This window comes from Sinohyriopsis cumingii, chromosome 4 (assembly GCF_028554795.1).
Source record: "Sinohyriopsis cumingii isolate HCF-2022 chromosome 4, ASM2855479v2, whole genome shotgun sequence".
Taxonomy (NCBI): domain Eukaryota; kingdom Metazoa; phylum Mollusca; class Bivalvia; order Unionida; family Unionidae; genus Sinohyriopsis; species Sinohyriopsis cumingii.
The window spans coordinates 102,987,390-103,059,478 of record NC_142964.1 but is presented as its reverse complement, the minus strand read 5'-3'; the positions used below and the strand labels follow the sequence as shown (position 1 = coordinate 103,059,478).

At 35.1% G+C, this 72,089-nt stretch overlaps 1 long non-coding RNA gene across 1 annotated transcript; it reads left to right on the top strand.

Moving 5' to 3' along the window:
- The first annotated feature begins 34,514 nt into the window (after nt 1-34,514).
- On the top strand, nt 34,515-56,438 carry LOC149801807 (uncharacterized). The gene is made up of 5 exons (XR_016420479.1): nt 34,515-34,921; nt 35,433-35,554; nt 46,282-46,396; nt 55,769-55,875; nt 56,328-56,438. It is a non-coding gene; the product is annotated as an uncharacterized LOC149801807 (long non-coding RNA).
- The last annotated feature ends 15,651 nt before the right edge of the window (nt 56,439-72,089 follow it).

Below are 72,089 nucleotides of genomic sequence, written 5' to 3'. Positions count from 1 at the left end.
GTAAATGTATATTATCCCATTTCTTGGATGCTTCTTGGGATACGTATACTGTTTCTTTGTAGAACAACTGTATTTATTTATGCGCAAGGATTCGATGTTCAGCATTAGCATATATTCTTCAGCTAATTCTTCATAAAATGCACGGATGTAAAATAACATATAGAAAAAAAACCTTTCTTAATTTTGTGTATTTTTACACTAAATACATATATGCACTCATAACTCCATTTCTCTCATTTTTCTCTCTCACTCTCTCTCACTCTTTTCTTACATCAGCAATCAGAAAGATTTTTTTTTTCAAACGTGTAAAAGACATTTTTATCTTGTCTAAATCGAAACAAACCGTGAGTCCCAATTATTTTCGGGCTAAACGGATTTCCTCGCATTTTAGAAAAGTTAAGGCATATAATGAAAAAACAAACTGGAGCTATCTTATTTTTTCTAAACTTGCTATAATAATTTATTTACTGGGAATCTATCGTGTACATTAGGCAAGTGGCAAGAAATGCGAGTTTTTAAATAAGTATTACCTAATTAAAATTTGTTGTATCCTCGACGGTCGTGATTTACAAAAACACAAAATTAAATGAAGTTCGAATATTAATGTTGTTTTCATTTATTTCAGTTGACCATACTTGCAGTCCAGATCAGTTTCGGTGTAACAGTGGTCAATGCATACCTGAGTCAAATCGATGCAACGTTTATATGAATTGCGTTGACTACTCAGATGAGAGAGAATGTGGTACGTTTCAACGGTCTTGTCAGCGTTTGAAGATAGGGAGGTATTCAGAAAGGGAGAACGGCTTATAATTTCCTGAATCCATTTAATGCAGTAACTTTTGAATGGACATTTATGAGACTTTAAAGACTTTATCATGGTTACATGTGCGTATTTCAGACCCATATCTTCAGACGTTTTCTGACTAATTTTTGAACTTGTTGGACTTATTCCTTTTCATGAACAATCCTTTGGGCATAAGAAACCAAAATAAATTGTGAGAGTTCCGGCATCTTACAATTTGCTTATAAATCATCAGGACAGATTTTCATGCAATTTTATCACTTTGTTAATTTTTCTAACAATGATAAGATTATGTTGCAAAGGTTTTGAATGCGGGAAAATTTACACCTTAATGCAATATATATATGAGACAGTGATTATATGATGGCACGTATCAGGGACATACTATGTTCATCCTATGAGAAATAACATACTGGACGTAATGCTCATCTTATGATAATTATCATTATAGACACAATGTTCAGCAAACCTCATTTTGAAATATAATATGTGAGATGTTTCTTTTCGAACAACCACATTCATGGAATCAGTTTTTGACAGCTTGGTAATTTCAAACATACCAGTCATGTTAAGAAAATCGGCTTTATATTTCAACGCCATAATGAACTAGATAACCCCGTATAGGATGTTAATGATGCCATGAAATGGGTAATAACGTATATTGGGCTAATGATGTAATGACAAAGGTAAAGGAGGATTCATTATAGTGTAGTCATAGACTTGCAATGCTGCAATTGAGATTAATGAAGTAATGAATTAGGTAATGAAGCATATCAAATAAATGTAATGGAAAAGGTTATGATGCATATGCGGCTAACGAGTATTTAAACATTGTGAAGTATCATTCTAACTTGCAATAGACTTATAGGAATGTTCTAAATGTATATTATCCCATTTCTTGGATGTTTCTTGAGATAAGTGTACTGTTTCTTTGTGAAATAACTGTATTTATGCGCGAGGATTCGATGTTCACATTAGCATATATTCTCCAGCTAATTCTTCATAAAATGCACGGATGTAAAATAACAGAAAAAAATAGCTTTCTAATTTTGTGCATGTTTACACTAGTAACATATTTGCACTCATAACTGCATTTCTCTCATTTTTCACTCTCACTCTTATTCTCTTCTTACATCAGCAATCAGAAAGATATTTTTATCTTCAAACGTTTGAAAGACATTTTTATTTTGTCAAATTCGAAACAAACCGTGAGTCCCAATTATTTTCGGGCTAAATGCATTTCCTCACATTTTAGAAAAGTTAGGGCATTAATTAAAAAATCAAGCTGGAGATATCTTAATTTTTCTACAATTGCTATAATAATTTATTTACTGGGAATCTATCGCCTTCATTAGGTAAGTGGCAGGAAATGCGATTTTTTGAAAATAAGTATTACCTTATTAAAAGTTGTTGTATCCTCGTCGGTCGTGAGTTCCTAAAACAAAAAATTAAATGAAGTTCGAATATTAATCTTGTTTTCATTTTAGAAACGTTAGGACATTAAATGAAAACTCAAACTGGAGCTATCTTAATTACTCTACAATTGCTCTAATAATTTATTGACTGGGAATTAAGCGTCTACTTTAGGAAAGTGGCACGAAATGCAAACTTATTTTAATAATTATTACCTAATTATACATAATTATGTGTATCTTCGAAACGTTATGTTTTACAGAAGCACAAAACCAAAAGCAGTTCGAATATTAATCACAGATTTCATTAATTTCAGCTGAGCATACTTGCAGTCCAGATCAGTTTCGGTGTGACAGTGGTCAATGCATACCTGAGTCAAATCGATGCAACATTTCTATAGAATGCTCTGACCACTCAGATGAGAGAGAATGTGGTACGTTTCAACAGTCTTGTCAGTAGTGAAGATAGCGAGGAATTAAGAAAATTATCGCTTGTATGAGAACGGATTATAATTTTCTGAATCCATTTAATGCAGTAACTTTTGAATGGAAATATATGAGACTTTAAAGACTTTATCATGGTTACATGTGCGTATTTCAGACCCATTTCTTTAGATGTATTCGGACGTATTTTTGAACTTTTTTGACTTATTCCTTTTATGAACAATCCATTGGGCATAAGAAAAAAAAATTGTGAGAGTTCCGGCATCTTACAATTTGTTTATAAGTTTTCTGGTCAGATTTTCATGCAATTTTATCACTTTGTTAATATTTGTAACAATGATAAGAATTTGTTGCAAAGGTTTTGAATGCGGGAAAATTTACACCGTGATGCAAAATATATATGAGACAGTGATTATATAATGGCACGTATCGGGGGCATATTAAGTTCATCCTATGAGAAATAACATACTGGACGTAATGCTCATCTTATGACAGTTAACATTATAGACACAATGTTCAGCAATGTTCAGCAAAACTTATTTTGAAATATAATCTGAGATGTTTTTTTTCGAACAAGCACATTGATGAAACAGTTTTTGGCCCCTTAATAATTTCAAACATACCAGTCATGTTAAGCCAATCGGCTTGAAAGGTCAGTGTCATAATGAACTAGATAACGACGTGTAGGATGTTAATGATGTCATGAAATGGGTATAACATGTATTGGGCTAATGATGTAATGACAGAGGAAAAGAAGGATTCAGTGTAGTGTTGTGATAGACTTGCAATGCTGCAATTCAGATTTATGATGTAATGAATTAGGTAATGACGCATATCAAACTAATGTAATAGAAAAGGTTATGATGCATATGCGGCTAATGAGTATTTAAACATTGTGAAGTATCATTCTAACTTGCAATGGTCTTATAGGAAAGTTTTAAATGTATATTATCCCATTTCTTGGATGCTTCTTGATATATGTATACTGTTTCTTTGTGGAAAAACTGTATTTATTTATGCGAGAGGATTCAATGTTCAGAATTAGCATATATTCTTCAGCTAATTCTTCATAAAATGCACGGATGTAAAATAACATAGAAAAAAAAGCTTTCTAATTTTGTGCATGTTTACACTAGTGACCTATATGCACTTATAACTGCATTTCTCTCATTTTTCTCTCTCACTCCCTCTCTTACTCTCTTCTTACATCAGCAATCAGAAAGATATTTTTATTTTCAAACGTTTAAAAGACATTTTTATCTTGTCAAATTCGAAACAAACCGTGAGTCCCAATTACTTTCAGGCTAAACGGATTTCCTCGCATTTTAGAAAAGTTAAGGCATTAATTGAAAAGTCAAACTGGAGTTATCTTAATTTTTCTACAGTTGCTCTAATAATTTATTTACTGGGAGTCTATCGGCTACAGTAGGCAAGTGGCAGGAAATGCGATATTTTTAAATAAGTATTACCTAATTAAAATTTGTTGTATCCTCGACGGTCGTGCTTTTCAAAAACACACAGTTAAATAAAGTTCGAATATTAATATTGTTTTCAATTTAGAAACGTTAAGACATTAAATTAATGGATGTATCTTTATTGCTCTAGAATTGCTCTAATAATTTATTTACTGGGAATTAATCGTCTACTTTAGGCAAGAGGCACGAAATGCGAACTTACTTTAATAAGTATTACCTAATTGAAATTAGGTGTAACTTCGAAACGTTATGTTTTAGAAAAGCACAAAATTAAAAGCAGTTCGAATATTAATCTTGTTTTCATTTATTTCAGCTGACCATACTTGCAGTCCAGTTCAGTTTCGTTGTGACAGTGGTCAATGCATACCTGAGTCAAAACGATGCAACGTTGATATAGAATGCCCTGACTTCTCAGATGAGAGAGAATGTGGTACGTTTCAACGGTGTTGTCAGCTTTTTAAGACAGGGAAGTATTAAGAAAGGTCTCGCTTTTAGGAGAACGGATTATAATTTCCTGAATCCATTTAATGCAGTAACTTTTGAATTGAAATTTTTGAGACGTTAAAGATTTATCATGGTTACATGTGCGTATTTCAGACCCATATCTTCAGACGTTATTTTGACGCATTTTTGAACATTTTTGACCTATTCCTTTTATAAAAAAATCTTTGGGCATAACAAACCAAAATCACTTGTGACAGAACGGTCAAACAGTTCAGACATCTTACTTTTTTATAATAATTCCCTTGTTTGATTTTTATGCAATTATACCACTTTGTTAATTTTTCTAACAATGATAAGATTTTGTTTTCAGGGTTTTAAATGCTGAAAAAGTTACACCGTAATGCAAAATATACATCATACAGTGATTCTAGAAGGGCACGTCTAAGGGGCATATTATGTTAATCCTATGCGAAATAACATACTTGGCGTAATGTTCATCGTATGACAGAAGCATTATAGACACAATGTTCAGCAAACCTCATTTTGAAATATAATGTGAGATGTTTCTTTTCGAACAACCAGGTTCACGGAATCAGTTTTTATAACCCTAGTTAATTAAGAAACATACCAGTCATATTAAGCCAATTGCCTTATAGGTCAACGGCATAATGAACTAGATAACCACGTATAGGATGTTAATAATGTCATGAAATGGGTAATAACATGTATTGGGCTAATGATGTAGTGACAAAGGAAAAAAAAAACATTCAGTGGATTGTTGTCATAAATTTGCATTGTTGCAATTGCGATTAATGATGTAATGAATTAGATAATGACGCATATCAAACTAATGTAATGGAAAAGGTTATGATGCAGATGCGGTTAATGATGTAATGAACATTTTGTAATGTGTTGAATTTAATTATTGTTAGATGTTTCGTACAAGGAATAAAATGACAATGCAAAATGAAATGAGGACAAATAGCGTCTAAAGTATTAAATAGAACCGTGTTTTTCAATATATACTCAAATATTAATAAAATCAAGATATGATTTGTGCAATGACATGTATCACATTTGTTGTTTTTTGTGACAAAACGCTGCACGAATGAGACAATGGTTATTCGTTTCTTCACATTAATCCTAATTATTTAAAATATGGTACCACCCCAAAGTTGACGTATTTCAACTTAAACTTTTAACATTGTTTATATAGGTTTAAATAAAGAATCGTCAGTGACAGAAGATTAATGAAACCATTAATAGCATAAAAAGAAACGAAAAATAACTGCATTCATTATTATATACATTATTCATGCTTGTTAATATATATATATATATATATATATATATATATATATATATATATATATATATATATATATATATATATATATATATATAAAGTAATCAATATTGTTTCAATATTCTAAATCATTCGAGTGGTATGAAACTTGATATACTATATTGAAGAATCTATCACAGACAACAATCCTATTACAATTTAGAACGTTACCGTCATTGGTTCCATATATTCGCGAGTTTTATTAATCGATGGCACTCGTTATAGTGCAAATATAAACATGTATGAAATTTATAATCCATGTCACATAACAGTAAATGAAATAACTGAGATAATGATTGCATGACATGAAAACATTTTTAAATGGTGGGCAAAATAGCTAAAAAGACTGCATTTAAAGTACAATAATATATTGCTCCGCAACTGATGGTCTTAGTACTTTCTTCGTACATTAAACATACCAACACAACCCTATCAAAATTCCTTTGGTAGTGCTTATTGTCTGGAATAGGTACTCATTTCATTATCTGCAAGTATGTCCTTCTTTCATGAAAACAGAAATATTGCATATGGACCGTTCAAGTCATATCGATAGTGGTTAAATTTACAACAAAGTCTTTAGACCCTCCATCCCTGATCTAGTGGTCCTTTTAGACTTTTTCAGAGTTTAATAACAAAAATATAGTGAAACCCATCGCAACCGAAACTCCAAAACGATGGAATATCCTCATGACTGAAATAGATTTTACTCCCGATAATTTCCTTCTTTAAGTTCATCCTTTCTCGCCGCTGTAAATTCAAAGCCTCACCTCTGTACACCGAATCAAGATTTCCCCCTGAAAAATATTCATAAGAAACAGATGCTTCGTTGAAATTTGGAAATATATTTGTTTAAGAAATTCCTGACACACTCTATAACAGATTCATGGCAATTAACCGCTACAGTAATGACCTGATCTCTGAAGCATGGACTCGCAAAATGAACAAAATGCACGCGCGGTTTAAACAACACTTGATACGGGCGCCGACACATATTAGGACTGAGAATAAACAAATCAGAAGTCTGTTACACGAAAACAAAATGACACCATCTAATGCTACTTTCATGTTTTTATAACTTAATGCTTGATGGTAAGCTATTTAAAAATAATACTTTATCTGTTGATTAAATGTTTCTGATTGATGTTATTTATTTATAGGCATGGTTAATTGAAAATTCACTGGTTTTTTTTAGCAAATATCAGGACTATATGAACTGCACATGTTACCTAGATGTTGTTGTTTTTTGCCGACGCAGTCCTACAGAGCAGTATTCTAAAAGTCAGATTCGCCTAAATGTTATCCAATAGAGCACAAATCAGTAAATTCATGTATTTTAGCAGTAGGGCTGTCTTTGGTCTTCACTCACAACAGTGCTGTTTTGTATGCAGTTCTACAGGTTAAAACATTAAACACACTTGTAATCGGCAAAGCTTCCTGAACCCGCTGATTTATGGGCATTAATGTTACAAACTTCCCAGCGACGTATGTATTTAACAGGAAATTGTGGATGACAACACATATATTCATTAAATGGTTAAGTAATGTAAACAAAAATATATTGCAAGACATACAGATGTTTGTGTTCTTGAACAATGTTCCGTCACAAGAACAAGAACCTGATAGGACGTGACTTTAAATTTGTATCGCAGTTTCGTTTAGGCAATTACTCGGTTGATGAAAGCGACGAATACTATGAATATAAGGTATATTCTGAGCAACGATTCTTTAATAATGACAGACCGTAAACTTTCAGGGCACATAAAAGAGATTCAAAACACTTCGCGATTGCTAATGATGACCGTTGTATGGTTATGACCACAAACAATAGAGTCACTAACACAAGCCACATTAACTAAAAGTGATGTAATAAGCAACAGACAACGCTCAATTCCTTATTCTATATAGGCTCTTGAACTATGAACATTTCGAAATATAAAGTATTTAACTATTATGAAGTATCATTCTTACTTGCAATGGACTTATAGGAAAGTTATAAAAAGTATCTTATCTCATTTCTTGGATGCTTCATGAAATGAGTATACTGTTTCTTGGTGGGACAATTCTATTTAGTTATGCACGAGGATTCGATGTTCGGCGTTAGCATATATTGTTCAGCTAATTCTTCATAAAAACATATATTTAAAATAACATATAAAAAAATAACAGCTTTCTAAATTTTGTGCATTTTTACACTAATGACATCGATGCTCTAATAACTGTATTTCTCTCTTTTTTCACTCTCACTCTCTCTCACTCTTTTCTTAAATCAGCAATCAGAAAGATATTTTTATTTTCAAATGTGTAAAACACATTTTTATCTTGTCAAACTGAAACAAACCGTCAGTCCCAATTATTTTTGGGATACACGGATTTCCTCGAATTTTTGCAACGTTATGACATTAAATTAAAAATCAAACTGGGGCTATCTTGATTGCTCTACAATTGCTCTAATAATTGATTTCCTGAGAATTAATCGTCTACTTTAGGCAAGTGGCACGAAATGCGAACCTATTTTAATAAATATTACCTAATTAAAATTATGTGTATCTTCGAAACGTTATGGTTTACAAAAGCACAACATTAAAAGCAGTTCGAATATTAATCTTGTTTTTATTTATTTCAGCTGACCATACTTGCAGTCCAGATCAGTTTCGGTGTGACAGTGGTCAATGCATATCTGAATCAAATCGATGCAACTTTAATATGGACTGCCCTGACTTCTCAGATGAGATAGAATGTGGTACGTTTCAACGGTCTTGTCAGCTTTTGAAGATAGGGAGGTATTAAGAAAGGTTTCGCGTTTAGGAGAACGGATTATAATTTCCTGAATTCATTTAATGCAGTAACTGTTGAATGGAAATTTATGAGACTTTAAAGACTTTATCATGGTTACATGTGCGTATTTCAGACCCATATTTTCAGACATTGTTCTGACGCGTTTTTGAACTTTTTGGACCTATTCCTTATATAAACATTCCTTTGGGCATAAGAAACCAAAATAAATTGTGAGAGAACGGTGAAACAGTTCAGGCATCTTACGATTTATTTATAAATATCTGGTTGGATTTTCATGCAATTATATCACTTTGCTAATTTTTCTAACGATGATAAGATTTTGTTGCAAAGGTTTTGAATGCGGGAAAATTTACACCGTAATGCAAAATATATATGAGACAGTTATTATATAAGGGCACGTATCAGGGGCATATTATGTTCATTGTATGAGAAATAACATACTGGACGTAATGCTCATCTTATGATAGTTAACATTATAGACACAATGTTCAGCAAACCTCATTTTGAAATATGATCTTTGAGATGTTTCTTTTCGAACAACCACATTCATGGAATCAGTTTTTGGCAGCTTGGTAATTTCAAACATACCAGTCATGTTAAGCCAATCGACTTTAAAGGTCAACGGCATAATGAACAAGATAACTTCGAATAGAATGTTAATGATGTCATGAAATGGATAATAACGTATATTGGGCTAATAATGTAATGACAAAGGAAAAGAAGGATTCTGTGTAGTGTTGTCATAGACTTGCAATGCTTCAATTCTGATTAATGATAAAATGAATTAGGTAATGAAGTATATCAAACGAATGTAATGGAAAAGGTTATGATGCATATGCGGCTAACAAGTATCTAAACATTGTGAAGTATCATTCTTAATTGCAATGGACTCATAGGAAAGTTCTAAATGGATCTTATCCCACTTCTTGGATGCTTCTTGAGATATGTATACTGTTTCTTTGTGGAACAACTGTATTTATTTTTGCACGGGGATTCGATGTTCAGAATTACCATGAATTCTTCAGCTAATTCTTGATAAAATGCACGGATGGAAAATAACATATAGAAAAAGGCAAGTGGCAGGAAATGCGATTTTTTATTAAGTATTACCTAATTAAAATTTGTTGTATCCTCGATGGTCGTGAATTACAAAAACACAAAGTTAAATGAAGTTCGAATATTAATCTTGTTTTGATTTATTTCAGCTGACCATACTTGCGGTCCAGATCAGTTTCGGTGTAAGAGTGGTCAATGCATACCTGAGTCAAATCGATGCAATATTTATGAAGAATGTGCTGACGACTCAGATGAGAGAGAATGTGGTACGTTTCAACGGTCTTGTCAGCTTTTGAAGATAGGGAGCTATGAATAAAGGTCTCGCTTTTAGGTTAACGGATTATAATATCCTGAATCCATTTAATACAGTCACTTTTGAATGGAAATTTATGAGACTTTAAAGACTTTATCATGGTTACATGTGCGTATTTCAGTCCCATATCTTCAGACGTTGTTCTGACGCGTTTGGGAACTTTTTGGACCTATTCCTTTTATAAATAATTCCTTGGGCATAAGAAACGAAACATCACTTGTGACAGAGCGGTGAAATCGTTCACATATCTTTCTTTGTTTAAATAATTCCCTTGTTCGATGTTTATTCAATTATACCAGTTTTTTAAATTTTCTTACATTGATAAGATTTTGTTTTAAAGGTTTTGAATGCTGGAAAATTTACACCGTAATGCAAAATATATATGAATAAGTGATTATAGAAGGGCACGTCTCAGGGACGTATTATGTTAATCCTATGCGGAATAACATACTTGACGTAATGTTCATCGTATGACAGAAACATTATAGACACAGTGTTCAGCAAACCTCATTTTGAAATATAATATGTGAGATGTTTCATTTCGAACAACAAGGTTCATGGAATCAGTTTTTGGCACCTTGGTATTTTCAAACATACCAGTCATATTAAGCCAATTGCCTTAAAGGTCAACGGCATAATGAATTAGATAACCCCGTAGAGGATGTTAATGATGTCATGAAATGGGTAATAACGTATATTGGGCTATTGATGTAATGACAAAAGAAATAAAGCATTCAGTGGATTGTTGTCATAAATTTGCAATGGTGCAATTCAGATTAATTATGTAATGGATTTGATAATGACGTATATCAAACTAATGTAATGGAAAAGGTTATGATGCAGATGCGGTTAATGATGGAATGAACATTTTGTAATGTTTTCAATTTAATTATTGTTAGATGTTTCGTACAAGGAATAAAATGACAATGCAAAATGAAATGAGGACAAATAGCGTCTAAAGTATTCTATAGAGCCGTGTTGTTTTAATATATATTCAAATAATAATAAAATCAAGATATGATTTGTGCAATGACATGAATCACATTTGCTGTGCTTTGTGACAAAATGCTTCACGGCTGAGACAACTGGGATCCATTTCTTCAGTGAGATCCTAATTATTCTAAATATGGTTCCACCCCAAAGTTAGCGTATTTCAACGTAAACTTTTAACGTTGGTTATATAGTTTAAATAAAGAAGCGTCAGTGAGGGATGATTAATGACAACATGAATATCATATAAAAGAAACGAAGTAGTACCGGATTCATTATTATATTCATGCTTGTTAATATATATATATATATATATATATATATATATATATATATATATATATATATACTATTATTTAAGGTGGGTCGTGGGCAGTTTTGTCGTCCTCAGACGGTTTCGTGGGCAGATAAAAGTTCGTGGGCAGATTTCCATCTGCCCACGAAGCACGTCGTCCTTTTCTGCACTCTTGCCACAAATATCAATAAAATAAATGCATATTTATGCTGCTGAATGTTAAATATTCGATAAATATTCATCTGCAAAATAAATAATTGCCTTTTTACCTATTTATTTCCATTTTTTCATTAATGAATTGAATTGAATAGCACAACTTGAGTTACCTCCCATTATGTACTAGTATATATTGCACCTTAAAAATAGATTGACCCGGAAGTAGTATGTTTCAAATTTACTGCCCATGATGACAGGGGGTCGTTACAAAGAAAATCAAGGGATGGGGTTCTAACCTGTAACAATATAATATGTTAATAGTGTTACAGGTTAGAACCCAAATCTGTTGATTTTCTTTGTAACGAGCCACTATGCCCGTGATTATTATTGTGAGAGATCAAAACTGCCCGGGAACCAGGATGTGGAGTGAATAATCTGCCAATGTCGCCAACAAGCACCATACATATATACTATTTATTTTGATATCTAAGAAGTTTTCAATAATGCTAATTAGTAACATTATAATGAGTGAGCTGTTATATGTCTTTCGAAATACCTCTATTCACTATTGCTGGTCTTGAGCCCAAACTAAGAGGATTGTGGCTGTCATTAGAAATACAAGTGATACCATTTATTTAAATCCAGGCTTAGTAAGTTCATAACTTCACTTAAGTTCATATTATATGCTGCTGCATTTTCTTCTCTCAGTCTACCATTAACAACGACAACAAAAGAAAAATGGTGTTTACTCAGAATTTGTTCCTATATTTATCAAAAAATTTGTTTTGGAACAGATATTTTGTTGGAAAAGCTGAAAGAATAAAATTGGGGGAAAATCATGATGGTATAATAATACAATTGTTTACTTATAATAAAAGAATACTGGATTTAGTGTACAACATCCTTGCAATAATTAAATGGCATTGTGAATATGCAGAACCCCAATTCTTTAATGTACATGTACTGTTTAAGGTACAAAACTGTTTTGCATACTTCATAACTTATTTCTCTAATAGTGCAAATAATAGGAGACAGAAGACATTTAGAAAGAATTAATTTGTCAAAATAAGTTAAATATCAAGATTAGTTTAATGGACGTTTGAAAATTTACTATTAAAGTAAAATTGCCTATTTTTGAGAGAAACATCCTAATAGTAATACACGTAATTTTATTTAAATTAGCAGTAATGTAGAGGATGCTGATTTATTTATGAAATATACCATAAACGTGTGTTTCATGTTCATTACTCCAAAGTAAAATACCCAAGAACCACCTCAGAAAATCAGTAATGACATATTCACGTAAAACACAAAACACAATTCTAAAAAGGTGATGGAGATGCAGTTATCAGCTGTGAGTCACATAGCTAACACATGTTGAGTAGCAGACTGGATGATTGGTATGGAACGAATTGTATTTGCCTTGTCAGAATAGTTGGTAAAGATTTTAAGAGGACTTCCTGGTTGGAAAAAAGTGAATTGGAGAAATGTATTATTTTTTTCATCGTATGTGTCCTTGTTTCACTTCATTAATAATAATGATATGACTTTTGACAAATCTTTTTGTCCGAGTGACTCAATGCTGATAAGTGTAAAAAAATGTCGAGGCTGCGACAGATGTGTCCTCTGTAGAAATGGGTGTTTATTAAACTAGGTCAAAATTAGGTAGTGTAAAAATAGGAAGTGGAACAATACACAATATGGAAAACGCTCGCTGTGGAAGACATTGGGCGGACATACAGACACATCAAGATGTATTTAATAAGATTCATACACATATTATATACTGTTGTATAGCTCTCCTTGTATGCTTCAGATTTATACTATAAACATTGAAGTGTGTGATACCGAGACAAACGGCAATGGAAGATGCACGTATCAAGGTTATGAAGATTGTTAAATTCACAAGCGATACAGAGTCAAATATACCAAAACTTTCATATTGCATTTTCTTACATTTCTACTATCACAGATCGATTTAGACTGATGCGAAACCTATCAATTTATATCAAATTTGTCAAAATCGGGGTTTATTTACTATTGTTATGAGTTATTCACCTGTATGGAAAACGATCGTATAGGAAGACATTAGGCGAAATGACAGACAAAGGAAGATATACTTAATAAGATACATACACATACTATTTACAGTTGTACGGCTTTAATTTTATGCTTTAGATATATAGCAATAGCATCGAAATATGTAGTACGATCGCAAAACGGCAATGGTAGATTCACGTAGCAAGGATATGCAGATCGGTAAAGTCGCACCCGATATTCAGTAAAAAGAACAAAACCTTCTATTTTGCATTTTCACACATGTCTATTGGCACAGATCGATTTAGTATGATTAGAAACATATCAATTAAAATCAAATTTGTCATCTGATATCAAATGTGTCAAAACCGTTGTTTTTGCGATTGTTATGACTTATTCGCCCATATGAAAAACTTTCGTATAGGTCGGATCTAGGCGCACGGACAGACAAATAAAGACGTGCTTATTAAGATATATACACACATTTTATAATATTGTATAGTTTTAATTCTATACTTCAGATCTCTAATATTAGCATCGAAGTATGTGCTACAATCACAAAACGGGAAGGGTGTATTAAAGTAGCAAGCATATGAAGATCGGTAAAGTCGCACCCGATATTCCGTAAAAAGTGGAACTTTTTTATTTTGTATTTTCACACACGTCTATTGGCACAAATCGATTTAGGCAGATGAGAACCTATATATTAATATGAAATTTGTCAAAAGCTGTGTTTGTTTACTATTGGTATAAATTATTCACCTATATGGAAACCGTTCGGATAGGAAGGCATCGGGTGCACAAACAGACATATGAAACCGTACTTAATAAGATACATACACATATTATTTAATGTTGTACATCTTAAATTATATGCTTCAAATCTATAGTATTAGCATCCAAGTATGTGCTACTATCGCAAAACGGGAAGGGTAGATGCACATATCAAGGATATGAAGATCGGGAAAGTCGCAAGCAATAATGAGTCATAAATACCAACTTTTTTATTATTAATTTTCTCGACTTTTTTTGGCACAGATCGATTTAAACTGATGAGGAACCTATACATTGATATTATATATGTCGAAATATATGGTTGTTTAAGATTGGTACAACTAATTTACCTATATGGAAAATCTTTGTGTTGGAAGGTATTTGGCGCACGGAAAGACAAATGAAGACGTACTTAATAATATATGTAAACATGTTATATGCTGTTGTTTAGCTTTAATTTTATGCTTGAAATCAGTAGTATTAGCATCGAAGTATGTTGTAACCCCCCTCCCCTTAGTACGCTACTGCAAGCAGACTTTGTTAAATGCTAAGAGACACTAATTGCTCGAAAATTATAATTTAAAAATATTTATGTATTTATGGACTCGTATATTATAACCTTATAATGCGCCTTCATTTTCCATCAGGTAGGTCTCCAGGTCGAGTTGTCATGAAAAACAGGAACCAGTATCGTACATTCTTTACTAAGCGACTTCTCCGATGGTGCAATATGTCTATAGAGCGTCCGCCTCGGATGCGAGGGGTCGCGTATTCAAACCCCGGCCGAATCATACTAAAGACATAAAAATGGTACTAGCAGCTGCCTCTTTTGGTGCCGATCATTAAGAGGTTAGTGTTCGGATTAGTCGGCCTGGTGTCAGGATAGTGTGACTGGGTGGGACAAGTTTGTCTTATGTCCGCTAAAATGCAAAAGCCTACTGAACCAAGTCGAACAGGTTACGTATTATACAACTTATTTTCGAGGTTTCAGCGCCCCCCCCCCCCCTTAAATGCGTACATATATTATCAGTATACCTCCATGCTCAAGCCTATGCATTTGGGTTACCCCCCCCACCCCTCTATGCGTACATACTAAATGGACGGCCCCTAACCATTCATGAGATGGTATTGATTCAAATTTACGAGTGCGATTGTGATGTACGCATTTCCCTACACAAACACGGGATGGTATTATTCAACCGTACATGTCCACAAAACTATATATATTTATAGATATATGTATACAACCATGGTACATCAATTAGGTATCTAATTACATAATGACAGTGTAGTGGTTAGCAAATTTGAGAAATATACTTTTTTATTCAGACACCATGCCAAAAGGAAAGAACTAACTTACAGTTTACGCTGAACTAAATTAAATTTACTATTTTTGTTTCCAGCATGGTCGGAATATGTTTACATGTTTCATATTAGGAAACAATTTGCATTATGGCTAAGTATATCTAAGAAGGAAATAAGATGTTCTTACAAACTCTTATTTTGTTGGTGTATTGGTTACCTCTCAACATATGAACCATTCTTTGCCATCTCACGATTATAATCCGTATGTACTTAAGCGTTGTCTCATTTGTAGTGTTAATTTTTAAATGTATACTTTGCTTGTAAAATGATCCCACTTTATATAAATGTACAAACACCGCAATCGTGATGTGCTTACAGGAATACATTCTTCTGAGTTCTACTGAAGTCAGTTATTCAGTATAATTTGTAAAACGATATGGACTGATTGATAAAAGTGACTGTTTTCTTTACTTTGGTTTGTCGCAATATTTTTCTAACACAGTACTAATATACACTGGTCACACATGACGCCCCAAAGAAGCAGTTGTAGTTAATTCTTTTTTACCTGTAGTAATGGGATTTTTACAATATATGGCTGTGGCAGATGTACGTCGATTATCAGACAATGGTCGGCTTTTGCACTATTCGCTTATTTCCCTACTTCGAGTGCGGACTGATTGACCGTTAAGCAAAATCTCAATTAATCTCTGCGATTTATGTGCAACGTACGATATTGTCCCCAGTGTTTATTTAATTCCATCATCGTTTAACAAAACTTCTTTTCTTATCCTCTCTAAATCAACTTTTGTTGACCAAAGACAATACATTTTATAAGCAAGGCAGAACGCAAAATCACATTACCCATCCACGAGTACAATGAAAATATGTAAACAAAAATAGTTAATAAAATTCCAAGGTATGTATAATATTGTAATATATTTTGGAGTATGCGCATTTGTTTACCGCTCTCCATTTTAAGGATTCCTTATATACTTGCTTGAATATGGGAAGTCGGTGCTGGGATTATAGTCTTTAGACCAAAATAATTAGCCAATTACTAGGGGCAAACGTTACGGAGTGAAGTGTAAGTGAGTTTCAAGATGACATGGTTTACTTTTGGTGAATTCAGGTAAGAGCCGCATGAGTATCCCTGTCACTCAGTAGTCCCTATTCAAATCTAATTGCGTGAATTGATCGTGTGACTCCAGGTGCAGTATTTATGACTGGAGATTGGTAAATTATACAATGGAATCAACAGAAAAGGACTGTTCCGCCGTCGGCGGGCGCCATTTATTGTTGCTGTGGTGGTAAATATGTTACAAAGTTACAGGCGAAATGAAGCTAAAAATCATGATTTAAAAGGCCTAAGGTGGCGTAGTAAAAACGGTTCTCTGTATTAGGTTGTTGAGTTGTATAGTTTCACGGCGTGAAATACTGGCGGTAAGTTACGGAAAGTTAACGAAGAGAAGCTTTGCAGTTGTGACATTGACATACAATTGGGAAGTTGGGATTTGTGGTCATGTATTAATTAGAGTAACATTACTGATAGATTGGACGCGTTGGACTTTCCAGTTTGCAGAAGTAGTTGTACAGGATTCCTTTGAATCGGGGAAACCTATGACTCGTAGCGGGATTCGCGCAAGGGCTTGACATCGCTCGGTCAAGAAACCCATTTGGTTGATACAATATTTCTTGCGTGAGCATAATGCAAATGTGTATATTGGCTTGCACTGTTTGCAGCTATGATGTACGATGTTAAGATCTCAGTCGGTCAGGATATTCTTTAACAACGGTATCTTTTATCCTAACACGTCTTTCAATACGGTACCATTTACCCCTTGCAATAAAGTATATCAGTTGGAGGTTGAGGATGAACTAATCGATATTGAATTTCTCTAAGTACTGTTTGGTCAATGTTCGGATCTCATTATCTTGTTATTGCAAAAAATATATATTGGTTATAATCAATTACACCTTTAGTTTTATGATTATTTAGACATTCTATATAAATCCAGCATGGTATCAGTTAATATTTCGACGATATTGTTATATGTGACCAGTACATTTGAACATGTATGATTATAAACAGTAAAATTAGGCATTTAAACTGTAGGAAAAAAAATTCTACTGAAAAATGTTTCATCAGCATAAAAAACTAAGGATTGTCAAATCCGAGACTAGCAATATTTTATAGTACCTATATTTGCTCTTTTCAGGCCAAGTTCTCACGTAATGGCTTGTTTTAGTAAATTGCTTGTTTTTGTGTGGGGTTTTTTTTGGTGCTCCCACACAAAATGCGCATGCGCGGAATTTATTTTCCGTTGCCATGACGTATAAAAGTTACCGGCCATGCACCAACATTTTTCTTTATACATCAGATTTGCATAACATGATTAAAAGTAGTTATACTTGAACAAAAAGAACCAAAAAAAACCTATAAAGTGTACAGAAAAAATAATTTAATTTCTCGAAATAAAAGTATACATCACTGTTACTTAGATACGATTTTCCACCTATAGAGGACGCCAGCAGGAAATGACGTACATTTATCCCCACAAGACGAAGTACTGGGGGGGGGGGCCGGCACCAGACAGACCCCCCACCCCACTTTTCCAAAAAATTATAAATGTTTTATGTGTATTTATCCCCCCCCCCCCATGTGTTGTATGTTTTATATTATGCAAAAGAATTTAGGTCAAAAAAATTTAATTCTCCTTTTTAACGGGGTATTTCTTTTAAAACCTAGTTTTATCTATAGGGTTGTTTTTCCGAATAGGTTTCCATCTTTCCATCACCTGACTTGAAATCCCTTCCCTATACTCTTGGTTGACCTTGGCTAGAGGTCGCCTATATCCCGTGTGTGCTATATATATATATGCTATAGTTTGTGTATGCTATATTTTGCTTCCATGTTGGGATAGCCTTTATTTTTTCCCAAATCTCCCCAGTAATCTTAGGACCTTATAATCGGATCAAGAAAAGGTTTATTTTTATTTATTTAATATATTTTTGAATTTTGGCTAAGTAACGGTGTATTATAATTTAATTAAGAAAAAAAAAACTTAATGTGTTCTGTGTGCAAATATATTGTGTCATTATTCACATATTGGATTTGTAAATTGAAATCCGCTGTACTCGAGTTGGAGTCCATACACTTTTTTATTTGCTTGTATTTCTTCCACCTAGAGTTAGGCCGTCTCAAATTATTTATTGGATTTCTGCCAAAATCTCTAAAAATGGTTGTTCTTCCCACACACACACACACACACACACACACATACACACACACAGTGGGGATTTACCGTGCAGTGCGAGAGCTGCACATTTTGAGCAAATAGAATTAGAAGAGAGACTTATTAGATCCTTTGTTTTCGTGTATGTATGTAAAGTTTCCTATATGAGGTGTTTTTCCCGACTCTTTCATAGCCCCATGACGTCATTATCTCGTTCTTTTCCCATATAGTTTCTCTGTCCCGATAATTAGGATTTGTGATAGTTTACGTAATATAATTAAAGTCTATTTAATTATTTAATTTTAATTGTAATGGATAATAAAAAGAAACTGAAGCTGTTTAGGAAAATTTATAAGAATCTAAAAGGGTGGCGGCTACAGCAGATTCCAATCCGGGGTGGGGGTATGAGGGCAAGGGTTCACTTTGTGATGGTCCCCTTTAAGGGGAGATTATCCATTGCCCCATCTCCCTCCCCTTCTTTTCACCCTTTGCAGCCCCGTCCCTCCCATTCACAAATCTTCCTAGAAGTTCTTTTTTCTAATTAATTTGAAAGGATTACAAAAAAATTTGCCTATTCATTTTTTTTATGTTTATGACTTGGTCACACGCCATCATGGTTTTAGTTATGTTATCTGTTATTTTTCCTATTAAAGTTTTGTTAAAGTTGCCGTCTTGATATAAAACTTGGTTTCTTCTGTATTTTTATTTCTTGGATATCTCCATAATTAATTGTATCCTGTCTTGTTTCCTAAACTCGCACTGTGCCATCGCATGATATTTTGTGAAGTTCGCACATTTGCACATGAGATAATTTACATGTATGCATATGTCGTGTAGATATTTGAATATCAAGCTTTGTATTTTTGGAGAGCCGATGTTGGTCCAGTACCTCTAAGGTCTGTCCCAATTAACCGAGATATTTCCTCCTCTACTTTATTTTTAATTTTAGAGGTTAAATTTTCCCTTATCCAATTATATGTTTCCTTAGTTTCAATTCCCCAAAGTTCCTCATTTTCCCTATATTTACATAAAAGTTCCTTTATACTTCTAAAGGTCCTTGTTGTTTCTAGTCTTTTTACCAGTTTATTATTTTTGTAGATGTCACTTATGTTTTTCATGCTAAAACCAAACCAGTAAATGTATAAAGCTTCCTAAGGGGTTTTGGGTTGGATATTTACTTCTTTTACATTATAAATTAAATACTAGAGAGGAGGCCTAACTCGAATCGGGAGAAACACAAATAAATAAAGAAAGAAAGTGCGGACCCTGACTCGAATACAGCCTACCTCATTTTGAAAATAGACTTTAATGTGAGAAACACCACACCATAGTCAATCACATAAAACAAAAGGTTTTATTTTAATTTCAAATGGTAGTATACCGTTCATCTCGCCGGAATTCTAAATTGCAAATTAATTCAAAAGCAACTAAATTTATACCAGGACAAACAAATAAATTTGAAAAGTCCATAGAAAAATATATATTAAGACAACAGAGACAAATTTGACATAGTATTGCTGTCCCTACACACAGACTATATAGCATACACACACCATAGCATTGATACACATAGCATACACGGAACATAGAAAATTCTTGACAAAGATCACTAAAAATCAAGGATATGAAATCTGAAAATGGGAATAAGACCCATGTTTCAGACTACTACCCTTTAGAAAACACTAGGACTAATTATAAACTAAAAGTTTGATCAAAATTCCTTTTTTAAACTTTAAACAAGCACACACATCTTGGGGTATACAAGAGTACATGAAAACACTTTATTTTTTATGTGGTGGGGGTCATCTGTCTGGTGCCCCCCCCCCCCCCCATGATACTTTCGTAACTCATACCTGCGAAAGATTATCATTTGCACTCACATTGTATGTTCTTTAAAATAATGATTTTTTTTTTTTTATTTGCGAGATATCGTCGTATAGTTAACCTGGATACAATATAATCTTGGTCCGTTTGCACCTTGAAACTTATCATGCGTGAATGGCAGGCGCCTTCAAGCAATCTGGTGATATTTTCGTCTCTTTTGCGATATTTTTTTTATCTGACATTAGCGATACACACACAGTAAGGATGCATACGCATGCCGGCATCCGCTACATTTACGGAGTTCGTTGATATATTTTGTTCTGTAAATTTCGCATGATGAAAAAAGAAGGAATACATTATAACAATGCAAGGTTAGTTTCTTTTATTTTATTTTCAATCAAGTGTTTGTTTATTGTACCGTGCCGGGGCGGGGTGGGATGGGGGGGGGGGGGGCACAAATTCAACACAAAATTAGTTCCTTTCTTATCTGCATGGAATAATGGAGCAAATATGATTGACGATATTGACTGGTAATAACAAGCTTTCAATTTACGCGCGCACACACGAAGACAACTTGAAAAATAGAAACAAACAATAAAATTAACTGGTAACTTCGCACTTGCTCAAGGCTTTGTAGTTACAATGGGGGGGGGGGGTCTGTGCTATTATCTGGTTAGGCATGACTATTTCGCAGAAATACAAACAAATCTTTTGAGATGAGCATAAAATACAATTATTTCTTTTCCTCCATACATTTACGATGCTCTCAAAGGACCCACATATTTAGGTAAAAGTATGACCGTTACCAGGCGTTACCGAGTTGAAAATATGCCGAGTAAACTTACGAATTACGCCACGTACAATGTATAAACAACACTTGGCAACTTTTAATGATAAAAGATGGTGTTTTTATTTATTTACTTATTTATTTAGTTATCAGAACTCTTTCAGAATAACAATGTAACTGCCGATTATACAGCTCGCCTCTAAGAAGATTTTCGTAGTTTCCAACTGCCATGCATAAAATAAGTTTATGCCAAAGTGATCGTGACCTACAAAATGTTGGCCATTGTCACAGGGCATAAAATTCATAAAACAATAAAGAACATTCCTTTTTGTTCTACCAAAGCAGCGGAACCATAATGAGTTGATAAAACACAAGGATATTTGTTGTTATTTTGCAAACCATTGCTAATAAAATCAGCTTCAGAAACTATTATTATTGTCTGCCCTAGAGGAAAGATTTTACAAGGTGGAAATCACTGACTGTCAGTATCCCTGGAATGACAACCAGTATGACAACTATAACTAGTTTGTGCATCAGTAAATAATCTTGAGTAGCCACTGCACCTGAAATGCGTGCAGTCCATTCATCGAATACCTCCTATTCATTCATTGTATAATACACATTTTACTTACTAAGAATACCCTATCACAGTATAAATGTTTAGTCATAAATCGGGAAAGTTTACAACTGTATATGCATATTTATTTCTATTTTAACCGTACTGTCATAAAGGTACTTCTGTGGAGGCTAGTGTGTATATGTCATGATGAAAGCTTATGTCATTAATAGTTTTCTTTCTTTGCTCTTTACAAAAAATCAAAATAATAAGACTTTCGTTATCTTTTGTCAGATTTCATATTTTCTTGAGAATTTTTTTAAAAATGTATCTGGAAAGTAAACATAAAAAATACGATAATTTAAAAAATGAAATTTGGGTCTCCATCTAAAGAATTTATATATTCTTAGTTACTACTCAGTAATTTTTAATTATTCATAAATAATTGTAAGATAAATTAGTTTTACAGTGTAAAAGTGCGAGTTTGCTCCATTTACAGAAGGGTTTACTTGCTATTCTCTTTGTATAATTCTCCCAGCTTTAAACTACAGATACAGAACATTACATAAGACAGCGAATTTCAGTCTTAACCTAAAGCTCGAGGCTGGAGAAGAGGTCACTAAATTACCGTTTCCATAGTTACACACTGGTCAGATAGAGCAGTCTCCCGCAGGTATCATTCCCTATAGATGAATTAGAGGCCAAGTAAACTGCCTTCATTTCATGAGCTATACTAGTGTAGTATAGATGAAATAAGTTTTAAATTGCAAAAGTTGTCTCTTTTGTAACCAAAGTGCAAATCAATAAAGAAATATAATGACATGTAAAATTACATGAACAGCAATGAAGGATCTTTTCACGAGAGTCGCAAAAGATTGAAACTATTTAACGAATTTCATAAATTTCATTTTAAATAAACTTAAATGTAAGATTATGTTATGTGTATCACATGACAGAAATGATATTCAATAAAAAGCATAAAAATAGGTTACATAATTGACTTTAAATTGCATTTGTCATTACACCTTCAATTCATATGTCGTCATGCCGGCATTTGCTGAGTTACTGGGTGTTATTAAACGTATCATATAGTTACGTATGATACTGGAAAATATCATATGGGTATATTAATCTTAAGAGGAGCAACATTGGCTCAGTGGTTAGCGTCTCAGACCTGCGACCGAAAGGATGCAGGTTCAACCCCTGCCATCGGATCAAATCCTCGACCTTATTGGAAAATAATGAGATAACAAGTACATTCTACAAAGACATGGAACCTATTACCTCCACTGAAACGTACGAAATGATCATCTAAATTTGCAACAAGTGATCAGGAGAAGTGCGACCTGTTGAACTCGGAAGTTTGATATGTTACACGTTTAAAAAATTATGATAAACAGTTACCGCATTTTGAAGTTAGAAATGAAACTTTTATTTCTGCCATCATTATATATAAACAAGAAATTATAGATGTAGTAACTAGTCTTGACCTAAACAAAACCGCTGGAACCAATCCAATAAGTAATAAACTTGTACAAGTATAGTTGAAGAAATGTATGTTCCATTGCAAATACATTTAAATAAATCACTCCCAGCCAGCGTGTTCCTAACACAGTGCAAGCTAGCGTATGACATACCGATGTATAAGAAAGGAGATAAAACACTACCGTCTAAATGCAGACTAATTGTTGACTTCAGCTAAATTATATACACTATTCATAAGTCCAACCTTAGAATATACTTCTGGAGTCTGGGATAATTGTTCTATTGAAGATTCGGAAAGATCAGAATAAAGGGGGGAAAATCAGATGGAAGATGCACGGATCGTTCCAGATCTATACCCATTAATTCTTCTAGATAGTCTCTTTATGCGGAAACTGCTTGGTTTGCACAACGAAGGAAAAGGAAGAGATTATGCATTATGTATTCGATTATAAATACTCAAGTACCTAACTATTTAAACGAACTTCTTCCACAAAGGAGATATGAGGCATCTAATTATCGTCTACGTTACTCTCAAAGTATCACACCAATCTCAACCAAACTTTATATTTTCACACGACCTTTTACCATATACGATTCGTCTTTAGAACTCTCTGCCTGATGATATCCGAAATCCTCCAAATCTTTCTATTTTTAAGAAACGTTTCTCTAATTTAACTAACGGGTCATCACACAAGCAGAAAGACATCTTATTGTAGGTGAGTAGTCACGTCACTTTTCAATGATAAATCTAGACTTAACCAAGAAGTGTATTGAAAGGTAGAGCGAAAGAGCTGGGATCTTTGGCATTAGGTAAGGGGCAATAGACAAAGTGTTCAACTTCTTCATTATCATAAGCACATGCACACGTGAAAGAGTTAACTAAATTCACCATGTAAAGGTCGGATTTCAGGAGACTACCTGCTTGTCTAAGTTTAGTATGTAGGATATTAAGGTGACATTTGTCAGTAGCGTAATTTTAGCGTGATGACCCGTTAGTTGAATTAGAAAAACGTTTCTTAAAAACAGAAAGATTTGGAGGATGAGAAACCTATAAACTAATATCAAATGTGTTAACATCGGTGGTTCTTTACAATTGGCATGACTTATTTGGTTATATACAAACCATCAAAAAACGGCAAGGGTAGAAGCGGGTAGCAAAGATATGAAGATCGGTAAGTCGCAAGCAATACCGAGACAAAAAAGGCAACTTTCAAGGTAGCATTTTCACACATTTATATTGACACGGGTCGTTTTAGACTAATGAGAAACCAATGACTGGATATCAAATAGGTCCAAATCTTTGTAGCTTTTTTTACGATTAACATGACATATTTAGCCTTATAGAAAACGATCATGTTGCAAGGATATAGGCGCACGGACAGAGAAATGAAGATGTACTTAATAAGATACATACACATAATTTTTACTGTTTTATTGCTTAAGTATATGCTTCATATCACTAGTATCAGCATCGAGGTATGTGATACCATCGCAAAACAGCAATACTAGAGGCACGTAACAAGGATATGAAGATTGGTAATGGTAAAGTCGCAAAGGATACTGGGTAAAATATATAAACTTTTCTAGGTTGCATTTTCACACATTTCTGTAGGCATAGATCAATTTAGACTGATGAGAAACCTACCAAATAATACCAGATTTGTCAAAATCTGTGTGTGCTTACGATTGGTATGACTTATTCGACTCTAAGATAAACGTTCGTGTTGTAAAGATCTAGGAGCACTAACATTCAAATGATTATCATCGAATTATATGGTACCATCTCAAAGCGGCAAGGGTAGAGGCACGTAGGTAGAATATAGAATATGATGATCCGTTGATGATCCGTAATATCGCAAGCGACACCAAGTAAAAAATATCAACTTTTTTACTTGCATTTTCACACATTTATATATTTCACAGATCAATTTAGACTGATGAGAAACCTATCAATTGATATCAAATTCGTCTAAATCGCGTTTTTAAAAAATTACTAATGTTATAACTTATTTGCCTATATGGAAAACGTTCATTGAGGAAGACATTGAGCGGACATACATACACACAAAGATGTACTTTATAAGATGCATACACATATTATATATTGTTGTATAGCTTTCCTTATATGTTTGAGATCTATAATATTAAAATTGAAATATGTGGTACCGTGGCAAACTGCAATGGTAGAGGCACGTATAAGTCGCAACCGATATCGAGTCAAAAATACAAACTATTTTATTTTCATTTTCACACATTTCTGTTGGCACATATCGATTTAGACTGACGAGAAACCTAACAATTGATATCAAATTTTGCTAAATCGGTGTTTATTACTATTGTAATGACTTATTCACCTGTTTGTTAAACGATCGTATAGAAGACATTAGGAGAAAAGACAGACAAATGAAGACGTACTTAATAAGATACACACACATATTATTTACTGTTGTACAGCTTTAATTATATTCTTCAAATTTGTAGTATTAGTATCGAAATATGTGGTACAATCGCAAAACGGCAATGGTAGTTTCACGTACCAAGGATATGAAGATCGGTAATGTCGCACCCGATATTCAGTAAAAAGAACAATCTTTTTTATTTTGCATTTTCACACATGTCTATTGGCAGAGATCGACTTAGAATCATGAGAAACGTATCAATTGATATCAAACTTGTCAACATCGTTGGTTGTTTGCGATTGGTATGACTTATTCGCCTATATGGAAAATATTCGGTTAGGAAGGCACTAAACGCAAGGACGTACAAATGAAGACGTACTTCATAAGACGCATACACATTATTTACCGTTGAACAGCTTTTATTATATGTGTCAGGTTTATAGAATTAGCATCGAAAAAATGTGATACGATCGCAAAACGGGAATGGCAGATGGACGTAGCAAGGATACGATGATCGGTAACGTTGCAAGCGATACTGAGTGAAAAATACCAACTTTTCTATTTTGCATTTTCACCCATTTATATTGGCACAGATCTATTTAGACTGATAAAAATTTATCAACTGATATCAAACGTGTCAAAATCGTTCTTCGCGATTGGTATGACTTATTCGCCCATATGGAAAACTTTCGTATAGGTCAGATGTAGGCACACGGAAAGACAGATAAAGACGTGCTTAATAAGATACATACACATATTTTATAATTATGTACAGCTTTAATTCTATGCTTCAGATCTATAGTATTAGCATGGACGTATGTGCTACCATCGCAGAACGGGAACGGTATATGAACGTAGCAAGGATATGAAGATCAGTAAAGTCGAACCCAATATTCAGTAAAAAGTACACTTTTTTGTATTCTGCATGTTCACACATGTCTGTTGGCACAGATCGAGTTAGACAGATGAGAAACCTATATATTAATATGAAATTTGTCAAAATCGGTGTTTATTTACTATTGGTATGACTTATTCGTGTATATCGAAACCGTTCGTAGAGGAAGGCATTGGGCGCACGAACATACATTATGAAGACGTACTTAATAAGAAGATACATAAACATATTATTTACTGTTGTACAGCTTTAATTATATGCTTCAAATCTATAGTATTAGCATCCAAGTAGGTGCTACCATCCCTAAACGGGAAGGATGGAAGCATCAAGGATACGAAGATCGGTAAAGTCGCAAGCGACAATGAGTCGCAAATAGCAACTTTTTTATTATTCATTTTCACACATTTTTTTTAATTTTTTTTTTTTTTTTTTTTTTTTTTTGCACAGATCGATTTAAACTGATGAGAAACCTATAAATTGATATCATATATGTCGAAATCGGTGGTTGTTTACGATTGGTACAACTTATTTATCTATATGGAACATGTTCGTGTAGGAAGGCATTTTGGCGCACGGAAAGACAAATGAAGACGTATTTAATAAGATATATAAACATGTTATGCTGTTGTTTAGTTTTAATTTTATGCTTCAAATCAGTAGTCAGCATCGAAGTATGTTGTAAACTCCCCCTCCACTTAGTATGCAACTGCAAGCACACTTTGTCAAATGCTAAAAGGCACTAACTTTCTTGAAAATTATAATAATCAAAAAAATTCCGGATTCGTATATTATAACGTTATAATGCGCTTTCATTTTCCGTCAGGTGGGTCTCCAGGTCGAGTTGTTATGAACAACAGGAAACAGTATCGTACATTCTTTGCTAAGCGATCGCTCAGGTGGTGCAGTGTCTGTACAGAGCGTCCGCCTTGGATGCGAGAGGTCGCGGATTCAAACCCCTGCCGAATCACACTAAAGACATAAAAATGGTACTAGCAGCTGCCTCTTTTGGCGCCCATCATTAAGATATTGGTGTGAGGATAATGTGACTGGGTGGGACAAAATGCTGTATGTTTGTGGCATGATGCCACATTGCTAGACATCATTATAAACTGTCACAATGCAGACATGGTAGCGATATGATTGCATTTTTTTTTAAAGCTACGTTAAAAATTACACACACACACACACACACACACACACACACACACATTTTGCTTAGTTATTTGCTATTTGAAGAGATGGAATATTGTTCATATTTCAACCGCTTTTTATTAATGATCATCGATGTGACCAACATATACGATAATAATACTCCCGATGATGATGATGATGGTTGTTGTTCTGATTTCTGTATTACTACTGCTCCATGGGTATATTATATATCGAACTTGAAAACAGAAGCACTACCAGCAATAAAGCAGCTTTGAAAACAAATCGCACTTAATCGATATCAATATATATTGACATCAAAATGAACGTCAAATGCTCTGTGCAACTGTATCGAAATGAACTATTACATGCTGGTTTTTTTTTCTTTTTTTTTTGGGACAGTTTTAGACCGAAAAAAGTAGTACTTCAAGGCTCTGTCTATGGTATAAATATGTTCATGTACACTTTTCCATTGTAACTTTAAGTGTATAGACTGCAAATACGATGAAGCACAAATCGAGGACGTCGAGTGTTAGCATTGGAACAATGTTACTACTTCGGTCGAGAAGGATAACGACCTATATATGTATTCCTGCCCACTACCATGTAGGATGTATCAAACTGTATATTACTCAAGCGCTCTTTGTCGAGCGTGCTGGTGTGTGTGTACAAAAACAAATGGAATATAATAACTTTAACTGAAATATATACAATTAAATTCTATATAAAAGTGATGCGGCACCTGGGAGTAAAGCAAAAATGGAAGAAACAAATTTCCGGATCGCTACTATCAACAGCAATGGGATAGACAAAGCGAAAGCAGACAAAGTAGCCAAAGAAACAAACTTTGGTGTAATAATGATACAAGAAACACACTATAGAATTAAGCCAGAGTTCGAAATTTTAGTAGAAGACAAACTTAACGCAATAAAGATATGCAACAATTTTGCAAATAATGATATTAGAGTTGGTTGCAACAATAATATTTTTAAAAAGCTGGGAAAGGTTTGAGGAGGGGGGAATTTTTTAAGGGACGGTTGCTACGTGTTAAAATGTTTAATTGGCATATTATAAATGTGTACATGCCAGCTAATAGAAATAAGAAACTAATTTTAAAGAAAACTTATACACCTACCTACAACAATATTCGATGGAAAATCTAATCATAGGGGGAGATTTCAACTGGGTAACTATAAATTAAACCAGTCTAGCAGGATTGATAAATTTTACGGAAATTTTTATGATCCATTAATATATATTAATACTGCAATAACCAACCAAAAGCTATCAGACCATTTCATGCTCACTATTGACCTAAAAATGAAAAAAATAGAAAAATGTGGGTCAGGACTATGGAAACTAAATAATAAGATTTTAAATGACAAAGAATATGTCGAAATAATAATTAAAAAAAGAAATTGAAACCGTCAAAAATGAAGAAAATATTAATATAATAATTGATTGGGATGTTTTAAAAAACAAAATAAAAGGAATAAATATTCAGTACTCAAATAGAGGGCGGAAAAACCCCAGAAAAAAAAGACAAACACGAACTCAAATTAGAACTAAGCAAAACAACAAACGACGATGGAGAAAGAAAAAAAAAACGATTGACAGACAAAATTAAAATCGTTGAAGAAGACGAAAATCAGGGGAGAATAATAAGGGCGGGAAAATTTACAGAGATCTACAACGAGGCAAAAAACGTATATAAGCGAGAAGAATTTAGAAAAGGGGGTGATACAATTTTAAACAATATCAAAATAAACAATGTAACCCATACTGTAAAAGAAGATATCCTAAATAATATTTCCAAATATTATAAAGAACTATACACCACACACCACACAGAACATATACTTCAGCACAATCGACAGCTACTTAAAAAATGTCGACTGTGAGATGACATCAGCAGTACATAGAGACCAATGTGATGATGTCATCTCAGATGAAGAAATCACAAAAAGTATATCAACACTCACAAAAGTCACCAGGGAAAGATGGACTCATCGTGGAATTCTACCAAAAGTTCCACGGTGAACTGACGCCGATCTTAAACGCTTTGTATAATAATATAGTTTTAAGTAAAAATAAAATGACTAAATCTATGAGGGAGGGAGTTATCACAATTATATACAAAGGGAAAGGGAATAGAGACGAGATTAAAAACTGGAGGCCTATATCACTTTTAAACACGGACTATAAGATTTTAAGTAGGATTTTAACAAATACAGTAAAGGGTAGGATAAACAAGATAATTAATGTAAATCAAACTTGTGGGGGAGGGATATACAAAACAATATTTTAAACATTAAAACTATAATTAACTACATAAATGAAACTGGTATGATGAGTGCTATGGTACTCTTCGACCAGGAGAAAGCTTTCGACTGATTTGAACAAAACTGTATAAAGAATGTTTTTAAAAAATTTGGTTTCGGACCCAATTTCCAAAATGGACCAAAATCCTACACACTGGGATAATTAAACGGGAAATGCACGAAAGAATTTGAAATACAACGATCAGTGATACAAGGATGTCCACTATCAATGCTAGAATACGTAATGGCAATATAAATCCTACGTCACACGATAAGAAACAAACCAGATGTGCAAGCAGGGGCGTATTAACCATTAAGCAGACTAAGCACGTGCATAGGACACCAGGGCCAAAGGGGGCACCACAAAGTTGAGAAAAGGGTGAAAAGAAAGAAAGAAAAAAGAATGAAGATTTGTAAAAAAAACTAATACAACTAGTGCAAATTGATCATGATGTTCTGTTTCTTGATCATGGTACACCCTAGGGTTATCTTCTCAGGTGTACGTGGAAAAGAGGGGCGCGCCAAGATTTGTCAGTGCTTAGGGCACCAGTGAGCCTTAATCCGCCCCTGATTATATAAGGCATACAAATACCAAACCTAAAAAAGAATTAAAAAATGCTCTAACATGCATATGATTGCAACATCTTTATAAGAGAGGGGAAATGCTATAAGCGTCGGGTTCCAAAATAAACCACAACAAGCACGAAATCTTAAAAATAGTTAACTGGAGGGGCAACCACCCTGGATTATCGCCCCCCCACACACACACACACACTTACTGAGAGACACTGTAAAGGCTCTAGGGGTTTACTTTGGTAATAAAAAAAAGAAGCTGTAGAAAATTATGAACATATTATCAATAAAATAAGAGAAAATGTGAAAATCTGGCCATGGCGCCATTACCTATCATGGAGCGGGCCCAAGTGGCCAAGACTTATTTATACTCAAATATTAACTACATAATTAAATCCATAGATATGGATAATACAATTTTAAACAAAACAGACAACGAAATAATAGATTATATATGGAATCATAAAATGCATCATGTAAAAAAAGAGACATTATATAGGGCCAAAAGTAGAGGGGGCTTGGGGTTGCCGAGCCCTCTACTACTATAATTAACTAACATAATCAATAGATTAAAAAAAAAATGCACTCAGACCCGGCTACAGCGTGAGAAGCACCGTACATCTACTGGTTCGGCTTCACCTTGAGAAACCGACCAGAGATATACAAAAATAACAAATTAATATAAAAAAATCGAAGTGCCACGCAAACATATGAGAACTAATTTTAAAATATAGAGACAAAACAGATTTATGCAAAATTTAATAAGTAAAAGTCACGCTTGGATTAGAGAGGAGGTAACCAAAAATATAAAATGTAGAGTAGAGCAGGACAACTGAGGGGGTAAATTGGACAAAAAATTGGAAAAATTGGGGAAAATAAGATCTGTCAAAACACAAAGTATAATTTTTAAATACCTGCACAACACCTGGCTAACAGGCGAAGAAACAATCAAACATCGTATGCTGAGGATAATGCCGAAATGCCCTTTATGTAAAACAGCGAACTTCACCAAACTACATACGATTGTCCAATGTGATAAATCTAAACATAATAGGATAAAGTTAATAATGAAAATTTGCAAAAAATATAAGTATAACAAAAATAACATTTTATTCATAGATTTAGACTACGAAAACAAAATCGTTCTAAAATGTATAGACTATATAGTAACTACGATGATATCCTGTGGACAGGTGATAAAGATTTTTAAATAAGATACGTGGTAAAAATAAGAATATTAACCACAACAAGAACTCAGTACGTCTTACGACGAATAGATACTTACCGTCAGGTTGATATAACGCAATTGATGTTGGAATTGGGGGAGAGAGGGGGAGGGAGGAATAGGTATTACAGACCGAAGGGTCGCGTAGCGCAATTGCGAGCTGATGCCATACCCATACCCCCTCCTCGCACCCCACAACAGCCATATTTCAAAGAAAATTTCAAATTCTATTTCAAATATTTCAAAGAAACCCATATAACTTTTTTTTTAAAAGAGAAAAGGGAAGAAAGGAAGAAAGAAAAAAATAAAAGAATTTTGTAATTTATTTTTTTTTCTTCTTTCTTTGAAAGAAAATTCTAAAGACATATATAGGAAGGGATACAGGGAAAATATAAGGGGGAAGTAAATGGCGATGACATCATGGGGCTAAGTCACAGGGCTCAGTGAAGTGCATAGGCCCATCATGAGTCTTTGAAAACACCCAATGTAGAACATAAACAGACAAAATAAAGACACAAATACATACTGTATAACACTTAGTTTAAAACCCTACTAACTTCTCCCGCACTGCATGGTTGACCACTATAGAATAATGTGGTCTCATAAATACGTTTGGATCTTTCAATAAAGCATAATCAGATAAACTAAATAAAGGAGGCCTAACGCGACCCAGGAAAAACACATGGAGAATAAAGAAGCGTGAACCTTGGATCGAGCGTAACCTACCTATCAACATCTTTAAAGACTATTATGAGGAACGACACATATTATCACTCGAATAATAAAATAGGAAATTATTTTTTTTAAACAAAGTCTAAATAGTACACCATTCCATCGTCAAAATTAGAAAACCATAAAACAAATTAAAAGATACAATATAACATCATAAAGGAAGAAATACAACTGGGAAAGATATTTGATCTATACTTGCTGTCTCAAACATAAAGAAAATATAGCATACACACAATATAACACCATTACATATAGCAAACACTGAGACCTAGGCGACATATAGCAAAGGTTACAAAACATTTCAAGGGAATGAACTTCGAGCAAGGTGAGGGAAACCAGACTCGGACGAACAACCCTTTAGATAACACTATGGAAACATAAATACCCCATCAAAAATTCTAAAAACTAAATTTTTTATATAAAATTTTGTTTTAATAAAACGTAGAACACATCTGAGGGGGAAATACACAAATATAAAATACTTTTTATTTTTTTTGGGAAATGGGGGCATCTGTCCGTTGCCCCCCCCCCCACTCCCAAAAAAGTGTGTGTGTGTGTGTGTGTGTGTTATTATACCCATTACATTACTTGCAAAATATATATGGTGCTGACATTTTCGGCAAGAGGGAGACCTACCGATATTCTGCATATAATTATTTTAATGTTTTTCAGAGCGAGAGTATTGGGGCCTGATCTGTTCAATATATTTCTCAACTGATACAGCAGGTATAATCAGAGGCGTAGCGGGGGGGGGGGGGGGGGGGGGAAGGGGAGTACATATGTCCCCGGGCGCCAAGGTACAGGGGCGCCAAAATGAGGCTTACAACGTTACATTATAATAAGTAAACAAGGGTAATATTCAAAAATGTGATTAAACGAGGAGGGGGCTGGGGCGCCAATTTTATAGTTCGTCCCCGGGCGCAAAATATCATAGCTACGCCTCTGGGTATAATAGAGACCCCCCCCCCCCCCGAGTTTGCCACAGAGCGCTGGTGTAATATACGGTTTAATACAAAATACATGATTGTGGGCAGGAATATACAAAATTTGGTCGATATACATGATCGTTGGTATCTATTCAAACGAGGGCCATGAAATACATTAGCAAATTCCTACAGTATTTTAAGGCAGGCGATTACGAATTATTTAAACCACGTTTTTCATCTGTCACAGATTTTATAATCATTTTGAAGTGGCTGCTTTATCTCGAGGAAAACGAGCGGTAAGTGTTATACAAAACAAAATCTTAATAGCAATTTGATCACTTTTGCGTCATTTGACAGTAAGAATAGTAATAAATAGAGGATAATTTCTTTTCCTACGTTAGGCCTAATACCTGGTATGTTTTTTAGTGTGGTACACACACAAAAAACAACCCCAAAACAACACTAACAACATTTTAAAAAACCCACAAAAACGAGTGCCGTGCCGAAGCCACGGGCTAAAATGCTTTATTATCATTTTTTTTTATTTATAGCATCAATCACAAATTGAAATATATACAGTATTAGCGTTGGAAAAGAAAGTTTTCTTTTTGTTATATTTTTTTTTCTCACCCTAGCGAAACACTTTCTGCAAATGACCTTAATAAAGAAAAATAATAAATTAACCTAAACCACTTTGAATGTCGACCGCATCTTTTATTTACACGGCATCATGCGCGGAAGAAAATACCAACTGAACCGGGATTTCAGACAGCAGATGAATTGAAGTTGATTCATTGAACATCATTAGCAATTGTACAATCAAACAGATGCAACAATGAAAAGTGGAACTATGAAAAATCGAGAATGTTAGATTTGCGAAGGATTTATTCCGAATCATTGTCTGCTAATAGAGAATTCATGTCAGTTGCTGTGTCGGCGATGCCCACACAGCGCGCCGTCCAAATGTGAAGTTGCGTTTTGCTGACAGACATAACACTGTGCCATAATTTATCTGATGGCATGTAAAGAAGCTGCTTAAATTATAGTATTTAAAAGTTTCTTCATTTTGTAAGAGCTCAAGAAATTAATTCTGGTTTGAAAGACAAGATGACGGTAAAACTCAGAAGACGTAGCTGTACAGTACCGTTGGTGTTGGAGACGTCATAATAAAGGTAACTGCGTTAACTTCGCTTTTTGTTTGGTAATTTGTTGGATATTATCTTTTGCTGATCTTCTTTGAGCTTGGAGTAAATTTTACATTCTGAACATTTTTATTTGCACTTATCTGCTTAATATGTATTGCTGGGATATCATATAGAATATGAAGTCAGTATAATGGTACTATATTACATATTTGAATGATAAAAGACTGGTAAATGATATAATGATAAACTACAAAATAAATAATTTGCCCAATATCCCAAATATGTTAATTAAAACAAACATTGAATGTAAATTCAGATATAATGAGCAGTTGTAAGAAGTAAGAAATAACATTTTATCCATTGAACCTGTTATGTGTTATCATCATCAGTTTTAAAATAAACACATGGAGACAAGTTTGCTTAAATTCTAAAATTAACACACACAGACACACACACACACACACACATATGGTATTTTAATCTAATACAGAAATGGTGACATTGATATATGCAGACCAATAGTTTTTTTCTTCTACAGATATAAATTAAAAAGCCTAATTCTGAGAGTTTCACCTACAACATTCATGATGGGAAAGGGCCACTAATTAAGAGCTGACATATGTGGAAGAAAAATACCATCCATGTTGAAAAGGGCTAGAGGTAATGTGAGAAAACATAATTTATCAATCTTATTTAACATTATTGTTGATATTTTATCTCAACTGGTCAAAAGGCTAAGTGGGTTTATGTAATGGTCCAGAGTGTGTTATTTATTTCACATCCCCTTCTGTCTTTCAACAGTAAGAAATTAGCTACTTTGGAGTCCATAGTTCTGATCAATTTGTTTATATAAAACTTGGTTTTGGGCTTAAATCAACATCTTGGATAAATCTAATAATGAGCAAAATCCAAGTATATACATGTGATCATGTATAAAATTAGTTGAGTTTTTTAACCAGCCTAAAAGCCATACTTCCACAATATAGGCTAAAATCATTAAGTTGTCCTTGAAGTTTGATGAGTGTTAACCATTAATAATAATAAGGTGATCTTTCATCTGAGTATGTTACCACCGCATGCAATATTTATACATGTAGTGCAGTTTTTACTAAACGTAGAATACATGCTTATATAAATGAGATCTAGATTGAAGAAGTGAAGATGCATACAAATACATGAGGTTATAACCACTACTGCTGATTCAAGTTTGATCATGCTTGGCCATTGGGCTTATAGAGTCAAGTTTCACAATGATGCTTATTATGAGTGTGATAAAGGTATGGTAGTGAAGTGACCTTGCATCTGATTGGCAGAGTTTCTTATGATTTGCACAACAGTGTTTATGATCCAATTTAGATCTGACTTGTTTAATTATTTGCTTGTATGTCTGAGGCTATAAGCAAAATCTATGCATATAATGTGGTGGTTCTACATCTCACTAGCCATTCTTGCTACTGCTCTTAAAACTATTTCTCATTAATTTCATCAGACTTGGTGAATAGATTTATCTCATCAAGATATAGCAAAAGAGCAATTTTGTAAAAAAAATATTCATTCATATTAAACTCAAATTCTGCATCTGATTGGTTGACCTTGCAAATACTATAAGGGCTCTATTTCTGACAAAAAGATTATTTTGATCTAATGTAGCAGAAATGCTTATATGATCAAAACATTGAACATATTTGATGACAAATAAGAAATAGTTTTTCATGCAAATTTGATAAACATTGATAAATCGGTTCATATCATTAAAAGCTTGGAAGAGTTTGATTACATGTGAGACCATCACATATTAATCATTCTTTATTTAGAGAATTATTTTTGTCAGGATTTAGTAAAATATGTAAAATCAATATGGACTGGTTTTGTTATGTACAGCAACACTAGTTGTTTACTGAGTACTGAGGGAATTGGAGTAAGGCAAGGGTACATTGCAGTAGGTAACCTGGTTGACTTGATAACAGGATTTTAACACAAACATTTTTATCAGGAGTCTAGCATACTAACCATTGATTCACTGCAGATCCTGCCCCCATTAGTTACCTTTTAATACATAAAGCATTTGGGTTTTTTATGTCACAAATCCCATAGGGATTAAAATTAACATCATAGGTCTCACTGGATAGTTTCGTATTTTGACATCCCTCTAATTTTTAAGGTAGAAGGCATGAACCTAATTATCACAAGCCTAGCATTTATAAATTTACACATAAGCTAAATCTATAATGTGGTTCAGATTTACTTTGAGTTAGGCATGGAAATAGGTTGGCTTGTTGGTGACTGCCTGTCACAGTTAGATGAGCATTGGAGATCATATGCGTAACTTAGTCTGCAAATGAGCTGCCGACTTTTATTTGTGTCTGCTACAGAGGTAAATATAAAAAAATCTTGATGGTAGAGGGGTGATGAAAAGTATGCTAATTTGTTATAGTACTAGTGAACTTTATTCATGCATAAGGCACATACTGATTCTTTTAGTTGCCTTGTCACAGAAAAATATTGAAAATAGCTATTTCTAGTAAAAAATGAATGTAAAATGTACCTGCATCCTTTGACCCTACCAGAACCAAACTAAAAGCTCAAATTTGTGCAGCTGCTTTTGCTCATCACAAACATAATTGGGAGTATAACTGCTAACCCTACCCTCTAGCACACATTTCATTCATTCATTGGATTAAAGTCACGTGCACCTTTCGGTATGTGCGACTGTTTAGTTTGTACACGTTTGTGTACTTTTTGAATTTAGCGATTAACTTATACAATGCCCCCAAGCAAGCAAGCCGAAGCCCAGGTGCCCCAAAAGGTCCCGCCCAGGCTCTCATCGCTGCAACCTTCTCCATCGTTGTACTCCGTTGGTGGTCTGTTTCTGCATCCTGCATCTCCTTCCTCTCTCATTTCAGGCAGTAACCGAAGCACACCAGCAGCAGTATTATGAAATTTTCGTTGCAATCAATGCCCAGTTCCCTATATTTATTGGGCTATTCCTGTACTATCTTGCCAAACATGTGATTGTCACATATGCTTCAGATATTCCTGAGTTGTGAATTTTCCTATCTTTTGTAAGGTCTATTAAATTTTGTGTACTTTGCGTACTTGAATTTTCCGAAAATTTTTTCACATCTAGTAGGCTTTTAGTAGCCCTTTATTTTGTTTTGGAGATCTCAATTTGGTTAAGTATTTCGTACGTGTGGCTTTAAACCAATCAGTGTGTTTCAGGGCCAGTAAGTTGTTGGTCAAAAGAGGGCTTTCGTGGGTCAGAATGAAAGCCCTATGTGGTAAAATTTGTTTGTAAAAAAGAAAAAAAAAAAGAAAAGAAAAGAAAAAAAAGGTGGGTAGGGAGTGTGTATGCTATATTTGTGTGATGGCTATAGACATTTTTGTTCGTTTTTCTGCTTTTCCCACATATCCCGACAACACACATTCACGCTCACTTTCTCATTCACACTTATAAGTAGATGTGGGGGGGGGTGGCCTTATTTCTTTTGTTTGATTTCGGGAAGGCAATTCTTTTCATACTGGGGGGTGGGGGTGTTTGATTATTTGAGGCATACTCTTTTCATTGTTTCTGCCTTCATTCCCCAAGGTCTGCAAGTGTCCTGTTCTTTCTTCTTTTACTGCCTTAGGACGTTTAACTTCATCCTGTGCCTTTTCCTGCTCTTCTTTATTTCAGCTCTTTCTGCCTTATCCCGTGTCCGTTTCTATTTTGGTCTTCTCGTCCTTTTGATACTGCCATGTTCGCCGTGAGATGTTTTCTTCGAGGGAGGTGGTTTGATTGCCTTTGTTTTGCTTCGCTTTGACCACTTGGCTATTTACCTGTTATTTTTGTTTAGCTTAGCTATTTGTGATTTATTTTAATGTATATTTTTTTTATTTTTATTTTTTTATATTTTTTTTATTTTTTTTTTATCCTACGGGACCTAGCATGCCGTTATAATTCCGAAACAGTGATTTTGTAATATTTTGTCCTTATCTGGTTTTTATTGTTCGGGTTATGATCGGCTGTGCCAGTCTGTGAACCCACGATACCGAGCCGGCCGTCACAATTCCCAAACAGTGATTTGTAATATTTTGACTGGTCTTTGATTTACTTTTTAATATGTTTTTTTTTGTTTTTTTTTTTTTTTTTTTTTTTTTCCTTTTTTTCTTTTTTTTTTTTTTTTTTTTTGAACCTACGGGGCCTAGCATGCCATTATAATTCCAAAACAGTGATTTTGTAATATTCGTCCTTATCTGGTTTTTATTGTTCGGGTTATGAGCGGCGGTGTCAGTCTGTGAACCCACTAGCCCGAGCCGGCCGTCACAATTCCCAAACAGTGATTTGTAATATTTTGATTGGTTTTTTTCTTTTTTGGTTCGATCTTTTAGGTTTATTGGTTTTAATTTCTTTACATGGTCTCTCTTTATACCCAACCCTTCATTCGGTTTAGATTTGTCCCCTTTTGCCTATTTTGTTAATGAATGTCATGATGTTATTATAGGTCATTCCTATGTTATTGTTTTTTGCCACAAGTAACTCCGGGTATGTCCACCGTTCTCCTATTTGTTCCTGTTGAGATTTTAGTTTGGCCCTTTCCTGGTTGTATTTGGGGCATATATTTATTAAGTGTGCGATTGTTTCTGGAGTTGGGCAGTAGGGGCAGTTTTCGGTTGGTCCCCTTTTTATGTGTTTCCCTGCGCATCCTGCCAATAGTGTTTTACCTGTTCTTATTCTATTTATTATTGTTATATCGTATGGATTTTTGAAGGTCGGACTTTCGACTTTTCTACTTACTTTTTTCATCATCGTGTGTATTAGACTGTTTGCATCCGATTTTTCCCATAGCTCTTGCCACATGTCATTGATCTTGTCCCATGTTATTGATTTCAGTGACGCTGTATGCTATATTTTGGGCTTTTGGTTCGTTTGTGGCGTTTTTTGCTTCTGCATCTGCTTTGTCATTGCCTGGGATTATGGATGTGAGAGGGTATCCATACGAATTCAACGTGTTTGTTGTTTTTTTCAATCTCTTTAAGTAGCGATCTTGCATGATTAATCATATTAGGTCTGCTCTTGGATTGGTCTGTTGCTAACGATTGTAGTACACTGTAAGAGTCGCTTAGAATGACTGCCTTAGTTGTGGGGTATGTTTTGACGTAGGTTAATGCCATTAGTATTGCCATGAATTCTACCGTGTATATAGCGCATTGGTCTGGGAGTCTTTTTCCAACGGCGACATCTAATTTTGGGATCACTATCCCTGCTGCAGTTTTATTTGGATTTTTGGTTTTTGATCCATCTGCGAAGATTTGCGTGTATGTCTCGTATTTGTTGTCAATGTACGTTAGTATTGATGCTCTTAATCCTATCGGGTCATTTTGTTTTTGTCCTAGTTTACGTAAGCTAAGATCTATTTGTGGTGTGGGACAGGTCCACGGGGGGTCTGGGTAGTACCTTATTTTTTCTGGGTTGATATTTGCGATTTGAAATTTCCTTTTTAATTCTATAATTATTTTCCCACTAGGTATTTTTTTATTTTTTCCTTTTGTATCGAATGGTTTGTCGCATGCTAAGAGGGCTTGTAGCGTGAGGTGGTTGGGTTGGTGTATTGATATTCGAGTCGAGTATCGCAGCATCAATTCCTTCCGCCTTAGGTCTAGCGGGGGTTCTCCTACTATTATTAAGATATCTTGTGTGGGGGTACCATTTAGGACGCCGGTGCATACCCTTAGCGCTTTTGATTGGACTGTGTCTAGTTTCTTTAGTAACGTGGCGTTCGCCGCTCCATATACCTGGCAACCGTAGTCCAATTTTGCTCTTATAAGTGCTCTATATAGGGTAACGAGTGTTTTTTGATCAACCCCCCAATTCACCCCTCTGAGGTTTCTGTGGAGGTTGATGTCTCGTTTGCACTTCGTTATGAGTTCTTGGATATGAGCTGCCCACGTGAGTTCGTGGTCGAATACCATACCTAGGAGTGTCGCTTGTTTTTCGAATTTGATGGGTACCCCCTTTAGGGTTAAGTTTGGAGTGGGTGGGGGGTGGCCACCTCCCGGATTGAAAACTATGCCTACTGTTTTTAGAGGTGACAATTTAAATCCCCATTTATCTGTCCAATTTCCTATATCGTTTAGTCCTTTTTGTAAGTGCTTGGTCGTTTCTCTGCTGGCTGGGTTGCCAGTTTTCCATACGGCGCTGTCATCGGCGAATTGGGATAAGTCAAGGTGGTTGGGTTTTACCGCTGTTTCCAGGTCGTTTATCATTATATTAAATAAAGTTGGGCTGATTACGCTTCATTGTGGCGTGCCATTTTCCAGTTTGTATCGTTCGGAGTAGTCTTGTCCTAGTCTGACTTGTATCTTTCTATCGGTTAGGAAGTTAGCAATAAATTTGTATATATTGCCAGTTATTCCGTATGGTTTAAGTTTACTTATCAGTCCCTTAGTCCACATTAGATCATATGCTTTTTCCATGTCTAAGAAGATGGCTGTAACATATCTGGATTTTTAAAATTTTTCTCTAGATGCTAATTTGACAGCGGTTTCTAGTCTCATGAGTTGGTCTATTGTGCTTCGGTAGTTGCGAAACCCGCTCTGTGTATTAGCTAGTAGTCCTTTGCTTTCTAAATGGTATTTCAGCCTGTTGTTTACCATAGTTTCCATTATTTTACATATATTGTCTGTTAGTGATATGGGCCTGTATGATTTTATATCCCTTGAGGGTTTTCCAGGCTTAAGAATCGGGACCACTACTGCCTTTTTCCATCTTATAGGTATGGTACCGGTTTCCCATATTTTATTAATGAGGTTAAGTGCAATTGTGACAAGTTTTTTGGGTAGGTTCTTGTACATTTCATACCCCAAAGTATCCTCCCCGGGGGATGTGGTCTTTTTGCCGGCGAGGGCCTTTCTCCATTCAGCTTCTGTAAACGGAAGGTTTAGTGGGCTGTCATTATTTCCTGCTTCCTTTATGTTGTCAGAGTTGCTTTCCTCAAATTGCCTTTTATGATTTTTAAACTTATCCTCTAAGTTGGTATTGCTACACATGTTGGCAAAATAGTTTGCGAATAATTCTGCCTTATGTTTGTTGTTTTGTCCAGGTATGTTGGGGGTTATTGATTTAGTTTTGCCTCTCATTTTTTTAATTCTTTGCCACACCTCCTTCGATTTTGTGTTAATATCTAGTTTTGAGCAGAATTCTCTCCATGAGTTTTGTTTAGCTATCATAATAGTTTGTTTGGCAGTTTTTTCCTTTTCCTTGTAGTAGTTAAAGTCCCTATTATTTTTAGTTCTTTTGAATTTGTTTAGAGCTCTTTTTTTCTCTTTAATTGCTATTTTACATTCATTATTCCACCAGGGCACCGTGGGTTTGGGTGCTACTCCTTTAGTTTTAGGAATTGTTTCTTGGGCCATTGTGTTAATGGTTTCTATTAATTTGTCATTAAAGGTGTCAATGTCCCGGTGATATATGGTTTCTGGGTCGATTGAGTCACCTATCTGTTTGAACCTAATCCAGTTGGCCTGTTCGTATTTCCATCTTGGTGTGAAGGACGCTTTATTTTGAGGTATTCTAATTTGTATTTCTATATTTATAAGGTAATGGTCACTTCCCATAGGGTCGCTTTCATCAACTTGCCAATCAGAAATGCCTGTTAATCTTGGTGTGCATAGAGATAGGTCTATTGCTGATGTGTGGCCTGTTCTGTCATCTATCCGGGTGTGCATTCCGTTGTTTAGAAAAACTAAGTTGCATTTTTGTGCCCATTTTTCTACAATTTTTCCTTTAATGTCCGTCTTTTGACTCCCCCATAGTTCATTGTGCGCATTGAAGTCCCCGCATATTACCACCCATTCTCCACAGTCTTTAATCATTTTGATTGTTTCGTCTGCACTTAAATTGCGCTGCTCATTTGTTTCATAGAGGTTAACGATTAGTACCTGCTTAGTTTGAGCGGTTATTTTGACTATCTGTATTTCGAAGTCATTGGGCGGTCTACTATCTGTTAATTTATGCATTTCTGATGTAATTCCATCTCTAACAAAGGTTGCTAACCCCTCTCCTCTTGCTGTGGGGGATCGATGCTTTAGGTATTTGGTGTTGTAGCCTATGATGTTTGGGATACGTGAGGTATCATTTAGGTGGGTTTCCTGTATGCATATAACATCTGGTTTTCTTTCCTGTTCAAGTATTTTGTTATTTAGTTGGTCAGCGTGGGCCCTAAGGCCGCGTGCATTCCATTGCCATATTTTGATTTCTGCTCTGGAATCCATCTCTAGTGCAAAAAGTCTTAATAGTTTGTTTAATTTACTGTTGTTTTCGTTTTATGCGTGTTTCCTACCAGTGAGGGTGCTACCTATTTATTTTGTTTTTGGTATCCTGATTTTTGTTTTGGCCTGCTTATAGTTTACCCCATGGGAGATCATATATTCGACTATTAGGGCTTCTCTAAGAGCCCTGGGGCATTCTGCGTGGTTTGGTTTGTGGTTACCACTACAGTTAGTGCAGTGCTGATTGGTGGCGCTACATGTTTTCCGGTCTGGGTGGTGAAGACCACATTGATTGCACCGGAATAGGTTTCCGCAACTCTTAGAGTAATGCCCCCAATTTTTGCAGTTGCCACAGAACCGTGGTTTGTTTTTGAAAGCAAAAATTTTTTTAGCCTCGAGTTTTTCGGCTATTTTGATAGTTTCTGGGGTGGCGCCCTTAAAAAAGAGTACCACTGCAGTGCTATCCTTTCCCCTTCTTGTTTTTAGGCGGATTGCTTTCTCTACTTCCTGTCCTTTACTCCTTATTTAGTCTACTATTTCATTGGTTTTATTTTGAGTTGATACGTATATGACTCCTTTGTTGTGTGTTTTTGGGGGGTTTGGGTCTATGTGTTGTTTTGTTCTGTTGTGTCTAGTGACCTGAACATTTATTTGGTCTATTCTTTCAATTTCCATATATTTGGCAATCTGTTGTTCAGTGGTGCATTTGATTATCAGCAAGTCGTCTCTAGTGCTTTTAAGCGTGAATTCTCCTTGGTGATGTTTGTTCAATTGCCATGCTATGGTTTTAAAGGCTAACTTCGTTATTTTGGAATTTACTCCCTTGACGAAGAGAGTCAGTTCAGCGGGGTGTTTCTTGTTTTGGATATTTTGCAAACTGGTCTTTTTTCCCCTGGTGTTTGTCTCTTTAGCTGACTTTGTTTCGTTGTCCGTAACCGGCTTGCTGGGTCTTGTATTCTGACAGTTAGTGTGTTCCTTATTCTTTCTAACTGGTATTTGGGATTTGGTTTTCCTATTATTCTTACCTTTTGTTGAGTCGTGTGTGACTGCTTTATTTGTGGTAGGGTGAGGGCGTTCTGTTTCATCTAGTAGGTTCTCAGTTTGAGTCCCCTGGCTGCTAGTGTTTTTAACCAGCGTGGTCTGGGTTGTTTTTGTGCTTGTTGAGTATTGTTCCTCAGTTTGGGTACTCATGTCGGATGTAGTTTTGCGGTTACTCGGTAGATTGTCCACATTCTCGTTTACGCTTGGTGACAGGTAGAGTCTACTCATCGAGTCAGTTGGGGTCGAGTTGAAAATTGGCGTTAAGAACTGTATCTGTCGTTTTTCTCTTAGGGGGGATGAGACTGCTTCGGAGTAAGTTTGCCTTAGTTTATCTGCCTTTAGGTTGACCAGGCAGCTGAGATAACTATTTGATGATGTGACATTAATTTTGTTGTTATCCATCTTGAGTTTCTTTATTTGATGTAAGGTATATATGACGGGATATTTCTTTAGTTTTAATCCTGGGTTTGTTTTGATTTCTTGCAATTTATTTGAGTTTAATTCTAGCTTAAAGCTATCTGTCTTAACTATACTTTATTCTACTTAGTACTATGAAAAAGCAACAGCTGTAAGGGGATATGCAAATAGCTTTTATTCTGATTTGTGTAATTAATTATTATATTACTATTATCCAATTTAAACTTATTGAAAATTATTTTCTAGCCAAATGGTCAAAGTAAAAGGTTTAATTTACCCCGATCCAATTTTCTTTTTAAGATCTTTAGAGTTTTTAAATACAGCCTTCTAATTATACAAGTTTCATTACATTGGTCAATAATTAGTCACATGTGATGACACTTGTAACTAATCAAACCACAGCAACTGAGAGCAGACTAAGCACTGATATTTATATGGTACAGTGGCAATATACAGTCTGTCTGCCGCAACACATGAAACAAACTGGACAAATCTGAAAGCCTTGAATTTGACTTTATTTATCTGTATGGTAGAACAGAACCTGAGTTGAAAAGCTTTTAAAGAAAGACCTTGATATCAAACCTAATAATAACTGCAGGAGTTATATTATGGATAATTAACCATTCTCTCAGTTTCAAACTGGGCATTCCATCCCATGGGGTTCTAAATGTAAACCAAGTGTAACTGATATCCTAATGAACTGTAAAGACCATAGCAGCACAACAGCAGGGGACCAGGTATGTCCAGATCCAGAAATCACAGACCAGTTTCAAACTGATGATGAACCACATAAAAATTACACATCTGCTAGAACTTATGTTATGAAGATAACTTAAATTGCATTATTATTAATCCTCCTCCTCACATTCATCATAATTGAGATGCATCATATATGTTTTATTGTAAAATAGTTTATGCAACATAATTCAGTGAAGACCTTTGCTGCCAATTTACCAGTGAACCATTTGTTTCAATGAACATATTTTATGTTGTAACAAGGAGCATCATTTAAACATTATGATACACTTATCATACCTGTATATGAAATCTTAATACTAACACTTATACTTGCAATACTACTACTAATAAAAACACCTGCATTGATAATTTGATTATGTTCAATTGGACTTGTATCTAAATGATCACCAGCTGTATGAAAAGACATATTTTAATATATAGATATTGGATGGAATACTAGTTACCACAATTGAATAGTCATATGATAAATGATATATTATTTTAAACAATTTATATTTGCAGTGAAACATACTTTTACATTATTTTCACTTAAATTTCATTTATAGAGCAGTATACTCTGCATTCATTAAATTACTGAAATGGTTATAATACAACAACAAATACTGCAACTTCCAGAATCACAAAAATCAAAAGATATAAACAAAAACTTCCCTACATGTATCAACAGTTGTCACTTAATAGACAGAACTCTGAAGATTTAGAATAGGATGTTAACAAATTAGGTATTCAAGTTAAAAAGAAAAAAATACCAAGTAAGCTTACTACCAAAAAATCAAACAATAACAGTGAATTTTAGTACATTCCCAGGAAACAGAATATATGATTTTTCTTAACTTGATCTGATACATCTTAAATCTATAGAAAATGATTCATATTGTATGACTAAAATATTATGTAAACAAAAATTCCATCACTTTTTTCAGATGCAACATGCATACCCCAACCCATCCTTCTTGATCATAAAGTATACCAGCATTCCACTATAAGATGGGGAGCTGTAGTGGCTCAGTGGTTAGCTTTCTGGACCTGTGAAATAAGGTAGGTTCAAATTCTACCATCAGACCAACCTGGGTTAGCTACCATGGTGTGTCCTTGGGCAAGGCACTATACTTAAAGTGCCTTGGCACTAAATAACTTACTTGTGTTGGTTTACCATAAAAGGCCAAACCAAACACAAAAAAACAACAACTTTAAAATATGAGTTTTGTCAATACTAAGTAATTGAAAATCATACTGAAGAAATGTTTTTGTTAATACAGATTAATGGATCTAAAAAATCTCTTTCTTCTGCAGGAGTTTAAAATGTTAAATTAAAAAGGTCATGGTACACATTGCTTTGTTCGTACACATCAGGCTCCGTAACCCATATCCAACTAAAAATTTTAGTAGAGTCTGAATAAAACATATTTTAATCTGGATGATAATATTCTTTCTCCATTCATATATTACACCACCAAGATTGATCCAAATAAGATTACATTTTACTATAACACTGAGGATGAGTATGCCTCTTAACAACTTACAAATGTGGAGAGAATGGAGTTAAACTGAACTTTGATTTCTTTTCAACCATAGCACAAGATGATCATTTATTATGAAAAAACCTGAATAAAGTTGGAGTTCATAACCATGACAGTCTTGATACAATATAAATTCAATATATTATTGTTGTCTTGAGGTATAGTTCTGTATATTACAATCTCACACAAGATCAGGGTATATTTTAGTACCATACAGTTAATTCGGGATTGTATTAATACCTATTCTGGTGAATGAACATTAAATAAGATTTACTATTTTGGAACCAGTTGCAATAAAGTTTACTAAACAAGAGAAAATATGACTTTACTATAATATCTAAAATGTAAAATCTGCAAACAGAATACTTGCTTGACTTTACACTTCAACTATATCATAATATTTATTTGAAATGAATTTATACAAATGGCATTAAATTTGGTTTCAGGCTGGTAATGACAATGGTAGTAGTGAATAGGGACGGTCTAAGGACTAGGGAACTTCCATGTTAAAAAGGGTATATCCACTCTGGGGACTATGTAATTTAACATGGGAGAAAAAAAAAAATATCCATTCTAGGGACAAGGGGAATTTAACATGGGAGAAAGAAAAAAAACTATTCACTCTAGGGACAAGGGAAATTGAACATGGGGAATAAATCGTGGGACTGTCTTGGGACTAGGGGAAATGGAACAGGGTCGGGACCCTATTTTAATAAGGTCCCAACCTGATGGGTCTATGAAAATGGAACAGGCGAAAATTGAAACAGGGAGGGGTCTCTATTTTTTTATTATTTTTTTAAACAAAAAAATAAAAAAAGGGGTAGGCAATTGAAAGTCAAGATCTTTTCGAGAGATAGGAATGGCCCTGAAAAGGGCCTTTGGTTTTATGTTAATATACCCTTAACATAAAGGGCATCTGTGACATCTTCTTCTTGACCTTAGGCTGTGCCTGACTGCAGGACCATAGATTAAGACTCTTTTGAGGCATCCTTGATGCTCCACATAAGATTCTTCGCATCCACAGGCTGGTGTCTGTCCTGTGGATAACTGTCCAGTTGGATCGGACATACATTGATATGTCCGTCCAGAACATCATCGAAGACACAAGCGTTGAAGATTGTACATCGGTCCACATGTTGGGGTGCTGAGTAACAGGTGAAGGAATGCAGTGAACTGTACTTATTTATAGGGGGAGGAAGGATTGAAACGGATTGAGTTTGTTGACCAATCCAAACACGCGTTACAAAATTCAGTCAGCCCACGTCCAATCCGAAGAGAGCAGTCTGTGACGTCACATAGTCTATATAGATTCGCTAGCGCCTGTGCGTAGTCAATCTAAGCGACAGTTTTTCAACATGACGGAAACTCAGAAAACGATCAGTTTGGGTGCACTGATGGTGGAGACTACCCAAGGGAACCCAGACTTACTTTCAGAAGAGGTGAATTGGGATTTTGTGGATTTTTTTACCTTGCAAGAATTTGTTCCTGAACCTTCGTCACCTTCTCCTTCATTACCGCACATGGAAAATTTTAGACAGAGACAGAAAGAAGAATTGGAGAAATTTATACAACAGCAAAAGGAAGCAGAACAAGCTTTTCTCCTACAGCAACAGCAGCAAGAAGAAGAGGTAAGAAAAAAACAAGAAGAAGACGCAGCAGCAAAGAAACAAGGGTGTCAAAATCAAACGGTCACGGTACTGTTAGACATTTTAGTTAAGAAGTCTGAAACAGATGTATCAGATTTCTTTATTACGGCCGAAGAGAATACGACCTTCCCAAGCTAAACACTCCAACCCTGTGACTACGCCTACTGCACCATCCTTAGTGATTTCAACGAAATCATCATCAACAGTACGCAGTCCAGAAGTAGGCCTTGGCCATGGCAAAGGCTTAAGACAGTTAAAGTTGATTGTTTAAACTCACCCCTTACACCAAAAAAGGCCCTTTTCAGGGCCATCCACGTCTCTCGAAAAGAGATAGGCTTTCAATTGCCAATAACTAAAAAAAAACATTTTACCCAATAGTACCTGTCTGTGTATGAGTGTGCGTGAGTGTAGGTTCTTATTTTAAAATCAAAACCCAAAGACACTTACCTTTTATAATTAATTTATTCTTTTATAAATATTTACAATTCACAATTCACAACAGAGCACTTTAAAAAGTTCATAGACTTATTCTGTCTCATTGTTCACTCTCTGTTTTTTTAATTTCTTCACCGTCATAGTCTTTTCCTCCTCTTCCTCCTCACTTTCTTCCCTTCTTTTCTTCTCCTGTTTCTTTTTCTTCACCTGTCTGTTTTCTTCCTCTTCTTCTTCCTCTTCCTCTGAAGAATCCCTCTCTTCTTCTGACTCCTCTTGTTTCTTTTTTGGGCAGTCTGGTGACCAATGTCCTTTTTCTTGACAATAATAACAGGTATCTTGACTTTTGTCTCTTCTAACCCCTTTTTTTTCTTTTTTGACGGTCTGGACACTCTGAAGACCAATGCCCTTTCTTCTGACAGATATAGCAAGTATCTTGACTTTTATCTTGAAAGGAAGGAGAGTAGTCCCTCGGCTGGTCTGAAGAGAATTTTCTAATGACCCCTCGCAAAGCTCTGATGAAACGTTCAATCTTGGTAGTCTCTTCCATTGTTGTGCTCAGTTTGAGAGTGAAATGAATAGTGAAAGGACAAGACACATACCCTTTATATACGCTGGTCTGCTATGACTATAAATTAATCCATGGTGTTTAAACTTTAGTCATTTGACTTTTTGCTATCGAGATGAAATGATCCAATTCATTTGAGAAGAAAGAAGAAGAAAGTAAGAGGCAGAAACGTGATCTATCGCCTCGTACTAGGGCTGAAGTCTTGGCACAAATTCATGCCAGTGATTTTGAAGAGGACATGAGTGAACCAGAATCCAAACCCTCTAAACAAAGTTTACCACCCTTAGTCAACCCTGAAAAGTACTATGACATTCGAGAGATGGAAAAGCGTCCCTCTAGAAAATTTAGAACTACGGCTTACAAATACACAGTGAAGTTTAAAGATTTCAAGTCTGAAGTACTGTTAGAGAAAGCAAAAGGGTTCATCACCGACATGTGGGATTCTTTGCTCACCACACTCAAGCGACAATGTCAACCCAAAGAAGATGATCGCTTGAGACTTTCCATACAACATGACGGCTTGAAATCCCCTGTTTGGATCGAGTTTAGCAGCCCTGCAGAATTGACCACTTCCAAAGTCATGGACAAGATTCAACACGTGCAACAATCTAATGACCAGTTTGACATCACCGATGGAAAAGCCACACTGGACATGACCCACGTCTCTCCTCCTCAAGGGACCGGACAATGCAGAAAGACCTTATTGGTCAACAACCTTCGCATTACCAAAACAAGTCTTGTCCAAATTAACAATTTTCAAGACCACATGTGTTTAGCCCGAGCCATCGTGGTGGGATGAACCTATGCCGACAAGAACGACACGGTAGAATGGAAAAGAGCCTGGGAGAACATTCGAAAATCGAACCGAGCCAAACAACGAAATGAAGCAGAACTTCTGTTACAACAAGCATGCCTGTCCAAAGACACATCCTGTGGCATTCCTGAGATGCAAAAATTGCAAGATGCCCTAGCTCCACGATACACCTTGAAAGTGCACCCTCAAGAAGTGCGCGGGTCTCTGTTGTTTCGAGGGAAAGACTTTAAGGATGGAAAATACATTCACCTCTATCATCACGATGACCATTTCGATACCATTACCACTATCACTGGATTCCTGGGATACAAATATTACTGTGAGAAATGTGACTTATGATGGTTATAATAATCGAGAGCAACACAAACATTGTGGATCGAAATGCTCAGGATGTTTGGCCTCTCAACCCTGTCTGAGCGAAGGGCAAGAACCAGTGCATTGTCCTGCTTGTCTGCGCACATTTGTCAGCCCTGCCTGTTACCAACAACATCTGAAGATGCAAGGTTCACAGAAGAAATGTGCTTGTCAACTCCTGAGATTGTGCCCAATGTGTGGACAAGGTCTATGTATCAACAGTACCAAGGCACACGTATGTTCAGGAAAGAAAAAATGTCACATTTGTCACTGCATTGTGGACTTGGAACACCAGTGCTACATACAAAAATACCAATCCCAACCAGAGAAAGAGGATGGTCACAAGAAGAAGAAAGGCAATTTCATCTTTTTCGATTTCGAATGCATGCAAGAGATCAGTATTCACATTCCTAATTTCTGCGTGGCTCATCGAGCGTGCGAGAAGTGATTCAAGAACCTATCTTGAGTTATTGCCCTCACTGCAGTAAGATTCCTGGAGGGCGTGAAAAAATCTTTCAAGGACCGAACACACTAGCCGATTTCACACAATGGGTCTTAGACCCCATCGACAAGACGTGGAGCCAAGAGGACATCGAACATTATTATGGAGATTGTCATTGTCATGCCACGGTGATGGCTCACAATTTCTCCGGATATGATGGACAGTTTCTTTTGAGATGTTATACGGAATGTGGCATCGAGCGTCCTAAAATCACTTTGAACGGAGCCAAAATCATTTTCATGCAAGTGGGACAAGTGCAGTTTAAAGATTCGATGAGCTACTTAGCCATGCCTTTGAGTCGAATGCCTAAAATGTTTGGAATGACAGAAATGGCTAAAGGGTACTTTCCACACTTTTTCAATACAGAAGCCAATCAACACGCCGTTCTACCCCATTTGCCTCAGGCTCACTATTACGACCCTGACAACATGCGTACCGAACGAGAAACTTTCTATGCTTGGTACCAGGCTCACGCCTCCGACCCTTTCGACTTTCAGGAAGAAATGCTAAAGTATCGTCGTTCCGACATGGACATTTTACGGCGATGCTGTGGAAAATTTCGAGAACTGTTCATGGAACACGGAGGGGTTGATCATTTAAAAGAGGCTTGCACCATTGCCAAAGCGTGTTCCTTAGTCTACCGACAACGATTCATGCTTGAAAACACTGTGGCTGTCATCAGTCCTCAAACGACCAACTATGTCAAACGTCAATACTCGGTCAAAGCCCCATGCTGGTTGCATTACTTGTGCGACAAGGAAGACAAATGGATTCAGCATGCCCGCAACGGACAGGGCGAAAGATCATCGGAATGCATTCGGTCAATGGCTGGGACTTAGAAAACCCCAAGATCATGTACGAGTTTAACGGTTGCTTATTTCACGGATGTCCCGTCTGTTACCCTGACCACGGCACTAAAAATCAGTTCTTACAACGAACCATGGAAGACTTGTACCAGGCCATTTGTCAGCCACGCCTAAAGTTAGAACAGGAAGGATACCAAGTGGTGGAAATGTGGGAACACAAATACAATCACCGTTTGAACACCGATCCCGAGTTTAAACGCCTCATGGAAAGTTACCAGTTCATGGACCCCCTGAACCCAAGTAATAGTTTGTACGGAGGAAGGACCAATGCCACCTGTTTGCTGTACCAAGCTGACGAAGAGAAAGGAGAAGAAATCATATACTTGGACGTGTGTTCACTGTATCCCTACGTGTGCAAATATTGTTGCTTTCCTGCAGGGCACCCACAATTGTTCACCGAACACATCGACCTAAAAAACATTCGACAATACGAAGGCTTGATCAAGTGCAAAGTTTTGCCTCCCACGAACCTATACCATCCCGTCTTACCTCGCCATTGCCAAGGCAAACTTATGTTTCCTTTGTGCCGTACTTGTGCTGAAACGTGCAACCAAGATCAACCTTGTCATCACACCCAGGAAGAACGGGCCTTGACGGGGACATGGGTCAGCGTAGAATTGTTCAAAGCTCTGAACATGGGATACCAACTGTTAGAAGTGTACGAAATTTGCCACTTTCCCAAGACACAATAATTCCACAAGGGTGACCCCACGCAGAAAGGCATTTTCGCAGACTACGTGGATGCCTTTTTGAAACTGAGCAAGAAGCCAGTGGCTATCTGTCCTGGTGTCACACTCCCGAAGACCAAAAGACATTCAGAGAGAAATTCTGGGCACAAGAAGGCATTACTTCAGATCACATTGAGAAAAACGAAGGCAGGCGATCGTTTGCCAAAGTGATGTTAAATTGCTTGTGGGGTAAAATGGCACAATGACCGTGTTTACCCAAGACGGAGTATTTGACCGAACCTTCCCGCTACTTTCAGATGATTCACGACAAAGCCAAATTCATGAAACACGTGGACGTCGTTCGTGAGGATTTGATCTTGGTGAATTACGAAGAAGATCTGAACTTTGTAGAAGATGACCCCTTTGGAAATGTCATCATTGCAGCTTACATGACAGCTCATGCTCGCTTAAAATTGTACGAAGCTTTAGAACTGTTAGGGGAACGTGTCTTGTACTTTGACATGGACAGTTGCATTTATATCGATCACCCGAGTCAACAGCACCCTGACATCGAAGGAGACCGTTTAGGAGCCTGGACAGACAAGCACCCCGATGACAAGATTCTAAGTTTCGTTAGTGGTGGTCCCAAAAATTACAGCTACGAATACTGGGCCAAACAAGGAGAAGTGCACACGAAGTGTAAAGTGAAAGGACTTACTCTGAATTATCGTACCAGTCGAGTGGTCAACTTTGGCATATTGAAAGAAGCCTTGCAGTCTAGAGATAGTGACCACCTATCAACCCAACAAGATTGTACGTTTACCCACACACCACATCGTCAGTCGACCCTTGGAAAAAGTCTATCAAATCGTGTAGCAGAAGCGAGTGCGGCTTCCCACCCACTTTACTTTGCCGTATGGACATGTTGGTATAAAACATTGGTTGTAAGAGGATAGCCACCCACCAGAAGGATGACTTCGCCGCAGCAAGAATCGAGTGAGAAATCCAGTGAGAACTCCAAGTTCAAACCCTACCATTTTCCAGTCTTCTTACCTGACTATTGTGATTGTGCCCGTCGATTGGACATGTTTCAAAAATGGCCTACGGATAGGGAAGGATTACCTTCTTCGTATGTTTTAGCTAGAACAGGATTTGTCTACTTCGGACCCGAGTCAGGATTGGGATACGAAGTACAGTGTTTCGCTTGCGGACTGAAGTTACGAATGGATCTATGTATCTACAAAGATTCAGCTATTCTGGAACATACTCGATGGTCTCCGCACTGCCCTTACCTTTCAATGGCCTTTCCACCCATTAAACTACGGTACAATTATGACGGTACCTTAGAGACGGTACCTTCCAAAACTAGACGTAAACACATTGCATCCTATTTCATTGTTGTTTCTTTTCCACGTAATAGCTTATTTTTTATAAAATGTTAAACTTTACTAATCTTTTTTCAAGATCACTTTAGTTTGCAAAAATACATCTTGTCATTTATTGGCATTCTACATTGAATTTTGTAAACTAGCTATAAACCTGACCTAATTACTCAACTTAACTGCTGACAGAAACAGTCTACAGTAAATGTATTTCATTTATATAGCTCGATGGATAAACATTACATCTTTTAAAGCTGTGCACAGAATAGGCCGACATATCACGAGTCAGGAAAACATGGGGGTGGTATCCCCTGTGTCCAAAATTAATATCATTTTGAATAGAATATTCTAGTGACAATTGCCTCTTTTCAAATGGTAAGCATTGCTTTTTTTTATTTTCATCAATCTGTCAAATTCGGTATGCATTTTGCTTTAATATTTGAGATGGAAACCTTAGGTGCATAGAAATGTCAGACAGCATTGTACATCATGGATGGTGTCCAACATACTTTTATGATCATAAAACAAAATCCCATTTTTTAGTTATGGCCACTGATTTAAAAAATATTCATCCAAGCTAAATATAATAATAATAATAATGAGGACTTTGTATAGCGCCTAATCTTTAGAAGCTCTAAGCGCTTTGCAACATTAGACAACATAAAAACATACACAATGATATGATTACAAAAACAAACACCATGAAATTAGAAAACATAAAAAACATGCTGAGAATATTTAAGGTAGTTAACATTATTAAGTCATTAAGTTTGTTTTTGTAGTCAGAATAAGTAGTTTTGAGAGCACTCTTGAATGGGATCACTGCGTCTTTGTGTCTAAGTTCAGTGGGCAATTCATTCCATGTTGCTGGGCCCTGGTATGCAAAAGAATGCTGTCCATGTGACTTTGTTTTCATAGTGAGAATAATGAGTATATGATTGTCGGAAGAGGAGTGTAAGTATCTTGCTTGTGTGTACACATAGGTGAGGTCGGATAGGTATGTTGGACTAGAGTCTGTCAGTGAAACGTAGCACAGAGAACTAATGTTGTGTTTGATTCTGGATCGAATGGATAGCCAGTGTTGGGTACAGAGCAGCGGGGAGGTGTGCTCTGATTGTGGTACTCTAAGTATGATCCAGGCAGCTATGTTTTGAACTTTTTGAAGTCTCTGCAGTAGATATTAAGATGAACCAGACAGAATTGAGTTACCATAGTCCAGTCTTGAAAGCAGTAATGAACACACAAGTGTTTTAGTGGCATCAACTGAAAGATATCTGAGAATGGAGCTGATGCGTCTCAGCTCAAGATACGCAGCCTTGCATATGTTCATGACATGTTGGTGCAATGTGAGAGTACTGTCCAGAGTAACACCTAGGTTTTGTACTGATTGTGTGAATTTAATGTTGGTGTTGCTGATATTTATTGTGTGAGGTAAAGGATGTGAATGAGAAAGTCTTTGATAAGTAAGTATGGCTTGATTTAAATTGTGTTTTTCATGTGACTTGCCAGAGATTTTTAAATGAATTGATAAAGTAACTTGAGACACATTTCAAAGTACATGTTTTAAAAATATTCCATTGATTATTGCTGGCATTTAGAAAAATGCAATGCATCCTTTGTTGTGAAACTTATTTTAAAACATTGTATTACTCATGCAGAAGCCTGCTTGAAAACTAATGGCAAAGCAAAGGCAAATGGAATGGAAGAGACCATATCAGAGACCCTCAAATATGCACCCAACCAACGCAGAATGATAAAAAACAAGGTAATCCAAATGACTCTTATTTCATCAATATTGGATTCAGTTTCGTCTTTTAAAGCATAGTATTTGCAAAGCGGATGCATTTCTAAACTGATAACAAAATCAGCTTATCCTATTGCCCAGGACTATCAGAGCTAGAGTCCAGCTAACTGCAGTATGCATATATCTTGTCTGATCGGACAAGTGCCTCCATTTGGAATTTTTATTCACATGAAATATTTGGATGAAATAAATTCATCTTTGTGCAAATTGATTGCACCATCCACTTGCCAGAAATGACAAGTAAGTGCAAAGTTATCTTGTATCATGGCTTAACGATAGTAAGGGAAGCACAAGTGCAGTGAAGAAAATTTCATACATTTTTATAATGCTGATTAACATGACTTCTGCATATGTAACTAGTGCTGAGATGATATGACTTTATTTAAGCATTACAATTTTGTTTTAATTTGCAGGTGCCTGAGCAGAAGAAGTAATAGATAAACTTTACAGTGGAGTTGGAGACTGATTCTGATTCATAATCTTAATTAAATCTAGAAAATAAACATTAAAGTCATATTAAAATATCTGTTGTATTGTTTCCTTCTTTCATTTTTCTCTTAAAAACAAATGTCTGAACCTTTAGTCTGTAAATTCAGTGGATTCCTTATCAGCCCATCTACTTTTACTTTACACCATGCTACTTTAAAAAAAAAAATGAATTATCCCCATTGGGGTAGGTCCCCCCAACCCCCCACCCTACTTTGTCAACTTACCTGCCACATTTAAATCTAATGGAAGGCCCTGCTGTAAAGCCTGTTAGTAAAACTACCCAACAAGAGGATTTCATACATTTGCAACTCCTAGATGGATGGTAATGTTTTCATTTTTGTAATGTAGATTTGGACATTCTTGCCACCAGTATGGAATATGTGTTTCAGAAACACAAGCAGCTTTCATCAGATTTGCATATAGGTTTTATATGTTGTGAGTATGTTGTAGGAAGTTTTTTTAAATAACATCATATGAGATGATGCCAGTGGAAATGGCAGAAAAGTGTCTGTATTGTTCACCAACTACACCTTGTTCTTACAAAATGTGGCTGTTACACATTCCCATGATGATGTCACTGACAGCCATCAGTGAGGAATGCCCCAACAAGCATAATACAAATTGCTTCCATTGTAATTGTTACAATTCCATTCTGACCACTCCGGTGTCCTAGTGGTTAGAGCGTCCGCCTCAGAAGCAGGAGGTCATGGGTTCAAACCCCAGCCAAGTCATACCAAAGACTTACAAAAATGGTATTAACAGCTACCTCGCTAGACGCTCAGCATTAAGAGGTTAGTGTTAGGACTGATCGGCCTGGTGTCAGGATAATGTGACTGGGTGCAACATCATACTACATGTTTGCAGCATGATGCCCCAGTGCTATACATCACTATAAACTGCCACACTGCAGACATCGTAGCAATATGACTGAAAAATTATTCAAGCTACGTTAAAAATCCAATCACACACACACAATTCCATTCTACGATCCAGAACCAACACTAATTCCGTACTACAGTTCTTGCATTTCAATCCAATTTTGCTTTTGAAATGTAGTGCCACTCAATTCATAATGAACCCATTCATTTCAAACACTCGCAAATACTTATTATTCCTGTCTACAACTGAAAAATATCTATATAAAAAAACGTGTAACTGTGTTTTATGCAAGGGCATGGAGATGCACAAAAACTTGCACCTGAAGCTTGAATAAAACCCCGACTGTGGATAAGACTTTACCCATCGATTACCCCAGCTTGGGGATAAATTCCGACCGTGGCGATTTATTAAATATCCTATGACTGCTCCAGCTTGAGGGCAAAATCCAAGCACATCCCTAAAAAGATAACAAGTATAGCGGCTCTTTACCTTCTGTAAATGCCACTTGAGCTTCCTGATGCTGTTGTATCTGCCATTTGACAGAATCACGAATGTGGATATATTTCTTAATTGCCTCTAGTTGTTGAGCTAGTTTAGCTGTATGAAATTCCTTTGTGCAGACTCACTCATTATTAATATTACAACAGTGATTTAATTACACATCACCTGTCAGCACACCGATGATAAGTCAGTTATTTTATAACACACCAACAAGCTTGCCCCTTGCACCCCCCCCCCTTTTTTTTTATTTGGGCACCTGTGGACATGAATCTGCAAGGCTCAAATTGTCATTTTTAATATAAGATCTCAACATTTTTAAGGCCTTAATTTTAAAGACATCCTTAAAACCCCCAAAAGGTTATCAACTGGATCACCAGCCTTCGTTTAGAGTAACAGCAAGTATATATATATATTTAGGTCTAAGGAAACACAATAAAAATGTTTGATTTAACAATGACATATTTGCCTCAGGTCTGTGATCCTGAAGTGAATATTAACTGTCCATTTATTTTCTTGGCTTTTCTTTACTAGGAAATTGATTATAGAGATTTCTGCAATGGTGAAGGCAATGTAAAAATTGGTTACTATAACATACTTTTTACGCCATGTTTGAAAAAATAAATCCAATGGAAAGGTTATAGTCTGAAAATCTTCATTAAATTAAGTTAATATAGGGGAAAAAACTTTAAGAGTTCATAAATATTTTTCAGTGCTGAATAAAGATATAACATAACACTTTCTGCTGTGATTTTAATAGTTTCTGAGAGCATGAAAAATTTCTAGAACTATAATGTATAAATGTTTTCAAAAGATTATATTAATATGAGGGAAAAATCTGTTATGAAATAAACTGACAAGATCTTGTATGAATTCATGTTATCTTTAAATATGATATTTGTGTGAAAATATCTGGAAGAAAAAACAAGATGGTGCCACTCACACATACAATGTGGTTGCCACAGTAGCCATATTAAGAAACTTTTTATCGCTACTTCTGAATGGATAATTGTGTCAGCGTGTCAACATGTGTACAAAATACTTATGTTGATGTCTAGCAGGTCCTGAATGAGAATTATGGTGCTGTACAGACATCCTATAAGGCCACCAATGTGGCCATCCTGAAAATCTTGGTATAACTACTTCTCCTGAATGAATCGTCATATCAGTGAAAGACTTCTTATGTCTAGTTGGACGTAAATGAAAATAGTGCCAATCTAACCTCCAATATGGCTGTTTTAATGGGCATCTGGAAAACCCCTTCCTTGCTACTTCTCCTAGATGGCTGGTCATTTTGACATTGTGCTTTCACTAGATGACCTATTTGATGTCTGGTTGGCCGTAAATGGAACTATGCATATGGTTTTGATGTCTAGTTGGTCCTAAATGTGGTTTTTGCTGCTCATAAACTTCTAATGGTATTATAGTTGGTTCCTTAATGAAACTGCTGTACAAAATTAAAAGGCCTTCTCACTTTCTGTCAAGTTGGATACAATTATCTTTACCAGCTAGGATTTCTTGATCCTCTTTTTTATACATCAACCCTTCGCATATGTAGTTAAATAAAACAGTATTTTGAACAGTTAATTGCCCTCTTGCAAATACAATCCCAATTGCATGCTTTTACCAGTGTGAGAGCTCCTTATATAAGTAGCTAAGTATTCAGTAACTGAATTTCCACATCCACATGCATCAACTCAGAATTAAAAGTTGCAAAACATATACAAATTTGAAAATCTTGAGACCTGTGTCACTTTGCATGGTGGGTGTTATGATTTAAATGCAACAAGGAAATTGAATTAGGGTTAATTTCTTTAAGCTGTATTCAATCATGGGGCCCTGGATTATAGAATGGTCTAGGCATACACATCACTAATCAACTCTCTCTAGTCCAACCAATGTGTGTATATGAGAAAGCTTGCCAGTAGCGTTATGTGTGTTGATTTCTTCCAATAAATATGTTGGCTGCCATGTAAAGTCTATGATGTCCTGAAAAATGGTGTTAAGCTCCATACAAGCAAGCTAAACAATCAATGATATAATGGAACAGTAGACACCATTTTAGCTAAATATGCCAAGAATTGATTTAGAGACTTGGTTAGTGATGATGACTTAAAATTGGCAAGGGATTAAAAAGATAAAAGAAATGACCTTTCATGGCACTGTAATATAACAAATGAGGAAAAACAAAAGTTTATTGCATTTGAACCTTTTGTTTTTTCACAGTTTCAATTTAAGTCATAAGGCCCCTTATTTTGCCTTACCAAACATATAGCAAGTTATTACCTCAAGCCCTAGCACTAATAATGCCTCACAAGTAAGCAGTCTTTTATGAAGTCTCAGGTCTGAGTATATGTCTAGCAATACTTATGTCCAGTTTGTTTATAAAATTCTTTCTCACATGGTACAGTTTTCAGAGAGACACGATAAATTCAACAAGTGTGGTAATGAAGGGACAGGCATTCTTTATTTATGCACACATCCCAAAGGGACATTGCTATGTTTGAATCAACACTGAACTGAAGAATGGAGCATCAGCTGCATCAATTAAAATATTGTGGCCCACACAAAATACTGCAAGGACTATAATCAATTTATGAGTGCAATGGGCATGAATTACTGTAGCAGACTGGAGGAAGTAATCCGAATTTATTAATATCTTGAAGCTAAATATAGTAAAGTTTTCATCTATAATCTGTGGAATCATTTTTGCACACAGTTTGCAGGATTTGTCTTTGGGTCATCGTTTTTCTTTTTCTTCATCTTTCTAGCTTATGGTATCTTGATAAGTCTTATGGTGCCGTGCAACTGCACTTGATGATTACCACAGCCAGTGACATTGTATCAAATCTTCTGGGATCAGATGATTCAATGCAAATTCCACATAACCTATCACCATCCTCATGTTTGCCATCTGACTTACTAAGTTATTTTGCCTAAATAATAATAAAAACAATCTGGTCTGATGTATTGATAGCGTTCTGAATGACCATAATATATTCTCTGTATCTATCCTAGAAAATCCTGAGTGGATTGCTGTTTGGTTTTAATAAACCAAAGTAATCCAATGAAAGGCATTTTACAGACACAAGTGTCTGTTTCCTGTATGTAGTGATTAAATGATAGTATTATGTCTTTATTTTTTTAAAACTGATGATACATATGATCACCTTCAATGTGCAATATTAGTTATGTTAATTAACGAGTGGGCAATATTTGAATTTCAAAGATAAAAGTGTATGCCATGATCACTTTAGTAGGATGATTTGTCAAGTGAGGTTATCTTTTCTGTTTGAATAAATATTGTTAACTAAACTATTTTCGCAAGTTATGACATAAGAATGATTCAAAGAAAGAAAATTCATTAAATTGAACATATAAAATGTAATACTGCAACAGAGTCTAGATGAACTATTTCTTCAGAGACACAATCCAGACTCTGTGGCAGCAAAATTATCAAATAGGACACAACTAAGAGACAATCACATTTTCAGTCACAATGGTTTGACAATTATCAATGGCTTGAATTCATTGACTGTGAAGGCAAAGTGATTTGCAGTTACTGCAAAAAAAGTTCCCAAACTGTCACAGATTTTAAATTCTACCAGTGGACTTGTAAGTGTAACTGACAAATTCAGGATTTAATCAAGCAAGTCTCATGATAGTATTATACCTAATAAAGCAAAATGTAGCACAGTATATTCATGACACTTAGGCCAGCATGTACAAAATATTCCTCAAGTTACAGTTGCTAGCACTCCACTAAGAAATGTCATTTTATAATAAATAAAAATGTAATGGAAAAAAAAATCGATAAAGTGATTGCACTCTTTAACATAGCCTACTACCTAACTCAACAATGAAAATGATTTGGTTCATTATATCTTTGTGTTTTATGGAATAAATGCATACATCTGATTGAATTTTAGGCAAGAGACTGAACTTTTGGGTTAAGTTAAAATGTATGTGGAACAAATGCATTTTCTAAAACTACTTGTATCAGTGTGCATTGTGACTTTTCTTTAAGATAACTCTAAATGGTACTGGGTATATATCATTTTCTTCAACTGCACACTGTTGTCTTCCATTTGATTTGATGACTTACAGCTATACTGTCTACACAGTAGGCCTCAACGTCAGGAAAAATTCTGTATACTTCAGTTACAGCTGAAATAAGTTTTGCATTAGTACCTGAATCAGACAAAAAAGGTTGTGTTCTGGTGTGTGAATAGAAATGGCTAAAAGTAATATAGACAAAAGCCATAAGAGTACACAAGTTACATATGAAAACCACCAATTCACTTGCATGTGTGGCATACAAGTTCAAAGATTTGCTTCATGTTTATTTCTGTACACACATTGTTCAACTCATAAGATATTTTAAGAGCTATTTCTCTATTGTATGCATAATTCATTTACAAATGTGATTAGTGGGCCACACCGAAGGCCATACTATTAGTTCACTTGGCAATATGGTAACGTCAGCTGAAAAGCATAATCATCCATTAAAAGAGCATTATGATATGAACATTAGGTATTTAGGACATATAGATTTTTCTTTTCCAAATGGAGTCCAAGTAATTATTGCCCAATCCAGGTATAATTTTGTACACAAGTAAAGAACAAAATAAGATAAATCTTCATTTATTTGCAATTGACAATACACTTCTTAATGAATATACACTTTTGCATTTATTTTGTATCACTTGAATAAACAATATTTCTTTCAGTTCATTTTAAACTTTTATTTTATATCACTTGAGTAAACAATATCTCTTTCGTTTCATTTAACACTTAGAAACAGGTTCTTCCAGTTAGAATAATCAACTCTGGAAACAATAAACAAACTGGAACTTTTGACCTAATTATATTACATTTACTAGGGTTAAAACAATAAATTCCTTAACATAATAAATTAACAGTTCCAGTTAATCAAACACAAAATCACCTTTTACACAGGGTGTGAACTGTTAATATTTACAGGATAAAGCTTATAGTTTCCAAATTGATTGAAGCTTACATGTTGCAGTTGCTGGCACATATCTATTTCCAGCATGGTTTGCATACATTCCACCTTTAATAATTTTGTTACTTCCCTACCCCACCCCATTCAGTAACAAGTATCAAAAATCAGGCTCATTCTAAGGCAAAGTCTGTAACTTGTGTACCACAGTCATCAGAGAGACAAAGATGCAAAACTTTATGATGCCTGTCAAAGGAAGAAAACAGTTTGTTGTTTACCCAAGTTTTGAACCAGTTAACTTGAATTCTCAGACCATCAATTGCTACAGCCCCACTAATTACAATTGTTAGGGAATAATGAGAACTCACCTTCAGTTATCTGTGTATATATATAATTTTAATAACCAAGAATACCGGATGTCTGGGAACATTATAGCATTCAATGGTAACGTCAGAACTGAGATGAGAGAATTAAACAAGCATAGTACATGACATAATATATCCATAAACTATTGACTGGGAAAAATACTACAGAACACCATTTCTGCTGGCAGTAAGATGTTGAACCTATATGTCATAAATATCAGGTTGGACATCTAGGACCAGTAATATTCATAATGGGCAGTACCCACCCCCCACCCCCCCAAGTGAGAAGGGCCTGATTTGTAATCTAAGCCACCCAACCTATCACAGCCTTTATAGTACTTGAAACAAATATTGAGTAATAGTAAAACAAACTCTGAAAGTTATTAAAACCAATTTGTTATATTTCCATAACTCTGCATAGTTAACTGTGCAAGCAGACTTAAACATATCAGTGTATGACAGTTAAATTGAGCTATAGCATCGATTAACAGAAGCTACGAATTCATCAACAAGCAGTGAACAATCATCTTCACAATAAATGTCAAACATTAGCATCCATAAGCTGTCAAGACAAGTTGTTACACTGGATATATAATCATCCATTTATTTCAAACAAGCTGTGAAAAACGAACCTCACGTCCGCTATATGTACGCTGGCCATTGCAAAGGATGCTTTAATAGATTAATGTTTATCGTCGTGTCTTGACAACCATTTTGCGCGCGCACACCGGAAAGTCATGCTATATATTTGTTACTTGTGAACGTATTCGTGGGCAGTACGCTATATATTGTTCCCGTGACCGTATTCACGGGCAGAATGCTATATGTTTGTTCTTCGTGAACGTATTTTTGGGCAGTTACTTTGTCATCTTCAACCTAAAGGTCAAAACTGCCCATGAAATATATATATCTGCCCACGAACCGAAAACATGAATAGGACTATAACATAAGTGTATATACTTATTTTCAACATATACATAATTACTATGTAAGAAATACAACCTATGTATATGTATTTTGATTTGAAATGTAAACTATATCATGTCCTTCCCGTAAACCCACTTTCGGGATGACTGCCCACAACGCACCTAAAACGTGTATATATATATATATATATATATATATATATATATATATATATATATATATATGTAATTAAAATTGTTTCAATATTCTAATTCATTCGATTGGTATGAAGCTTGAGATACTATAATGAAGAATCCATCAAAGACAACGATCCTATTACAATTTAAATAGTTACCGTCATTGGTTCCATATATTCGCGATGTTTATCAATCGATGGCACTCGTTATAGTACAAATATAAACATGTATGAAATGTATGATCCATGTGACATAATAGTAAATGAAATAACTCAGATAATGATTGCATGACATGAAAACATTTTTAAATGGTGGCCAAAATGGCTATAAAGACTGCATTTAAAGTACAATAATATATTGCTCCGCAACTGATGGTCTTAGTACTTTCTTCATACATTAAACATACCAACACAACCCTTTCAAAATTCCTTTGTTAGTGCTTATTGTCTGGAATAGGTACTCATTTGTATCGCAGTTTCGTTTAGGCAATTATTCGGTTGATGAAAGCGACAAAAACTACTAACATAAGGTATATTCTGAGCAACGATTCTTTAATCATGACAGACCGTAAAGTTTCAGAGCACATAAAAGAGATTCAAAACACTTTGCGATTGCTAAGGATGACCGTTATTTGGTTATGACCACAAATAATAGAGTCACTAACACAAGCCACATTAACTAAAAGTGATGTAATAAGCAACATACAAAGCTTAATACCTTATTTTATATAGGCTCTTGAACTATGAACATTTTGAAATATAGAGTATTTAAATATTATGAAGTGTCATTCTTACTTTCAATGGACTTATAGGAAAGTTATACAAAGTATCTTATCTCATTTCTTGGATGCTTCATGAAATGAGTATACTATTTTTTTTGTGGAACAACTCTATTTAGTTATGCGCGGTGTTTCGATGTTCGGCGTTAGAATATATTGTTCAGCTAATTCTTCATAAAAAATCTGTATTTAAAATAACATATATAAAAATAACAGCTTTCTATATTTTGTGCATTTTTACACTATTGACATCTATGCTCTTATAACTGCATTTCTCTCTTTTTTCACTCTGACTCTCCCTCTCACTCTTTTCTTACATCAGGAATCAGAAAGATATTTTTATTTTTAAACGTGTAAAGCACATTTTTATCTTGTCAAACCGAAACAAACCGTGAGTCCCAATTATTTTTGGGATGCACGGATTTAGAAACGTTAAGACATTAGATGAAAAATCAGTCTGGAGCTATCTTAATTGCTCTACAATTGCTCTAAGAATTTATTTACTGGGAATTAATCGTCTACTTTAGGCAAGTGGCACGAAATGCGAACTTATTTTAATAAGTATTACCTAATTATAATTAGGTATATCTTCGAAATGTGATGTTGTACAAAAGCACAAAATTAAAAGCAGTTCGAATATTAATCTTGTTTTCATTTATTTCAGCTGACCATACTTGCAGTCCAGATCAATTTCGGTGTGACAGTGGTCAATGCATACCTGAATCAAATCGATGTAACCTTAATATGGAATGCCCTGACTTCTCAGATGAGAGAGACTGTGGTACGTTTCAACGGTCTTATCAGCTGTTGAAGATAGGGAGGTATAAAGAAAGGTCTCGCTTTTAGGAGAACGGATTATAATTTCCTGAATCCATTTAATGCAGTAACTGTTGAATGGAAATTTATGAGACTTTAAAGACTTTATCATGGTTACATGTGCGTATTTCATACCCATGTCTTCAGACGTTGTTCTGACGAATTTTTGAACTTTTTGGACTTATTCCTTTTATGAACAATCCTTTGGTCATAAGAAACCAAAATAAATTGTGAGAGAATGGTGAAACAGTTCAGGCATCTTACGATTTATTTATAAATATCTGGTTAGATTTTCATGCTATTATATCACTTTGTTAATTTTTCTAACAATGATAAGATTTTGTTGCAAAGCTTTTGAATGCGGGAAAATTTACACCGTAATGCAAAATGTATATGAGACAGTGATCACATAAGGGCACGTATCAGGTGCATACTATGTTCATCGTATAAGAAATAAAAACTGGACGTAATGCTCATCATATGATAGTTAATATTATAGACACAATGTTCATCAAACCTCATTTTGAAATATAATCTGTGAGATGTTTCTTTTCAAACAACCACATTCATGGAATCAGTTTTTGGCAGCTTGGCAATTTCAAACATACCAGTCATGTTAAGCCAGTCGGTTTTTAAAAGTCAACGGCATAATGAACTAGATAACCCCGTATAGGATGTTAATGATGTCATGAAATGGGTAATATCGTATATGTGGCTAATGATGTAATGACAAAGGAAAAGAAGGATTCTGTGTAGTGTTGTCATAGACTTGCAATGCTTCAATTCAGATTAATGATAAAAGGAATTAGGTAATGAAGCATATCAAACGAATGTATTGGAAAAGGTTATGATGCATATGCGGCTAGCGAGTATTTAAACATTGTGAAGTATCATTCTTACTTAAAATGGACTTATAGGAAATTTCTAAATGTATATTATCCCATTTCTTGGATGCCTCTTGAGATAAGTATACTGTTTCTTTGTGGAACAATTGTATTTATTTATGCGCGAGGATTCGATGTTCATCATTAACATATAGTCTTCAGCTAATTCTTCATAAAATGCACGGATGTAAAATAACATATAAAAAAATAACTTTCTTGAGTTTTTGCATTTTTACACTAATGACATATATGCACTTATAACTTCATTTATCTCCTTTTTCTCTCTCACTCTCTTCTTGCATCAGCAATCAGAAAGATATTTTTATTTTAAAACGTTTAAAAGACATTTTTATCTTGTAAAAATCGAAACAAACCGTGAGTCCCAAATATTTTCGGGATAAACGGATTTCCTCGCATTTTAGAAAAGCTAAGGCATAAAATGAAAAAAGAAACTGGAGTTATCTTATTTTTTCTACAATTGCTATATTACTTTATTTACTGGAAATCTATCGCCTACATTAGGCAAGTGGCAGGAAATGCGATTTTTTAAATAAGTATTACCTAATTAAAATTTGTTGTATCCTCGACTATAGTGATTGACAAAAGCACAAAATTAGATGAAATTCGAAGATTAATCTAGTTTTCATTTATTTCAGCTGACCATACCTGCCTCCCAGATAAGTTTCGGTGTGACAGTGGTCAATGCATACCTGAGTTATATCGATGCAACAATTATAAAGATTGCACTGACGTCTCAGATGAGAGAGAATGTGGTACGTTTCGACAGTCTTGTCAGCTTTTGAAGAAAGGGAGTTATCAAGAAAGGTCTCGCTTTTAGGTGAACGGATTATAATTTCCTGAATCCATTTAATGCAGTAAATGCTGAATGGACATTTATGAGTATTTTAAAGACATTATCATAATTATATGTGCGTATTTCAGATCCTTGTCTTCGGATGTTTTTCTGACGCATTTTTGAACTTTTTTGACCTATTCCTTAGATAAACAATTCTTTGGGCATAAGAAACCAAAATCACTTGTGACAGAGCGGTGAAAGAGATTAGACATCTTCCTTTTTTAAAAATAATTCCCTTGTTTGATGCAATTATACTACTTTGTTAATTTTTTTACAATGATAAGATTTAGTTTTAAAGGTTTTAAAAGCTGGAAAATTTACACCGTAATGCAAAATATATATGATACAGTGATTATAGAAGGGCACGTGTCAGGGGCATATTATGTTAATCCTATGCGAAATAACGTACTTGACGTAATGTTCATCGTATGACAGAAACATTATAGACACAATGTTCAGCAAATCTCATTTTGAGATATAATATGTGAAATGTTTCTTTTCCTACAACCAGGATCATGAAATAAGTTTAAATGGTGGGCAAAATGGCTATAAAGACTGCATTTAAAGTAAAATAATATATTGCTCCGCAACTGATGGTCTTAGTACCTTCTTCATACATTAAACATACCAACACAACCCTTTCAAAATTCCTTTGGTAGAGCTTATTGTCTGGAATAGGTACTCATTTTATTGTCTGCAAGTATGTCCTTCTTCCATGAAAACAGAAATATTGCATATGGACCGTTCAAGTCATATCTATCGTAGTTGAATTTACAACAAAGTCTTTCCACCCTCGATACCTGATCTGGTGTTCGTTTAAGACTTTTTCAGAGTTAAATAGCGACAGTAAAGTGAAACCCATCACAACCTAAACTCCAAAACAATGGAATATCCTCATGACTGAAATATATTTTACTCCCGATAATTTCCTTCTTTAACTTCATCTTTTCTCGTCGCTGTAAATTCAAAGCCTCACCTCTGTACACCGAATCAAGATTTCCCCCTGAAAAATACTCATAAGAAGCAGATGCTTCGTTGAAATTTGGAAATATATTTGTTTAAGAAATTCCTGACACACTCAATAACAGATTCATGGCAATTAACCGCTACAGTAATGGCCTGACCTCTGAAGCATGGACACGCAATATGAACCAAATGCACGCGCGGTTTAAACAACACTTGATACGGACGCCGACACATATGAGGACTGAACTTGAACAAATCAGTAGTCTGTTACACCAAATAAAATGCCACCATCTAGTACTAATTTCATGTTTTTATAACTTAATGCTTGATGGTAAGCTATTTAAAAATAATACTTTATCTGGTGATTAAATATTTCTGATTGATGTTATCTATTTATAGGCATGGTTAATTGAAAATTCACTTTTTTTAAAAATCAAATATCAAAACTATATGAACTGCACATGTTACCTAGATGTTGATTATTTGCCGACGCAGTCCTACAGAGCAGTATTCTAAAAGTCAGATTCGCTCAAATGTTATCCAACAGAGCAAAAATCAGTACATACATGTATTTCAGCAGTCGAGACTGTCTATGCTCTTCACTTACAACAGTGTTGTTTTGCATGCAGTTCTAAAGGTTAAAACATTGAACACACTTGAAATCGGAAAAACTTCCAGAACCCGCTGATTTCTGGGAATTACCGTTACAAACCTCCCAGCGACGTATGTATTTATTCATTAAATGGTTAAATAATGTAAAGAAAAATATACTGGCAAGACATACAAATCTTTGTGTTCTTGAACAATACTCCGTCACAAGGACAAGAACCTGATAGAATGTGACTTTAAACTTGTATCACGGTTTCGTTTAGGCAATTATTCGGTTGATGAAAGCGACGAATATTATGATTATAAGGTATATTCTGAGCAACGGTTCATTAATTATGACAGACCATAAACATTCAGAGCACATAAAAGATATTCAAAACACTTCGCGATTGCTAAGGATGACCGTAATATAGTTATGACCACAAACAATAGTCACTAACACAAGCCACATTAACAAAAAATGATGTAATAAGCAACATACAACGCTCAATGCTTTATTCTACATAGGCTGTTGAAGAATGAACATTTTGAAATATAGAGTATTTAAATATTATGAAGTATCATTGTTACTTTCAATGGACTTATAGGAAAGTTATAAAAAGTATCTTATCTCATTTCTTGGATGCTTCATGCAATGAGTATTCTGTTTCTTTGTGGAACAACTTTATTTAGTTATGCGCGAGGATTCGGTGTTCGGCGATAGCATATATTGTTCAGCTAATTCTTCATAAAAAACCATGTATTTAAAATAACATATATAAAAATAACAGCTTTCTTAATTTTGTGCAATTTTACACTAATGACATCCATGCTCTTATAACTGCATTTCTCTCTTTTTTTACTCTCACGCTCTCTCTTTTCTTACATCAGCAATCAGAAAGATATTTTTATTTTCAAACGTATAAAAGATATTTTTATCTTCTCAAAATCGAAACAAACCGCGAGTCCCAATTATTTGCGGGCTGAACGTATTTCCTCGCATTTTAGTAAAGTTAAGGCACATAATGAAAAAGCAAACTGGAGCTATCTTATTTTTTCTACAATTGTTATAATAATTTATTTACTGGAAATATATCGCCTACATTAGGCAAGTGGCACGAAATGCGAACTTATTTTAATAAGTATTACATAATTATAATTAGGTGTATCTTCGAAACGTTATGTTTTACAAAAGCACAAAATTAAAAGCAGTTCGAACATTAATCTTGTTTTCAGTTATTTCAGCTGACCATACATGCAGTCCAGATCAGTTTCGGTGTGACAGTGGTCAATGCATACCTGAGTCAGATCGATGCAACATTTACATGGAATGTCCTGACTTCTCAGATGAGAGCGAATGTGGTACGTTTCAACGGGCTTGTCAGCTTTTGAAGATAGGGAGGTATTAAGAAAGGTCTCGCTTTTAGGAGAACGGATTATAATTTCCAGAATCCATTTAATGCAGTAAATGTTGAATGGAAATTTATGAGACTTTAAAGACTTTATCATGGTTACATGTGCGTATTTCACACCCATATTTTCAGACGTTGTTCTGACGCATTTTTTGAACTTTTTGGACCTATTCCTTTTATGAACATTCCTTTGGGCATAAGAATCCAAAATAAATTGTGAGAGAGTGTTGAAACAGTTCAGGAATCATACGATTTATTTAGAAATTATCGGGTAAGATTTCCATGCAATTATATCACTTTGTTATTTTTTCAAACAATGATAAAATTTTGTTGCAAAAGGTTTGAATGCGGGAAAATTTACACCGTAATGCAAAATATATATGAGACAATGATAATATAAGGGCAGGTATCAGAGGCATACTATGTTCATTCTATGAGAAATAACATACTGGACGTAATGCTGATCTTATGATAGTTAACATTATAGACACAATGTTCAGCAAACCTGATTTTGAAATATAATCTGAGATGTTTCTTTTAGAACAAGCACATTCATGGAAACAGTTTTGGCTGCTTGGTAATTTCAAACATACCAGTCATGTTAAGTGAATCGGCTTTATAGGGCAACGGCATAATGAACTAGATAACCACGTTTAGGATGTTAATGATGTCATGAAATGGATAATAAAGTATATTGGACTAATGATGTAATGAGAAAGGAAAAGAGGGATTCTATATAGTGTTGTCATAGACTTGCAATGATGCAATTAAGATTAATGATGTAATGAATAGGTGATGAAGCATATCAAACGAATTTTATGAAAAAGGTTATGATGCATATCCGGCTAACGAGTATTTAAACGTTGTGAAGTATCATTCTTACTTAAAATGGACTTATATGAAAGTTCTACTTGTATCTTATCCCAATTCTTAGATGCTTCTTGATATAAGTATACTGTTTCTTTGTGGAACAACAGTATTTATTTATGCGGGAAGATTCGATGTTCATCATTAGCATATATTCTTCAGCTAATTCTTCATAAAATGAACGGATGTAAAATAACATATAGAAAAAATAGCTTTCTTAATTTTGTTCATTTTTACACTAATGACATATATGCATTTATAACTGCATTTCTCTCATTTTTCTCTCTCACTCTCTCTCACCTCTTCTTACATCAGGAATGAGAAAGATATTTTTTGTTTCAAACGTGTAAAAGACATTTTTATCTTGTCAAAATCGAAACAAACCGTGAGTCCCAAATATTTTCGGGCTAAACGGATTTCCTCGGATTTTAGAAACGTTAAGGCATATAATGAAAAACAAACAAACTGGAGCTATCTTATTTTTTTTTACAATTGCTATAATAATTTATTTACTGGAAATCTATCGGCTACCTTAGGCAAGTGACAGGAAATGCGATTTTTTAATACGTATTACCTAATTAAAATTTGTTGTATCCTCGACGGTCGTGATTTTCAAAAACACAAAATTAAATGAAGTTCGAATATTAATCTTGTTTTGATTTATTTCAGCTGGCCATACTTGCAGTCCAGATCAGTTTCGGTGTAAGAGTG